At 40.0% G+C, this 72089-nt stretch overlaps 3 protein-coding genes across 4 annotated transcripts in view; all 3 read left to right on the top strand.

Moving 5' to 3' along the window:
* The window catches only part of bod1l1 (biorientation of chromosomes in cell division 1-like 1), a 14562-nt gene extending 7664 nt beyond the window's left edge, over window positions 1–6898 (top strand). Inside the window, exons 15-30 of the mRNA XM_083915073.1 lie at window positions 1–18; window positions 108–169; window positions 343–424; window positions 1511–1569; window positions 1669–1744; window positions 1953–1999; window positions 2102–2300; window positions 2400–2479; window positions 2661–2787; window positions 3093–3145; window positions 3266–3332; window positions 3552–3637; window positions 3865–3961; window positions 4310–4448; window positions 5427–5498; window positions 6367–6898. The exon at window positions 1–18 is cut by the window's left edge and continues 34 nt beyond it. Of these exons, the coding sequence (XP_083771199.1) occupies window positions 1–18; window positions 108–169; window positions 343–424; window positions 1511–1569; window positions 1669–1744; window positions 1953–1999; window positions 2102–2300; window positions 2400–2479; window positions 2661–2787; window positions 3093–3145; window positions 3266–3332; window positions 3552–3637; window positions 3865–3961; window positions 4310–4448; window positions 5427–5498; window positions 6367–6493 (1391 nt within the window). The 3' untranslated portion in view covers window positions 6494–6898. The remainder of the gene's footprint in view (window positions 19–107; window positions 170–342; window positions 425–1510; window positions 1570–1668; window positions 1745–1952; window positions 2000–2101; window positions 2301–2399; window positions 2480–2660; window positions 2788–3092; window positions 3146–3265; window positions 3333–3551; window positions 3638–3864; window positions 3962–4309; window positions 4449–5426; window positions 5499–6366) is intronic.
* A 10744-nt stretch (window positions 6899–17642) lies between these two features.
* nkx3-2 (NK3 homeobox 2) lies at window positions 17643–19324 on the top strand. The gene is made up of 2 exons (XM_083915864.1): window positions 17643–18147; window positions 18865–19324. The coding sequence occupies exons 1-2, from the start codon at window positions 17775–17777 to the stop codon at window positions 19287–19289; spliced, it is 798 nt and encodes a 265-aa protein (XP_083771990.1). The 5' UTR covers window positions 17643–17774; the 3' UTR covers window positions 19290–19324.
* A 6254-nt stretch (window positions 19325–25578) lies between these two features.
* On the top strand, window positions 25579–56122 carry rab28 (RAB28, member RAS oncogene family). 2 transcript variants are annotated; one of them, XM_083915069.1, is made up of 8 exons: window positions 25579–25974; window positions 32624–32720; window positions 35624–35712; window positions 37725–37854; window positions 50239–50342; window positions 50443–50520; window positions 53480–53581; window positions 54628–56122. In XM_083915069.1, exons 1-7 carry the CDS (start codon window positions 25900–25902, stop codon window positions 53573–53575), a joined length of 669 nt encoding a protein of 222 aa, XP_083771195.1. In that variant the 5' UTR covers window positions 25579–25899; the 3' UTR covers window positions 53576–53581; window positions 54628–56122. The 2 variants fall into 2 exon arrangements, with proteins under 2 accessions (XP_083771195.1, XP_083771196.1); XM_083915070.1 differs by lacking the exon at window positions 53480–53581.
* Window positions 56123–72089: the final 15967 nt, after the last annotated feature.

Raw genomic sequence — 72089 nt, 5'->3', positions numbered from 1 at the left:
GGATGGACGTAGATAACAGTAAACGCTTTCTATTATCTGACTTGGATTGAAAACTTAAATACTGTAGGTACAGGGTAAATTTTAACCTTACTTCTTTTCACCTCTAGGTGAAGCGGAGAGTAAGACTGAGGAAACAAATGTCCCAACAGAGAAGAGTGATCCAGAAACTGTAAGTGTTCAGCCTCAGTCACGCTCACTTACAGTTTTCAGATGCAAACCACCTGTAACATCTGCTGACCATCTGCTCTGATCTCTATCTTCTGTCTGCCGTGTGTGTGTGTGTGTGTGTGCCTTATATTCCTTTTGTTGATCTGTGGTTTTTTTTTTATAAATTATGTTAAGGTGGAACACAATGTCCCGCAGAAGACTGAGGAGATCGGAGAAAGTATATCCGAGAGTCAGTCCAAACTGGTCAAACAAATAAGTGAGTCATGTTGTAAAAAAAAATGACCCTCATGTTATGATTCTCCTCAGTTGTTGCTGCTTTCTTTCTCATTCTCTAGTGCTATGGGAAAAGTCTGTCAACAAAGATTAGGCACCAATCAATTTTTGGCTTTTCTTGATGGTTTTATTCTTAAAGCATTTTCTGCAGAGAAGGACTGTGCTCTAAAACACACAAACGCAGGCTGATCGAGAGACGGGCTGAGGGCTGCTCGCTTTTTATACAAAACATGAACACATAGTCTGCATTTAGCTGGGTGACATACAAGATAAGTCAGTAACATTAGTCACATTCATATCATAAACTTTGTCATACTTGTATCAAAGGATAAAGGGAAGGACATTCACAAGATATACAGAGCTGAACATTGTATGCCCAGATAAGGAACTTCCGATCACAAGGAGATAAAGAATGTCCTATTTTAAAACCCTAAACATGCAAATTGGAATTTTCTTCTCACTAGTCTTTAGAGTGAGTCTCGAATGTGATCTGATCTATAGTTTATACTTAAACTAATTTACGTAAAATTACATATTTACAGTTTTCATGCGTCATTAAGAGCTCACTGAACTCTTAGAAAAGTGGAGCTGAATACTGATTTAAATGTTAGTCCTTTTAGAGTTGATCAATATTTTGCAGTTAAATTATATTTATAGTGTCAAATCCTAACAAAAGTTATTTCTGGACACATAGAGTAGGTCAAGACCACACTTTATGATTTACAAAGAACCAACAATACCCCATGAGCAAACATCGAAAGTAATTGTAACATTAACTGCCACAGCGGCAATAACAAACTTAATTTAACGGACAGAAACGTCAGAGAGACTCTTGACTCTATGGTGGGCTGCCATCTGTGTGGACCGGTTTGGGGAAAGGGATAGAAAGAGACACAGATCCAGAGACGCACGGCAACCACAATAATAACATTAACAACTACAATGATACTATACTCATGTCAGATAATAATTATGGCAGTGGATATACTGGAATGATATGAATAGTATAAATAATAGCAGAAATGATAACAGAAGTAGTCAGTTGTTGCTATTTGTTTGTATTTTTCAGGTAATGTCTCCAGCACAGATAGCCAGGGAGATGAGAAGGGATCAGACCTGTCAGAAAAGGTGACGCTGCAGTTGGTTTGAAATTCAGCTTTTACATATTTGATAAATCTAGATGTCGATACAGCACCTGCCCTCCCTTAACGTGGTTTCGTTATGTAGGAAGAGAAGACGGAGGGACGAGGAAGACGTAAACGAAAGCTGTCCACTCAGAAAACTGCAGCAGTGAAAGAATCTGGTGAGATTTTCTTTCCAAGATTTTAATATTCAAATACTAGAGAATTAGAATTTGATTCGTCCAAGTTTGTGTTTAGATTTAAATAATCCATTTAGTTAAAATGGATAAAATATCAACCATTTGTGGATGAAGTTGTTCCACCGAAGAGCTCTCCTCTAGGAGCTTAACGTTATTAAATAATGTGTTCATTGTTTCTGTACCTGATCAGGTGATGAGAGGGATGAAATGGAAAGTAAAGAGCAACCGCCTGCTGAGGTAAACAGCCTTTTTCATGTTGTCTTTATTGGCTTTTGAACCCTTTTTAAAAGACGGCAAGTACATACTGTATTTCTGTTTATGGACATTTTTTCCCCCCAGGAATCACATCAGGAGATGATTGTGGACGTCAAAACACCACGCAGGGGTCGATCATGTAAAACCACTGAGGAGGCGGAGAAGGACCACCCCGAAGAACCGGAGAAATTAGAGGAGAGTCCGAGCCTCGGTGAAAGACTTCCAGGAGCTGCATCCAAAGAAGCCAACGCTGGGGAGATTGTCACGTCTATGAAGATTTCAGGTGTCATTCTCTAGGCCAGCTAATAAGTGTTGCAGGGTACAGAATAATGTAAAAGTCTGGACTGTTTTCTATGATGATGCTTTTTTTTCTTCTTTTTAGATAATCAGAAAAAAGATGAGAACAAAAACGAGGAGAGCGCCGATAAAACTTTGTCAATTAAACCAGCTGAGAGGGAAGAGGTGCGTGTTTTCACTACAGCGACACTCCATATTTCTGTACATGTGATTTTGTGACACACCATGATTGAACCCTGTCAGCAGACACAATTAACAATATTTACCAGAGGACATTAGCATTCAGTGCTTTCCACGGTACCTTATCTTTTATAGAGTTTTTCCACAATATTTTTCCAATCTGTAGAGAAGCGCAGAGGAAAGTAGTCCAGAGAAAATGACACTCCAAGGAAGTCCAGTCAATCTGCCGTCTCCTGATCCAGAAGACACTGAAGCTGCAGGAAGCTCTGACTCCAAAGAGACCACTGACACACGTACGTTTGTTTTTAATGACTGACAGAACTGTGCACTGTTATGGGGAGTTGTGGGTACATGTCTGCCAGAACACGCATTACCAACTCAAAGAATGAGGGAGCCAAAACCTCATCAGCTAATCGGTGCATTTCATAGCGTGATGCTGTGTTAAACCAGCTATATTTTGCTGTCATCACTGGAAACAGCCTGTAATTTCGCAATTGCTGGTAGCTTTGCTATGGCTTTAGAAAATATTTTCAGGGTGGTCCTTGTATGTGAAAACGATGATGAGATACTAAAGAAATGTCATATATTTCCAATCCAGGTAAACCAGCAATGAAGAGGAAGAGATCAGAGGAACAGGAGGAATCTGTGCTGGTGAGATTTGTTGTCTTAGTGGATTAAAACATCCGCTGCATCCTGGTCTGCAATTCATCCAAGTCTGTTTTCACTTTTCCATTTATGTGTCCTGATGTGTATTCAAATATAACTTTGCAGGAAGCTGAAGAGGAGGTGAATAAGGACAAAAGTCAACAGGAACAAAGTGAGCAACAACCTGACAGTGGTGAGTAAAAACACACGCACTTTATACACTTTTTCTGATATGAAATGATCATTTCTGTGCAGGTGACGCATTCGGTATCTAAAAACACACAACCTACGACCTTAATACTTACTGCACAGACAAGATGTCACAATTTTAACTGAGTTAGGAGGAACTTGAGTTACCTTGATCATTATAGTCTCCATATTGTACATTTTTTTAAATGTTTTTTTCTCCCAGGCTGTTCCCCTTCAGAGAGCCAGGCACAGGAGAGCAGAGGAGAAGAAGAAGAGGGGATCTGCAGCGAAGAGAAGAAACCAGATGATGTATGTTGGCACAACCCCTGTTCTTAAAAATATGTGTTTGTATGTTATAAATGCTGTTTATGCATCTAGAAATGTTTCTGTACGGCCTCTATTATCTGTGTAAGAACTTAACACATGTTTAACCTCTTACCTTTTTAAATCTTTCGCTCTGTACGTCACTCATTCACTTATATATTTTGAACTCTCATCAGACTTAATGACTTAAATATTCATTGTTATTTCTTCAGGATGAGGAGGAGGACCTAGAGGATCAAGAGACGACTCCAAAGAGACCAGGTCGGAGGGGACGGTTGCCGAAGTCAGCAGCAGCCACAGATGATCCAGGTGAGGAGGTTCAATGCTCTAGCCAAAATAAAGCAGAAATATTTTGTTAAAAAGGCGCTTAAGCACAGTTCATTACAACTGTATTGGTATAATTACTTACTTACTATATTATTATTATTATTATTATTACTAATGCTTATTTTAAGCTTTATAATGCTGTTTGGCAGGTACATAGGTAATATGTTGGTGCAAGCACATATGAGTCATTCAAGTTTGGTCATTTGTCATTAAAATGCTTATTTTACACTGAAGAATTGTAAAACTACTACAACTATTTTGGGAAACAGATCGATGGAGTTTCGATATAAAACCCATGATGGGTGCAACCTTTCATCTTCTTACCCACAGATAAAAAGGACAAGAAGGCCGAAGAAAGTGAGCAGAATGAAGAGGATGATGATGATGATGATGGTGAGAAAGGAGATGAAGAAAAAGGGACTGCAACCAGAGCGACCACGCGGTCAGCCGCTCGCCTGGAGGCTGAAAGGTGATTTAGCAGCTCATAGACACAAATGAACCGTAATAACGACAATAATATTAATGTTAATGTACCAGTGGAAATGTTTTCACTCCAGTGTCTGCACATAATTATGGAGCCACAATTCAAACTTTACTGAACTTCAGTTTTTGGTTAAAAAAAAAAACCCTGCAGTAAAGAAATCAACATTGAATGAGGCCAGGGGCCAGTTGCATAAAGATAGACCTGGTGTCTTTTAAAAATATAACGTTAAGTCAGACTTGTTAAAGACACTTTACTGGTTGCATAAAGCTTCCCTATGGGTGACTAATATAAGACTGACTGATAGCCTGTGGCACAATGCATTATGGGTGAAACAAGACACTGAGCCCGCTCCGTACCAGCTTTTCACAGAAAATGAAAAAATGTCGGGTTCAACAGCGACAAGATCAACACACTTTGCATCCACTGAAAATCGAACGTTATGTCTGCTGGAGAAGTGTTATTTATGTTTCAGTCAACTTAAAGCCATGGTCTACATTCTGAAAATCAGTTGAGCCTCTGAGACAGACTGGAGCTAGCTACCTAACTAGCCAGCTGCTAACTGAGTAAACATCCAACCACACACTTCTTTCACAGCATAGGAAATCGCATCAACGCAGCCGTCGTCGCTGCAACAAAGCCCCCACCTCAGCCAAAGAGAGAGGATACATTGATATTTCATTTTTTATTAATATTTCTATTATTCAACTAAGTTAACTCCAGAATAGCTGCAGATAAAATACGTGAGTATTTCATATTTGATGGTGTGCTGTCAGAGTTAGGAGACAGTGTCATGCTGTGTGGTGATGAATGAGCCTCTGGTTGTTTTAGTGCTGAATGTTTGCACTCTGAAGCACCCAGCAGGCATCATCACTGTCACATCCTATTAAATTAGAGCGAGGGGGAAGATTTAGCACTACAGCAACAACTGTTGTTTCATGTTGAAATGTTTTTATTGCTCCTTAGAAACAAGCCAAGTAAACCATCCACCCGGGCAAGTCGACAGAACGGGAAAGAGGAGACCGCAGCTGGCACACGGTGAGTTTGTCTCATTGAGGGTCCACCAGAATGAACAACCTTAAAGGGGAATCCGACCAAAACTGACCACGAGGTCGCTGCTCTGTGAAAGACAACATTTTACTTAAAGTTTTCCCGGAATTTCAAAATGTTTTTTTTAATTTACAAGTCTCAAAATAAGAAATCTTTTTGCGTGGCCTAAGCTGTTTGTATTAAACATCTGGAATTACAGCACAGGTACAGGACCATTGTCAAACATATATAAACCTAAATTAAAACGTTTACATCGTACAACTCATCATTACCTTTTATTGTACTTGTTACCAAATACGGTATTTACTCTCAGGAGATAAAGACATTTTCAAGTGAAAAAGATGAAATAAAAACTTTTCAAATGGGTTAAAAAAGGTTGAATATCTATTTTTCTAAAGCTCAACAAACCTAACTTATCCATTCGTGTATACAGTATTTAAGGTATTAGCCTAGATTAGACTTCCATTATTACAGTACTAAAGCAATGTTTTTTTTTTTAACTATCGGTGAGAAAATGTATTTTACTTCCACTCATCTGTTTTTCTGGGGTTTCGTTTATTTATTTTAATTCTCTACTACCCATTTGTAGTTATTTGTAGGTGATTTTGTCAGAAATGTTCCTTTATTTTGTTAAATTAAATACATAAAAGTTTTAAATGGGTATTTAGAAATGTCTCAATTTTTTTTAATATGTAAAAGTGGACGCGCCAAGTTCACTTATATGAAGTGAAGGACTCCTTGTTATTGCAACACTTTTCATGAGTAACTCTTGAATTAACAAAGACAATTTTTTTTACAGCACCTAAATAAGACACTTTAGACGAACTGACACTTGTTCCTTGTTTCCCTCTTGCAGTGGGACGAGGGGCCAGGCAGCGGTAGCGGTGAAGGGGGGCCGTAAACGGGAGGCCAGTCCCCCTGCGGTGAGAACACGGGGAGGACAGAAATCAGAGGAGCCCCCTTCCAAGAGAGCCAAGCGCTAAAACCTCAGACAGCGCCCCAGCAGCGTTTTCTCTGCACTCCATTTTCAAGTCAGTTTTGTTCGTGGGGTCAAAGAGCCTCTACAGTCAGTTAGTACGTAAAGCTGTTTCTGCTTCATTGGCTGTAGATAATGAAACGCTCTGGATAGTATTATACTCTCTCCTCTGATGGCTGAACGTAAACCTGAGTATCTGTGTAGGAACCTCCCCAGAATACCTTCTACTGCACTACGCCCATATGGTTTAGATCAGACTTCATCATTCCTGCGTTTATTCAGTAATGCCCAGTGAATCAGAGCATTTCAGCCCAATCAAAGGCCTAACGTGCAGCTGAGTTGTGCTTTGAGATAAAGAGGGTGAAATGAAATTAGAGGCCAGAGTGTCTCAGTTCCTGCTGAGACTGTTTTCAAACACTTATACACAGACATCACCGTGAAGCTTCTTAGCGTTCATTGTGAATTTGTAACTTTCAATATTCATTCTGTGAATGAAAGGAGGTTTTCCTCCCACTTTTTTTAAAGTTTTTTTTTTAAATAACAGCAGTATTCATGAATAGTTTATCTATAAATTGAATTTTCTTCATGAACAAAAAACAGTTTTTACATCTAAATGGAGGTAATCTAGTTATTTGTATTGTTGAGTTAAATGTATATCAATATAATGGTGTCGGATATCTTGACTTTCTGTTAATGTAAAGATTTTTTTTCATAAATGTAAAAATACTCAATATTTCTCCCTTCTTTTTATTGTTCCAAGCAAGTTCATTTCAAATTCTTACATGTGGTCAATAATCAGAACTGATATGTTTTTTAACAACATTTTTGTTTTAAAATAGAAGCAAATGAAAGCAAATTGGTGTGTTATTATAGTGAGGTCTCTCCCTTTCCTTTTGTAGACCTAGTGTTAAATTATTTACACATTTTTAAGCCCAGAACCTACTTAAATTATAGATTTCATACTGCTGCTTCTGTTTTTCAAAACTGAGTCTATTTGTTTATAAAAACATAAAACGGTGCACGGAGCCGATGATACAGATTTTTATTAATTCACCCGTATTATGTCTCAAACGTTATCTCCTCGGTTTCCTAAATGGATGTGATGTCTGTAAATGTGTAAATAGCCAAAGACATTAACCAATCCCCTCTGAGCGGAGAAGAGGAGAGGACATTCCTGCCTGCTAATGGAGGATAAAACTGACAAACTCAGAATGAAATATTCCACCATCATTAACGCGTTAGGACGCTTTATTCGCTGTACCTGAACTCAGGGGATCCAAAAAGCACGGAGAGAGGTTACGGAAAGAGCGTTCTCTGGGCAAAGTTTTCCAACCATTCCTGTGGATTGCTAAATTTGATTCCTTAAAGGTGTACCTCTCCCAGGTATTTCCTGGTGCTGCAATCCAAGCCTTAAAATATTAGCTCTCATTTAAAGGTTTGGATCGGCTTTCGTTTAGCCACCAGGTCTGGCAGACAAACAGCGCTCCTTTCACTCACTGATGCCATTGGAGCGACTTGAGACGTCATTTTATTATACCTCGTTTGCATTGTAGTCCAAAATGATTTTTGAATTTGCCAAGTAGGTTTCTGCTGCGGAGTACCAGCAGTTTGAGGCACATTAGACTGATTTATAGGCGGCGTGTTTTCTGTATGAGACGGAGGACCGCTTTCAGCTCAGCAGGGACCTCACAGCGAGAATTTATAGAGAAAGCAGCAACACCAGATAATAATCTAAATATATCTGTTTAACTGCTGCTGCACACATTTGGAACAAGATGCATTTAGCTACTTTTAATCACCTCTGCCTGAAAGTATTTTTACACATACTGTAAGAAAAAAAGTGTTTGTTCTCAATCACAACCAAATCAACGTTTTCAGTTTCAGCCTTTATCAGCTGGTGTCAGAGGCTGTTTACATCGATCAGTCGTGTTACTTATGGATCAACTATTACCATCATGTTTTTATGAAATATAGTATTTACTCAGAGTGGATAGAAACATATACAAGAGAAATATAAATAACCATAAATACAAAATACTCCCAGAGCTGGATTATTAGTAATAAGTGAATATACAGAAAAATGCACACATTTTCATTCATTTCAAAAACAGAAATTTAAATTCTGAATAAAGCCAGTAGATATTAGAGTCAAAGGTTTTTTACAGATGGGGTCACTATATCTATAAATATATAAACTATAAATAAGAAAATACTGCCATTAAAGAAAACCAAATGTACAAATCCGGCTCAGAATATAGAGAGGAATGGATGTGGAAGGTTTGGTGTATGTAAGTGATACTAAAGTGGAGATTTCAGAAGCACTTTTATGCTACATAAAAAAAATCTACAGACGCAAATTGACAAGTGTAGTAAAATAAACACTATTTTGGAAGTTTTCTGTCCACTAGTCTGAAAGAAGAGATGTTATGGAAGCAAAATATCTCAAGATCGGCCAGTGAAAGCGTGAAAAAACAGTCTTTGCCTGTAGTGTGTTGCCTTCCTTATAAGTATTAATATCAAAATATACTCAAAGTACCAAAAGTAAAAGTACTCTTTATGCAGAACGACCCATTTCAGATTCATATGTAATATATTTCTAATAATAATAATAATAATAATAATTCTTTATTTCAGACACAAGAGGAAGGTCCATATAAAAAACCCACAATACAATTTTGTATTAATAATCTGAATCTGCAAAGTAACTAAAGCTGTCAGATAGAGATGGGAATAGAGAACCGGTTCCAAATGAGGGGCAACAAATTAGAATTGTCTGCCTTCGAGCTTATCAGTTCCTTTTGTCAATGCTGGTATGTGTTTCGGACGGTTGCGATTGCAAAACAAGGACCTCAAACTCATGCGTCTACGCTGCTGGAGACTTGCAAAACGAAGGAGTCATGGCGGAGAGGAAGAAACGGTCCAAAGCGGGGCGTTATAACTTTAGCACCATGCAGACTTGGCACATTTGTTCTCTGAAAACCCTGAAAAGCTTAATAAAAAAAGAAAGCTATACAAATGTTCTATCATTCCATCGACACTGTGTTCAGATAATAATACAGTTGCATTGATGCTTAAGACCTGTGTAGGCCTTTTTTTCCCCACACAGAAAAGTTATCAGGAAATGTTAAAGAATCTGACGGATAAGCAGAATCGATACCTGCACTGGTATTAATAAAATCTCATCAATTCCCACCCCTTCTGTCAGATAAATGTTGTAGAGTAGAAGAACAACATTTGCCTCCAAGATGCAGTAGAGTAGTACAGTTTGGGACCTTTGGTAACGGTTGGTACAGGTGGAGTTGATTCTGGCAGGAGACCCAGCACCGGCCTCACTTTAGCTTCTAAATGTAAAGAGAAGAAAAACTGACTGTGATACAAGACACCAACAACATAAGCTGCCTCAAACCTCCTCACATCTCCTCACTTTGCCTCTTAAGCAGGTCTGCTGGTGGGTCGCGGTGCAGTTTATCCAGCAGAGAGCTGTGGAAAGATGGTGGTTTCACACAGCTGTCAACTGGAATCGAGGTAACTGCTGAGGGGATCCTCGCAGGCTGCAGGGATAAAGGGAGGGGGGCTCACTCACTCCTGCTGCTGCTGCCTCTCTGCACTGGGAGTGGTCTTTCCTCTACTGGGGATTTGGCCAGCACTGCACATAATGCTCCCCCATTCAGCCACTCCTCTCACAAGACATAAAAGTTAACAGGTGTTTAACGTCAGAAGTGTTTCATATGAGAGTCATAGAAATAGCCAGCGACAGGCAGCAGGGAGGGGCGGTGGCTTAGAGTCTTAAAAAGTTTGTTTCATTCTTTCGCAGCATTGAAACAGTTCTGCGGTTGAGTCGAAATTCGGATCGACTGCTGCCGTCTAAAGCTGCAACAAACACAACAGAGTGAGGGATTATTTCTACAACACGTGTTTACTGGCAAACATTTTGGGGTCAGATTGAGTGGTTGTAGTTGTAGCTTTATGTATTGTCAAAAAAGCCTTGTGTTTGGTCTGGTGTGATACAGACATTTAAAAAAGAATCTACCTTGATCTTTAGTGTGTTAGTGTTTATTTCAAAATGAAACATTTTTAAAAAAGGGGTAGATGATACATTTTCAACACTCGGTCATTTAAAGACCCTAAAATCTGAAGTATTCGGTTACAACATTCAACATTTATCATCAAAGTTAACAACCAACTATGCAACTTTTAGTCGATGGATTGATCGGCATCTGTTTCAGTGATCAATGAATTGTTATTTTTCAAGCAAATATACTAAATATTTACTGGTCTAGAGCTTTTATTGTGAAAGTTAAGAAGCGAAGGAGTGGATCTAGCCTTTGTCAAGGTTGAAAGTAGTAAAGTTTGCCGTGTTGAATGGGACTACGGAGCTTCCTTGTTTGTGTTTCAAAATTTTCATTCCCAAAAAGATATATTGCTTTATCAGAGTGTAATATTCGCGTTTTGTGTGAAAGTAATGATAAAAAAAGTGGAAAATTGAAAATATATTGATGTGCGTTTAATGACAAAAAATCCTGCCCCCAGTGTGTAAAGGCCTGTGGACTGATGTCTAATAAACCAAGAGATATAAATGTCACTTATGATGCTGAATCTTTCACTATTTTCAGAATTTAAAAAGAAATAAATGATTAATCAGGGAAATAACCGGCAGAGGAATTGATCATGAAAAAATAATTGTGGTGTGATCAGAATCGATTCACATACATCCCAGATTCAAATGTTGCTAAACTCTGATTGGTGCATGACGAACTTCCTGGTGCACGAAATGTGTTAATCCACAGCTGAAAATAGTCCCCGACAAATGCACCATTTACTTCTGTTTTTGTAACGTTCTATAAAAAACTACAGTGGAAATCACTTTTTAGAAATGAAAACTTTATATGTGTAACTATTTGTTTTCATGAAGAGCCTCAGACTCTGTGTGGATTTAAAACAACAACTATCCTTTAAGGCGTCAGCATAACGTTGGGCGGTTGGTTGATTAGTCGACAGAAAAAAAGAATAACCAACCATTTTGACCATTGATTCATTGTTTACAAAGTAAGAAGGCCAAACATTTGTTGGTTCTGGCTAAATGAGAATGTTCTGCTTATAACGGTTTTATATCCTCAGAATGTTTCTTTGTGTTGGTCGTCAAAACAAGATGTTCAAAGTCAATGTCACTTTTAGATTGCTCTGGCATTTCCTATGGACTAAATGAGAAAAAATAATCAATAGATTAATTGCCAGCATCTTTCATAGAAATCAATCTGTTATCTGCAAATATCCAAAACCGCAGAGCTCGTCTGCAGCTGCAGTCTATGAAAAACCCACTTCACCAAGAGAAAAGGCCCATAATATCTCAAGAATTCGTAAATGATCCTTGAAGTTTTCATAAGTGCATCAACTCCTGTGTTCAAATTTCACATGCGACATGAAACCACTGAAAAGGGGGTCCGCTGCTTTGAAGGACGTCTTTATTTAGGCGTGAGTGGAGGAGAAAGGAGCCGGTCACAGAGACCTGAGCGGGCAGCCAGAGCCTCTTCAGGACCTGAGAAGCCTTTCATGATGTGCTTGAGCTGCATGCATTATCTGTTGCGTGCCAGAGGCGTCTGGAAGCTCGTTTGTCAGCACGGCAGAGCCAAAAAATAAACTATAAATCACGTCCGCACTATCTACACACATTAATTGGACTGTAACAGCGGGCTATCCCCCCACTTCTGCTCCTGTGTCTGCAGTAATGCAACCATTGCTGAGATGTTTTGAATAGCTTCCAGGAAACGCAGGAACTTCTCTCTGCTTGTCTCTTGCTTCCATTTACTGTATTAAGTGTTCTGTCCCAAGGGCTCTTCCATTTAGTGCTCCATCGCATGCAAGGATAATTTCTCTTTGGGAAAGAGGGTTCAATTGTAACTTAGGCAACTAAAAGCATACTTAAAGCTGGCAGTAACCCCCCCGTCCCTTCCCTTTCCTTCCACTTTCCAATGTTGAGGTTGATTAAGGGTGCTATCATGGTGGATCCGATATTTGGTGAGAAATCTAGAGGGCATTTTGGGAGCATTTACTGTAAATGACTCTTGGCAGTGCCCTCTCATGTATTGCTCCATCTGATCACAATTTGGCTCGTATTAGAAGAAAAAAAAGGGGGGGGGCGGGGGGGTTATGGCACACTCTGAGCCTCCTTCTCCATACCAGCACGCAAGAATAAAAAAAATCAAGACCTGTCATAAACACACCCAGGAGAGAGGAGGGGAAACAGAGACGTTGCCACGGTGACTGGCATGTTGCTGCATCAGGCGCGTTTTCTGTTTAAAACATCAGATTGAAGTTACAAGGAGAGGCAGGGAAAAGAGGAGCGGGTGGTGGGTGGAGACGCACGTAACAGTCTAATATGCCATTAAAGTTTATGTCTTTACTGGAAAGGTGGTGGGAATTTCAGCCCCGGTGTTAAATTGGAGGAGAGCAGACAAAGAGTCTGGGGGTATAAAGGAATCGTGTCATTGTAGATCGAAAAAGAAGAGAAAATGCACCTTTTCCCGGCATGGCTATTATCTGGTGATCATCTCATCTTTCCTCGACGGCAGGTCGGCGTCCTCGCCAGCAGAGGGAGACCTCCTGTTCAGAGACAGCAAACAAGTTTCAGTTTTATGTTGACTGTGAACACACAAATGGGTTTATATAAACTGAAAAGTGTCTTTTTCATGTTGATGTTGCAGTTTTGATTTGATCAGTGCCATACAAACAGTTTCCATACATGATTATTAATTTAAATGATTTATCAAGCAAAATTACCATAAATACACAGGTTTCCAGTGACTCAAATATGACGATTTGATGCTTTTCTCTGTTTTCTATAAATGTAAATTGAAATATTTTGGATGTTTTTGTCAAATCAAGACATATGAGGACCCCAACCAAGCCTCTGGGATCATGAAATGTGCTTTCTGACATGTTTATAGACTAAATGAGAATCAACAACAAAACTAATAGGCAGATTAATTAGTAATGAAAGCCTGACACCCTATGTATCTTTCTGTTTATATATAAAAACATACATGTGTGATTTGACATATACCGATCAAATAATGCTGCAATAAAATAATCCATTTCTACTTTTGAAAGTACTGCTATAACTTATCCACCCATTACTACCAGTAATAATAATTACAATTAAAAATACTTCATCCTAATAATAGAAATGCACCATATCCAGGATGTGACAGCTAATGTTATAGCACTCAAGTTCTTGGCATAAGTGCTTGATTTAAAGACAATTTTGTGGTGTATTTCCATTTCGTGGTACTTTATAATTCTACTCCACTACATTTATATAATAGTTCGAGTGGTTACATGTGATCAGTGTATAAAATGAGGCGTCAAACTGTGTATTATTACGAAGTTAAAATTAGCTCCACCTCAACCAACTACAACGTTAAACATATTGTTATCGCTCTGTAATAATATTATAGTACACCGACAGGGACCATCCTGCATAATAATGAGCACTTTTGACACTTTCAGCACATTTTGTTGCTCATACTTTTGTATTTTTACTGAAGGGACATTTTGAATGCAGGACTTGTAACAGAGTATTTTTTGTTGTGTTGCTACTTTAACTTAAGTTATTCATCATCATACAGGAAATGGCTTTTATTAGTAAAAAAAAGAAAATACATTCAAAATGGCACAGTCAATCAGCTGACCTGAAAATATGGTTTTAGATTTGACTGTATTATCCATTAAACTGTTTGTCCTAATTCTAATTAAACATTGTGATTACATTTGCTCGGACGACCTTCAACGTACTCTAAGTGTGACTCAAATCAACGCAGCTGTGTATCTGTTTTAAATGCCCCTGCAGTTGTCTGAATGAAAACCAAGCTGCTGTTTACATTTCCTGCCACTTACAGCTACTTACTGCTTATTACTCTTCCTCGCAGTGTGGTTACTAAAACACAGAGTAACCCGTGGAGCTCTGCTTGACATCACACTGATAGGCGCACACTGCCTCACTTTGTTGGAGAATTGGCAGACAGTTTTATTTATTTTCCATTTTTTCTCAGGGTGAAGCAGACTGTGTGCGGGTCAGACAGGACAGAGGACAGAAGACAACAGCATGCTATGGATAAAATACACAAAGGACACAAAGGGGGGGGGGGGGGGGGATTCTACAATACAAGAGAATTTAAAAAATGTGTGATGTACCACTTGTGTATTGGCCTTGGGTGGAATGAGTATAGTTTTTCTAAAGTGCAGGGTGTGTGAAAATATCCAGACGTTGTCAGTGGTTTGTGCTTTTCCCTTTTCCCAGTTGTGTTTTCACGGCTTTGTGGTGATCCAGGCTTTCATCCTCGAGGTCACATCCAGCCTCCAGACAATGCCACATAATTTCATTCAATTCACTTCCACACAGCAGGACGACACAGTTGAACCAAGTTACAGTGTTTGGGTGATTTACACAAGTGTTTGCAGCAGTAAATACTTTAAATGTCCTGATAGTAACAATAATAATATTGCACAGAGTGAAGTGGATGAAGTGTGTTTTGACCCCAAAGGTCCAAGATGTCAGAGGTATTTTCTGTGGCCACTAGATGGTATGAAAAATGCATGCAAGGGGTTTGCAGAAGGTGACAGGCAGATTAATATTAAAGCCATTTTTATTTGCTTTATCATTCTCATAATGTGCTGTGAGGGGATTCTAACAAAGATCTTCATGAGCTCGGTGATTTACACAACACATTTTTAGGGCATACGTGTTAGAAATCAGGTGACATGGAGGAGAGAAATGATCCATCATTAATATTTAAAACACACGATGGTTTAATTCGCCTTTTCATGGACTTTTACCGGCAAAGTCCACATGAATTAGGCCTCAGGGAATCAGGAATAATGACAAAGCCCTACAGGTTTCAGAAATAAAATAAAGCTTTCCAAAGTAATTATTAAGGGTTAAAAAGTCAGTGAGTCGTTTGTCTTTCAAAATCAGCTGTTTCACGCTCAGGCGCGGTCGGTTCACGCGCAGAAAATACAGAAAAGACCGATGCGAATTTAAATAAACTAAATAAAAACTGCTTCATCGTTCATCTTCGGCACTGACGCGGCTTTCCTTTCCTTTTCGATTTTACACATTTTGACAATTTTAGTTTAAAAAAATAATTCCGGGAGCGAACAGGTTAACAGTAATAAGATTATTCTTTGTATTATAATTATTATGATCATTACTATTGTGCATATTCTCATTCTTATTATAGCATTTTAAAGATGTCGATAATTTATTATTTAATGCCTTATTTTATCCAACACGAGTCGATGCAGCACTGGTCATCAGTACACTTGAATTCATATTATTCATGACAGCCTGATAAATTAACTTAATATTTAATTCTTACGTTAAATAGTCTGCGGATGTCAGAGTTATTTATTACAGCTGGTTAAATGAATGAAGACTCGTGAAGCAGATGGAATAATGCCACATAAACTCTTAGTCATAAGGAATAAAAAATAAATTAAAGTGTATCAGCCTGTCGGTTATAATATAAAGGTATGAATGCCTCTTTTTTACAGGCTAAGAAAGAAGCCAATCAATAAATAGAGGCGGCCTTAAATCAACTTAATAAAACATTTCCCTGGCGCGTGAAGTACAATATATTTTTTAACGTTATTTTTCTATATGTAATCTTAAAATGCATGTGAACGGATTATTATTATTATTATTATTATTATTATTATTATTATTATTATTATTGATTGGTGAATGCAAAAAGCAGAACAGCTGTGGGCTCTGCTCTGTAGACCGGCGACGTGAAAAACGGCAGAGGTCACGATCCGGATCAGCTGCGACAGATGTTTGTCTGCTTCAATCCCCGAGACAGAGCGCCTCATATTTAATAAAAGTGCGGAATCAGATTTAATAAAGCTCCTGTGCGCAACTTCTATGACGTCTGGAGATGAAAACAAACAAGCTTCAGTTTTACGCTGCAAAAAAACGAACTGTGAGAACATTTGTTTCTATAAAAATGGACTTTGCATGGAGTCACATATTTCTGGTAGTAGAAATTGACCTTTGCAGTTGTTTCAGATTTTTCCAATCAAGAGATATTTGTGGATGTGATGTTGCACAAGCCAGATGGTGCTGAAACGAATATAAGGAGTCTGAAACCTATTATCAGATATTTTACCTCGTGTAATGAAGCCGTTTGACATTATAGGCTTTGAGTGAACAGGAGGTGAAATAACGTGTTTTTACTGATATGGTTGCAGCCTAAAGCAAGTATGTGGGTTGTACACAGGCTGAGGCCTACCTGGTCATGGCGATCCATGATGCAGGCTGCCAAGGAAATGACAAAAACGAGCACATCGCAGACTTTAAACGTTTGATCAAACGTAGACAGAGTAAATCAGCGACAGCCTGACGCGCGTTGGTCAGTGCCCAAAAGAAGACCGTCTCATTACGCGTTACGCACCGGACTCCCAGCAGACCTGTTTGGATGGTGAAGGGTTAAGTTAAAAAAAAAAAGAAAAAAGATGACATATCCTACGAATTTGTTGTCCTGGTGTTGCATTCAAGTGATAACGGGAAAATGGGAGACCTGACGTCCCTGTTTTATTTTCGACTTGTGTTGCTGTTAAAATCAGTTCTTTCTGTAATCTCAGACTTTTACGCACGGGGTTACGGCATTACCAGGACAGAACAGTCTGCGCTTTAGCCAAACTCATTTTAAATCATTAATCATAACCAACAAAACATTTAGATATCACAAACCATGCACGGATGCAGTCTGCCCTCCTGATTTGGAAGAACTTTCAGGTGAAATAGTTTGTGTGGTCGCAACCTGCGTGTCAGTTCAGCCTCCTGTGAACCCCCCCACCAAAAAAAAAAAACTTTAACTTTTTCCCACCCGGTTGAAAGCAGCATGACGTAGTTTACAGTGGCCAATCGCGAAACGGCTTTCCTCCTTTCCGGACCAATAGGAGGCGACGAGGAGTGCCTGTCAGTCACAGGTGAGGGTGGATGGTAAAAAAAGTGGGTGAAAAGGGCCGGAGACTGGATCGAGCCCGGGCTGATGGCAGAGCTATGCGGAGGAGCAGCATCGTGCCTGCGGATGTAGCAGAAACTTTCCACGGCTTCTCCCGCGGGGATGCGACCAAGAACCAACACTGGAGGGAAAAACTTAAGCAACAGCATTGCTCCACGGAGGGAGTAGCCTAAAATGTGGATGAACTGACATTTACTCCTCTATCCGGGGCCGGTTAATTACTCTGCTTGGAAGAAACCGAGCAAACTTCGCTTCTTTTTTTTGAAAATGGCCGTTCGTGGCAACTCGCTGATGCCTTTCTCAATCCAAGCTATCCTGAACAAAAAGGACGACAGCCGACACTTGCCAGATTTGGACATGTGCTTCTCCAAGACGGCGTGCTGGAAAATATTTGGGGAGATGAACGGCGGGTCTCGGAGAGATGATGGGGAGGCTTGTGAGCCGACGGATCAGAAAAGCTACGACTCGGACTCGGGACTCAGCGACGACAACGACAGCAAGACTCCGGCCGTGTGCAAGTCGGAGAAAGACGGAGATCCCGCGTCGGATGTGCCGGAGGAAAGTTTGCAGGAGGAGACGGATCACGAGTCTGCAGCTGCGGAAAACGCAAAGAGCGACAGTGAACCCAACAATGCTACGGGTAAGTAGGGCAGAAAGACGAACGTGCAACTGAACACAAAACTAAACTGAAATGTGGATCTCTGAAATAAAATGATAGCATTTGCTTTAAAACACAGTTTACTTGAATAGAAGAGTACTCTTTTGATAGTACAGATTAGTAATACTGCAGGTACAGTTTGACAGAAGCGTAAGGAGTGCCCTGATTGTGTTATTGTAGGATATCAGGCCTATTTGAAAAATCTATTCGCCTTCTGCAACTTTTACGCACGAGCTGTAGTAATGGATACCGGAGGCCACAGTCGAACTTTGTCACCATATTTGTAATTGTTATGGCTTTATTTGAGTTATCAGCGTGGTTTATTCTACAATGGCTCGATTTAACTTTGGACAAAGGTTAAAAACTACCACACTGACGCGGTTAAACGAAGCCCATTTTCTAGATATTAACTCCAACTCTTACTAAATAAACAAATGTTGTGATATTTAGGCCTGTCTCACCATGTTCCACTTAAATTTGGAAACGAAATCATGCAGTGATAAATGGAAGCTCAAACTATCTGCTATAACAGAAAACACCCTTCTCTGCACACTTTTTCAAATTTTACTTTTAAATCCGTCACCTCCAAAAACACGCACCGAACTCACTTGAAATCAGCACCTGTGATTCCAGCTTTATGAAATATTACAAACAAATACAGGAATTGACTTGCGTGTCTTGCCTCTCTCCCTCTCCCAGACTCCAGCACGCTGGACGAGAAGAGCCTGGACCAGCCCAAACAGCGGAAAAAGCGCTCCAGGGCCGCCTTCTCTCATGCGCAGGTCTTCGAGCTGGAGCGTCGCTTCAACCACCAGCGGTACCTGTCCGGGCCGGAGCGAGCGGACCTCGCGGCCTCCCTGAAGCTCACAGAGACTCAGGTCAAGATCTGGTTCCAGAACCGCCGGTACAAGACGAAACGCCGCCAGATGGCCGCAGACCTGATGGCATCGACCCCGGCGGCCAAGAAGGTGGCGGTGAAAGTTTTGGTGCGGGACGACCAGAGACAGTACAGCCCGGGAGAGATCCTGCGGCCCCCGCTGCTCTCCCTGCAGCCGTCCTACTATTACCCCTACGCCTACTGCCTCCCTGCGTGGACACTCTCTGCGTGTGCGGGGAATCAGTGAGAACTCGGTGACTGTATTTATTCTTTTTTTGTTTGTTTGATTCCTTTGCTCCCAGGAAATCAAACTGAACTTCTTTTCTGACAAGAGGAGGAGACCTGAGGGCACCGTTAATCTGCTCACCTGCCTCACGTGTTGTCCAGGCCAGACCAGGGGTCCCCAAACTCTTTCTACATCATCAAATACTTAAAAAAAGACTCATTTCATTTGATAAGACTCTGTCCAGAGGAGCCCCGATAAAAGAAGATATTTCTCATGATTTAGACTATAAAATCGTAAAAACTCTAAGTGAGCGGGACACTGGACCTCCTTATTAAATGTCATGTTAACCTCTGAGGAGTGACAGTAATAACATTAAAGTATTTCTCTCTTTGCTCGGGACCCCCTCAAGGACCTCTGAAGCCCCCTGGAACCCACTTTGGGAACCGGCGGGCTAAAAAAAACGACTGAACATGTCACCTTATGTTGGTTTATATTTGAAATGCGCCTTCCTACCTCTGCAGTGATTGGAAATAGGCATGTTCCATTGACTTTTCATATAACTGTGTCTCTGTTACAGGTTGTGTGTTGGGTTTTTTTGTTGTTTCTTGCTGTGTTTGTAAAGGTAAGATATTTCAGCACTTTTGAGCTATATACGTTACATTATTTCAATGTAAAACGCATTACAGTGTGGTCATGTACAGTGTGAGACTGAGAGGAGGAGCTCACTTGTGTTATTGGCCTGAAAGTGATCTCGTGGCAGGAAGCAGGCTATAAAACAGACCAACTTCTTATTGAAATGTATATGTTATTTGTGTTAAATGACTGTTTAGACCGAAAAAACATTAAAACATATCAGGCATTACTTTCATTTGGATGTACTTTTATTTAAATGGTCTTAAGTGTAATATTGAGACAAAGACGTGTTTTTCTGTCAGATTATAGTCTAATTATACGAATTAACAACGAATTTACTACAAATTAACTTTAATTTGAAAACTCAGTGACTGGGGGAAAAATGAACTATTCCTTAGTGCTTCAAATTATAACTCAACCTATGTTTTTACAAGCCTCGCTTTCTTGTTTGATGGTTTGCGCTCTTTTTGGACCAACGGGAATCTCAAGGGTTAAATTAATTAAGTATAGCCCTACATACAAGACTGATTTGTCTTAAAAATACTTCTGTTATTTTTATATTTTAATAAGCAGGTTGGTTTAGGACAACTCTTTGTGTTTTGGGAGCACAATGGCTAAATATGCAATACATTGAAACGTGTTTATTCATGCATTCTGCAGCTGCATCCTACGCATTTCCGCAGGTAAATCAGGTTTCTTATCATCGAAACTTTAGCTTTTTCTCCATACAGACACTTCCCAATGATGTCCGTGCCATTCACACTCAATACCTTGTAGATGTCATCTGGACCACTATGTCTTTCTTCCCAAACACACCTGTCGCATCATGATGAATAGCTCTGTGATCCCCGGACAGGGCAAACTGACAGCTACCTTTAGGGCTGCATGCCAACACAAGGAGAGGGGGATTCGGGGTTAAGGAGGCCCCTGTCACTGCGCCTACATTTAAGTCAAAGAAAGAAGAGTTGGCATATCGCAAACAATATCTTTTGTCAAACTGGAAAATACTTTAAGCGTATCTTTCCAATTTTAGGCTTAATAATGGAACTGAATTATTAGGGGAGTGTAGCTGTTATTCTGCCTCCACTGCCTGGATGTTAAGTCGGGGTCAGCGGGGAGCTGCCGCACATCAGCCATCCATCTTTGGCCTTATAGAGCACCAACATCCCGTGCAGACGCTGCGGTCTGTGGGATGCGGATATCATTAAAACGTGTTAATGTGTGAGGGGGGAATAAAGAAAAGTCTAAGAAGTCACAGGTGTCACCTCTACAAGCTGATACATGGGCCATGAACGCACCATTAGACATTAAATAGTCACTGTAGGCGTACAAAGAAAATACGACCAGCAGCAATAACACCGAGTCTGCGCGCAACCCCATCTTGGTGACCAAAACCCAAGTTAACAGAAGCGGAACATCTGTATTTGAGCTCTGACAGCTCTGCGCAATGACACTGCGCTCACCCGGGTATATGCAGGGTTTTTGGTTGATCGGTGCCCAATCTTCTTTAACCCTATATGGTAAAAACAGTCCTCCTAAAATCTGATCTCCCTGATGCAGGCATATACAGAACATCTCCACCGGCAATACTGCTGCTCATTAGCTGCTCTGAGGCTTGAAGGACAGAGTGGGGTACTGAGGAACGGACCGTCCCACATCATACCTGCATGTGGAGATATCTGATATAAAGCGACGTATCGCGGCTTCTTTGCCTTTCAACCTGCGATCGGTGAAATGCAAACACCCCCATCGGTGTGCATTTACCCCATCACTGCGTCTCCGCGTTACGTCTTTTTTCTCTCCTTCCATCATTTTCGTGTAATGCGTGGCCCATATAAACTCAGCCTATTGTGTTTATTAATTAGGCTGTGACTGTAAAACATATATGTTAACTGGTTGTCCCAGAAAAAAAAAATACCCCAGAATATGTATTTTATTGAGGCGACTCCATCAATTTACGCACGTTAAGGACGTTTACGCACAAGTGACCTATTTCTGTCTATTACTCAACAGCAGTTTCTAGATCATGGGCTTTTTCTGTATTTGGAGCAAAGTGTGGAGTTTTTTCATATTTATTTCCCTCATAAAACGTTTGTTCATCGCCACAACAACACATCTGAATATGATTGCTTTATTTGATTTCTGTTGAAACGATCCCTTCGCTGCTCTCCTGTTAGCCGAGGACAGTTCAGCCGCGTTCTCTTCACTTTTACTGAGCTGTAATTATTGTCATAAGCAGAGTCTCCACAGGTGTTATTGATTACAGATAAATGGCATTTAATATACATTATTTGACACGATACACACCAACACCGAGTCATTATCCTGCGTTTTTACAGAGGTGATCGGATGCATTTGCGGAGCGACCAGAAAGTTAGGAAAATTGGAAGAATTGCAAAATATTATTATGTCTCCTCTAAATGTCCCTGTAAGTTAACTGTTTACCATCAAATTACACTGCGAAAAATGTCTATTTGACAAAACGTTGCACCTTATTTACTCAGAATTGTTTTTATTCTAACTATTTCGGAATTTGCTTTTGTTAAAACTATTTTTATTTTTTTATTGAGGTTATTTCGAGGTTTACACGTGAGACTGAACAGTGCCACGATCGCACCACGATCTTTTACTGTTGGTTGGCCTTAAATAAATCAAATATCTCAACAATCAATGACAGGTTAACACACTTTAAGAGCATTAGTTATAGCAGCCTAAATCAAGCAGAATATCTCCTCCTGCTGAACATTTAAATCCAACATTATAGTAAAAAACAGGAACAGCAGATTTCTAAAATGTATTTAAATATGTGCCCACAGGTCGGAGTTCGTGTGTTTGGACACTATTGTTTGTTTTGCGCCACAATGGACGCATATCTTTGTACATGTTGAATAATGCTCTGTTCATTCATGTTTAGCCTACATATGCGTATGGCCTTTATTTACCTAAATGTTATAAGTCAATATTTAAAGGCTGTTTGCAAACTGAAGAACCCGTACAGGTCATTTAAAAACCAGTTCAACAACATCAGGCGTTTCAGCGCCATAACCTCCAATAATGATATTTTATCATAACAATTACCACAAATGATGATTTTTGTGTTTTCTCAGTTTCAGGTTTGAACAATTGAGCCTCATATATAATGACAGTTCATTATGTCAGGATACATAATCCCTTTGTCCTTGTGAATTCATTCATTTGTTTCTTTATGATTCATTGTTCCTGAAGGGATCAAATATTTCTCCATCTACACAATAAAGTTTCACCAAACCAGAGAAATGAAAGAAAATCAGTATGACTTTTTCAGTCTGCAGTCTCCGTCTTCACCTTTTATCATTTCTGCATACAGCCTCTTTTAAAAAACAATTAGGCTTAATTTCCCTCTAAAGCTTTCTGCCCTGCTGCGGTTGCTGTCAATCACACCCCCATAAGCCTGTTGGAGCACACTGACCTGACAGTCACTGCCACCTGCTTCAAAGTGGCCCAGGTGCAAATTCCTCTCCATCCCTCATGTTGCAGCGACATCCTTCCCTCTGCAGTGAAAAGAAAGCGTGAAAGACGAGGACCGTGGTAACCTTTGGCTTGTAAAACACTGCAGCTCAAATTTTAGAGAGATATTACAAAACATATAACAAGAAGACGTGAATTGGAGACAAAGCATAGCACTAACTGTCGGTAAACAAAATCCCAAGACAGAGTGGACTTTGGGGCTTTTGAAATGAAAAGGATTACCTTTTAATTTACTTTTTTCTTAGTCGACATCACACTTCGGCAACAGCTCACACAGCTGGGAAAAGGTTGTATACAGTGGGATATTCTTCTTGGAGATACCTTTGTGTCCAGTTTCACAGGTCCTACAGATAAAAGCTTTTAATGGTAAAACAAAAATCTTTTTACGTTCTTATTCTCTTCTGTGGCAGATTCATGTTTATTAGGACTGCACAAGTTCAAGGTCACTGACACAAAGTCTATCCTCATAATTCCTAATGACTTATATTACTCAGCATTTCTTACTTTACTGAATAGTTTTGGTGTCTATTTTTAAAGCACGCGTTTGTGTTAATTCATCTCAAGGAAAATATATAAAAACATACACCATGATAAAAAAAAAAAGAATAAAGTTCCTTTTTGACAGCAGGTTACTGAGACTAATTGAACCTTAAATTGTGATTCTTTACATTTTGTTTATGTTTATATTGTTTTTTATTCAGATTATTTATATAATATATATGGCTTTGAGTAATTTGAGAGCATTTACAAATACACTAGAGGAAAAATATCACAAACTAATTGAATATAAATGTTCTGTTATGGCATTTTGTTCAAGACCAGAGTGACATTTGCCAATAATCATACTTCATTTGTTAAATACATTAGTGTGTCATCTAACACATTACACAGCTGGTAAGATATTCTTCTAAACTGTGGTGAACTGGGAGACTGTTCAGCTGTGAATCTAGCAGTGGAAAATGAAATATGACAGTCCATCTATGATTAAAACACCTCAGAAATAACTTTAACCTTTGAATAGCTGATTAATACAGATTCTATAATGATTTAAGGAGGAAAAAACATGTGTCTTTAAGTTTTTGTTGGCCCTCTTCAGACCTTAAATCTTCAGGTGACCCTAAACCCTCCAGAACTTTGATTCAGTTTGACATTATCTATAGTGCCTGTGTGTGTGTGTGTGTGTGTGTGTGTGTGTGTGTGTGTGTGTGTGTGTGTGTGTGTGTGTGTGTGTGTGACAGAGAGTGAGTGAGTGAGTGAGTGAGAGAGAGATGAGGGGGAGAGAAAAAGAGAAAACAACCTATATTATTTTAAATCTTAAATGCAGTTATATTTCTTTAAACCTTTATCAATGTAAAAGCATCAATGCCACTACTTTTAAAATCCATTTCATTCTGACACTAAATTATTGATCCACAGCGAAGAAAATCCAGTTGTTGCAGCAGAAGGATACAGAAAAAATAAATAATAAGGTAGGCCTACATACACTAAAATAAGAATAGAAAAAAAAGAAACTATACAAAAGCACTTTGAGACAAAATGTCATAGTAAAGCGACAGTGGTGCTGATAAAGTCACAGAGGTGTGATTAATAGCAGCATATTATAGTCTGTTGATACATATAGCCTATCATTGGATTATTATTATATTATTGCGGCTTGAATGTGTAAGCAGCATTTTAATGTGTGTGGTTGAGGTGGAGCTTTTGATATGGAAGTATATATATATATATATATATATTGGTATTTTATTGCATAGCAATCATATGAAATAAGCTGAACATATGTTTTGTGTGTAAACTCTGAATAGTCAAAGAAACCAGCTGTCAAAAGCTGAGTTTTTTAAGGAGCTGAGTTAAAAGTGAGGGAGGATCTTTAGGGGGAAATCTAATAAGTTTGATATTAACTGACAATTTTGTTGAAGTGATGTTTCTTGATCAAAATCAATAAAAACAGGGATATAAAAAAGTAGCAGAAAATGGAAATTTATCGAGCAAAGTGCCTCAAAACCGTACTTGAATCTACAGTACTTAATTAAACAGTCATTTAAAACCATTTCTTTTTGTGTGTCCTAATGTTTTTACACTTACACTTTGACCTTTGTTACCACGGCAACGGCAACGCGTCACACACAGGACGCAACCACGCCGCCGGTCATTGGGTTTCCGGTGAAGATAACGGGCTTTAATGGCGATACTGGATATATTTACAAACTAAAAGCGCCAAATCGTGCCCCCCTGGTTGTTTTTCAGTAGCGGTTTCCGTTTTTTAACCGTGAATCAGTGTCCGTCGTCGAGGTAACCGTGTGTGTGTGTGTGTGTGTGTTGGTGGATCAACCCGAGCTGAGCAGCAGTGTTGTGTTAGTAGAGTCAAAATGGCGTCTGCGTGCCCACTCAACACTCGTCTAATCCAACTGTGATTACCTCGGTAACTAGATTCACACAACCCGGGACTGTTTTCTGGTGGTTTCGGTATTTCCACGCACATTTGAACGTCATGTCGGACTCGGAGGAGGACAGCCAGGACAGGCAGCTTAAAATCGTAGTGATTGGAGACGGCGCCTGTGGGAAGGTGAGACACACACACAACTTTAAACATATAAAACGTCACTGAAGATAGACTTTACGGTCCAGATTCAACACAAACAAATGAGCTGTTATCTGTTGCACGACGGGTTAGTGAGTTATCCTATTGTTTACGTTGCTCATCCTGACGCTGCACTGTCTTCCCAGTCACCATGGCGACCGACGCTAATGTAGCTACGTCAGCTACGCTATTAGCTAACAACAACATGGCTCACAATCACAGCAACACAATAAGATATAATTAACTAACAATTGAGTTCTTTCTTACCTTCCACAAGTTATTTAGTTTCATCCATTTACTTCAGTCCATAATATAAAACCTCAAATTAAAGGTTGAATATGTATTATCTTCATTAAAAGCTATATTTAAAAAAAAAATTCACCTATGGGCGTTTTGAGGGGTACAGAATGAAAGTATTGCTTTTCCATAAAAATCTATATAGTTAGTCTTCATTAATATTTCACTTTTTTGACAGGTTTGACAATGACTTTCTGTCATGTTCTGTTTACATTGTACTAGCCAATAGGGCAGTGTGGGTTGCCAATGCTGTCTGTTGTTGGGTGCAGCTACTGCAGACTGGCACTGGGTGAAATGGAGTTTGCCAATCCAGCAGCGTTATTTGTCCCAGCAAATGAGTGACCAAAGACAGGCAAAAACAAGAGTCATTATAGGCCAAGCATTCACTCGATGGATTGAGATAAAGGAGTTCAACAGCATTAAAACGTATGCCGAAAATAGCTACGTCTCTCCTTGATCGGTAAGCTAACTTTCATGTTTACGTAGCTGTAACAGCTTTAACGGTAGCGGCTAACAGTAACTGTCAGTCAAACTCTTCTGCAATACAGACTCCGGTCTCCTGTAGGCTACTGGGCCGGGTCTGACGAGCATGGCAACCCGAGTGGTGGAATTATTTTCTGTTGTTGCGACTACAATCTTGAGACACTAGATGGCTGTGTTCTCCATATTCAACCTCTAAATTAAAGTAATAACGATCAAGCAACAAAACATGTTATGTAGACTGTAAAGGTGTAGGTAGAAGCTACAGCTACAGATTATTGGCATCATTTAACTCAGGTCAATCAAACAAAAACAAACAGAAAACAAATACATTTCCTTACATTAAAATACATAAATAAACAAATATTACATGTTACAGGTTTGCTTCTTTGCTGTATTTGCTGTTCATCACGTTATATCAAGGGATCGAGCGATATGGATTTTTAAGGGCCGATGCCGTTACCATAATTTAATAATATTTTGTAATATCGACCAGCCGACGGATCGTCTATCACTAGTTATATTTTCATATTTCTTTTGAACTTGTGAATTGAGTTACACATTTTTAGTTTGTCATCAAGATTATTCCATAAATTCACAGCTTTTACAGACACAGGTCTATCTTTTATATTAGGTCTAACTCTTGTTTTTTTTAATTCCCTGTTCCCCTGAGTTGATAAGGACTTTCTCTAGATTCAAACCAGTTCTGTAGACATTTTCGGGGTAAATGATGATACCCTTTATAAATGACTTGTGCTGTATACAACTAACTAGTTCATAGAATTTTAATGCATATAGTTGAAAAGTGTGTTTGTTGGGTCATAAAAACCAGATTGTTATAGCTCTGTCTTGTGTTGGAGACGTTTAAAGGAAACATAAATACTCCATGTAATTCATGTACGTTGTTTCTAAAATATAAAACAAAATGAAATGCAATATATTAACCCAAATGCTCTATGACTTCACTAGTTAGTCACTAATTCATTGCCAGTGGACAAACAATATTACTACAATATCAATTTATGTTTTAGCTGGCTCAGATATCCATCTTTGTTCAACTTTTTTTGTAAATACTGACCTCCACTGTCAAAATCATTGGCCATTGTTCAGTATAATATGTTTTATTAAAACATTTTAGGTTGTAGTAATCGAAGTTCATCACTATCAGCAGTTCACCAACATGCATGAATACAAGTGCATTATTACTAGTAACAAACAATATGTAGACCTCCTGCCTCAGCAATTTACTCCCGTTTAAGTAATCCATTAGCATTGTAAACCTTCTGTAAAATAATATAATAATAGCACTTAGGACAGTCAGGAAGAGGTGGACATAATCTTTTATTACCATATTGCGAAAAAATGAGGAATCATGATAGAGCCTTTTGTAAAAATGGTCACTTAGGCTACTAGTGATTCTAAGTGCACTAGTCATACATAAAACCTATTTTTGTACAGATAAATGTAAATAATTGCTTGAAGGACCTCCTCCTGTGTTGCTGATCTTTTGTTATTCAACAGGTTGGTTATTTAAGCTGAACCCTACAGGAGGAGACACCCAGACTCAGGAGATGAGATTTGTGAGGACAAAAGATTTGCACACTTGATGTCAGTGTTTGCAGTGAGGGACATGCAAAGGTAGAGAGGCTAAAAGTGGGCAGCAACCTATAGAATAACTCTACCTTTAATGCAGTTAAATATATTTTTTCTTAATGTAAGCTTTAGTAATGTAACAAAATGAAATGAGCAAATATTTGGCAACCAATGCTATTTCTTACATCATCATACAGGAACTCTGTGATGGTTTAATGACAAAGAGTCTGGCATTGTATATAATTATACATTACAGAGCGAGTTTTTCTGAAGTAGCTCATCCACACTGATCTGGGGTTGATGATGAGAGTGTTCATCCCAGTCAGAGTTTGAGATGGCTGAATTACTGGTAGGGAGAGTACTGAATAAGAAAATACAGAGACTAAAACTAAACTTAAACTAGATAATGTACATATGAAGGAATTACATTTCTAAAATGACGTTGTGACTGAAAATAGCAACTTACCGTAAGTAACTTAGTATGAATCACACGTCGCGATGACTGCATGGTAAAGTAAAGATAAATGTTGGGATAAGTCGATAAACAAATCGTGCAGTGCAAGACCTGCTCTTAGTCACATTTCTTCGAAAGTACTTTTTCCCACTCCCGTTTTACAAAGTTTATGGCACACATGTAGTTTTTATTCTGTCTAAAAGATAGCATTAGGGATTTTAAATCTGGCACAAATCCATTGTCATAAACCTATTAAGTGTACCTAGCCTGTAATCCTTGTTGCAAGTGCTATTAAGCATAGTTGTATGCAGTGTGCCGGTAGTGCTGTGTTTTAAAGTAACTGAGAACATAGACTTGACCTGTGAAGAATTAAATGTTGTTGTTTTGATAATCTTGTATCTGCTACTCTCAGATCATCAGACTAACTCATCAAAAGGGGCCCATTTAAAAGAAACCAACTAAATTCAGGAGCAATGTGTAGCCTGCTTTTAAATTCAACAATTAGGTGGGGAAAACACATAACTTAAAATGTCCCTTTTAGAGTTTGTTAAAATGAAATGCTTCTTTTAATTGTTTTGAAAAGGAAGTATAATAGCTGGATGATGAAATCACAGTTGCTACATTTGCTGTACACTTTGGGGCTCCTGCTCAGGGAACTCGGGGTAAAACACTGCACTGTACAGTATTATACAAAGTATGACACTTTCTTAGCCTGGCTTCTGCAGCTGGTGGTTGTTTTCCATCAGTATACCTCTCTTCTCCTGGCCAAGGACCCCCGTATGCTAATGCATTTGGCTCAGGAGTGAGGCCTGGTCAACCATGTCTGGTTAGCCCATAAGAGAGAAATGTTTCTTTTTTTTCATTTCATAGAATAAAATAACAAATAATCATGTGTGAAGACTTAGTTTTCTGAATGTCTGAACTGTGAACAAATATACATTTTGTCAGTGCATTGTCTCCCTCTTTGTTAAATCGACGCAAGACAGCTGTTCCCTTTTAAAACTGGACTGAATCATTCAGTATGTTGATATAGTATAAATAAGATGCAGATTAAAAGGGCCTAACTTACATCCACAACAGTGGAATATGTTCCTTGTCACACCAAACAATCATTAGCAGCAAAGCAAGGAGGTTGTCATGACAATTCGGCTATGGTTCTTCTTCACTGCATCTCAAATCCTCGAATGAATGAATATGAATGTAAGGCAGGGACGTCAAGTGCTTTTCAGCTACACATCCCCTTTCGTAACTAATCTCTCTTTCCTCAGGGAGAAAGAAAATGAATGTAGCAGTAATGGTGAGACCAAATGAGAAAAATGAATGTTCTCATTCTGGAGAGTAGCAGACATTTTCGTTTGGGGGAGGGGGGCAGAGAACACACACAACTCAGTTCCCAGTAGATACGCTACATTAATAACCCTCCTCACACTGCTGCCAGGTGTCAGCTCGTCACTGTCTGAATGACTTACCTGCTTGTCTGTTTTGGGCAGAAAACAGGAGCCCTGCCCCCCATTTTGAGTAGGCACCACTGACTGACATCTTGAATGCCTTTTCCCCCCTTATTAATGTCAATTTGCTGAGCAAATTGCAATCGGATCAGTTTTTCTTGGACAGCAGTTTCAGTGGTATTTTTGCTTGTGGTTGGTTGTCCATTCAGAAATATAGGGAGATGTGGGAAGGCTTGTCCACCTGAGCAAGATCTTTTAAAAATATGGCGTCTCACATTTAGCCAGGCTCGTAAGGTGCTGGTCCTAACTTACACACAGGTCTATTTTTCTCACATAGAAGCCACTGAGTTTTTCTGAATATTTGCTCTGTTAAAAGGTGCTTCAGGTGCAGGTCCTGTACATTAATGGATGCTGCTTCTCAGCCATGTTATTTACAGTCAAACTCTTCGTCATAATGCCAACATTTATAACTGTCTATGTTTAAGGAGAAAAAAGAGCGAGTTTTGATGCAATGCTGCAAAAATGCTCTGCATCTCTCATCTGAGTTGCATCACATGGACATTGTCAGCTTGCCATATTTTTTTTCCTCTCTCCCAGTTTCTTGTTTCAGTAGAACTTCCCTCATTTCCCGGCACTGGTATCATTGGTGACCCTGTGCTGTTCTCTGTTGGAGTGTCAGGATTACGCCAGCTTTTACATTCGCTAGTTAGTTCCAATTGTACGTGGAAAAAAAGGACTACGTTGAGGGAGGAGAGCCAAGCTACTGGAATGCCAAGACAAATGGCTGACTAGGCCAACGCATGTGGAATACATTTTTGCTGTCCGAGCTTGTTATTCCTGTGTTGTCAGTGATTGTTGGGGCTACTTAAATGGCCGATTTTCTCCTTGTTGCGTCAGTCAACTCTAGTAATTTTTCAGTCACTCTCCAGCCTGTGACAAGCTCTGCAGGCTGAGACTAAAAAGTTCTTTAGGTTAGTTAATAAAATAATTAATTGGATGAAACTTTATTCTGCACCTCTAAGTAAATGTACTCAAGAAAGCCACTGGCAAAGGCCAGGATTACACATTTTATAGGTTTAATTAAGACATTTCATATATACATCCAAGCTTGGATAAACATAAAGGTTTGATTGGGGAAATTGACATCCACAATGACAATACATTGCCTTAAGAAAGCCAAATAAACTCTTATGAGAATAATTCCTACTTATATTAGATTATGTCTTCCCTGGAGTAATTTGAAAGAGATCCGGCCTTATTTGAAGCATTATTTGGCTAAACCTAAACTCTTTGAGCCTGAATGGAGGTAGATAAGGACATAGGCTCAAGTGAAAGCTTAGTGGGCCGAAAGAAAGAATTTTGTTTTAAGTCCTCTAACCCTCAGTGAGTGGCAAGTACCACATTAAAATGCATTTGCTGCCACATGCACACTCAGGGAATCCCATTGCTTCACTTCTCTGTTGTGTTTATGTAAGCACACTGCTCTAAAGATAGCTAATAGACATTCAGCACTTCATTTTTTCCCCTATCCTCATCCATCAAAATGAATTAAACTTGGCATGTCAAGCCAGCACTATGAATTCCCATGGATTTCAGGAGAGCCCCTAACATGCTATTTTTTCCCTCCTCAAACACAACAGTGACAGTGATGGAGGTTTTATAATTTATGGCAATTATTAGGTCTGCAGTCTGTAGACATGACATATTCCGACACCTGTTTTTGTAATTCTCGTTGATTTTCACTGTCACAGCCATGGCTGAGTAGTTAGACGGCAGGGAGGAGGCAGACAATTACATCAGGGTACCTGTCACTCAATCACATTTTTGAAGGTGCTTTAAATGGATTTGTAATAATGAAATTAATGTCCTGCAGGTGATACATCAAGGTTGCATCGCCTGCGGTCACATGCTATTGTGGAAAAGAATCGCACAGTGTTATATGCTGAATTAAACTCTTGTATTTTTAGAAATGTTAAATGAAATATTGTAAAAAGCTTACTTTGGCATTTGGTCAATGTGAATTAAATCAGTTTTTCTACTTCTGCTCACCACCAAAATATCACTTTTTCAGGAAGTTCTTTAATATACTGTATATTTTCTTTGGAAGGAGTTTTGCATCATCTTGCATTTTGCCCTGAGCCATGCTGTGATTTTGACTAGGTTTTAATGTTATGCATACATGTGTGAATACTGTTATCGGGCAAATGCTATGCACTGAATCGAGTTGTCTCCTTTATCCTGAAGCATTTTCTTTTTAAAACACTTAACTGCTTTAAATGACATAGTTTTAGCCCTGTTGATTCCAGCAGAGGTGTTCTGGCACTCATTCTCCGCGTCTCTCGCTTTGTCTTCCCTGTTTCAGACATCACTCTCCACCAGGTTTGCACAGGAGGCCTTTGGGAAGCAGTACAAACAAACCATCGGCCTGGATTTCTTTCTGAAGAGAATAAGCCTTCCAGGTGAGACACCTTCATAATCTTTTGGGAGTGCTCGCTTGTTGGGAGACTCAGCGCGGACACGCAGACGCACGTAGTGGCAGACCTGTATATATATATTTTTTAAGACTGTATTTGAATTGACTTACTTTTAGTGGTTGTTTGTAATCCTGTTAAATCAACCATAAGGCTTTTGTGTTTACTTTACATTATCAGTGTTTAAAAAATTGAGAATATTAATTGAAAAAGCGTAACAAAGAGGCCCGTTGTTTCACCATCGCATTCTGTCATATTTTTATTTCTCATATTTTCTGCCGCTGACCATATTTTCTCTTTCCTACCATTTCCAGGCAGAGTTTGTTCTTCAGGTTAACTCTCAGGCTAAATGTGTCTTTTCTAGGAGCTCCTCATTGTAGAGAGTCTGCCACTTCTCAGGCTTATTCACTCTGAAAGCTCTTCTCTCCAGAGCAAACAGCACACTTTTTTTTTTGACTCCACAAGGCCAATGGACAACTTATGTCCAAACGGGCGAGCCTTGCTCATAATCCTGTGGGCAACGTACAGAGTAAATACATTAACATTTTATATCCATATCGCTGATCCCCAAGTTCAACTGATCTTTGTCCTGCACCACATAAAACATTCATGTTCTTATTTGTTTATACTGAACCCGCAGGAATAAAGCGACACTCTGTATCCCCCTTAGATCTGTAAAATAAATGTTTATTGACTAGTGCTATATTTAGATGAAAACACTCCATTTTTACTTCCTACCATGTGAAATGGGGATTTTCAGCATTTTAAATGACATTTCTAAATGTCTGCCAAGGCCTAAGCTGCAGAAATCTGCAAAGTGCCTCCATTCTTTCATTACTATTAAAATAACATTAAGCAAGGGAAATTTAAGTGCTAAAAGTAAAAGTTATGCTGATTTGCGAGTTGGCTGAAGGATTGTATTTTGATTTTGTGTCAGTTTCAGCTTATAAAACTTAGGAGAACTAAACCCCCAAAAATGTTGTGGTGGAGTCCGGATGAAAAAAGCCGACCATAAGCGCAGACTGGGCTCGAAACGTCTTAATGCAAACTGGAACAAATGCTGTTAATCATTTGACCTCTCTTTCCAGTAACTTTCTTTTCTGAAATAATCACTGATGTCTCCAGGGTTAAACTGTAACCTTTGTTTAAATATGTGTGTGCATACGTCTGTAACACTGGGGCAGCAACAACACTGGGTCCAACACCGGAGTTGTTAAATGGCCCATTTTCTGGGGAATTGGGTGTTGATGAGCTGATGAAGAGGAGGGTGGCTTTGCGAGCTGGGTGGTCCTAAACTTCATTAGGACCCCCACCCTGCCTTGTATTGGAGAGGTTGTGTGACTCTCCGGGTCTCTATGGGGCTGTAAGGGTCTTTTGCAGCATGGGGGAGAGTAGCCTATAGCCGCTCTCACCATGAAGGCCCAGCTTGTCAAACTTAATGTACATTTTCCAACGCAGGGAGAGGTGAGGTGAGGCTGACTGGCACACAACAGCCTCCTCTGTGTGTGTTTTTTATAACAATACCTCATCCAGATGTCTCTGCCAAACCAATGAGGTACAGGTGTTGAAGGGGATTGACTTGAGGTGAAGTTTACTTCTCTCTTTCTGACGCTGCTTTGTCTGCGTCCACTTCACGTCGCACTAACAGGACAATTATCTTATTAACATGACCTCTTTTTTCGTGACCCTGTTAGCAGTTTTAAGGTCCATCTGTCGTGGTCACAATCGTAGTTTCTACTTCTTGCAAAACCAGAGCAGAAAAATGTCAGCACCGTTGAGTCAGCGTGAATCTTTGAAACATAAATAAAGCTAGTGTCCAGGCATGGTGGGCGGGTGGGGATGGCTCCTTATAACACCAAGGAACCGTTATTCATTGCACTCCTCAATGTAGCTTTACATTGACACTGTATAGTCTGGATGTAGTGACTGTAAACCTCAGCGTTTCCTTCCTTCGCTTTAAAAAGGGGACTTATGAAGGGGTTGAGTCGTCCAGCCGTGTCCACAGTGTACGCTCTGCTCCCCATCGCCGCTCCAGCCCAGCGCCGGGCCCTCATCACACCAACATAAACTCCTCGCTGTCTGGTCCTCCCTCCTCCTCTTTTTTTTTTTTTTTTTTTTTCACTTTTTTTTCAACCACCCCTTTCATTTTCCAGAGGAAGAAAATATTTATTTGGATTTGGTTTTTGTGCATGTCTTTCTCTCCCCCTCTCATTCACTCCTTCTTTCTCTTTCCACAGGCATAAGGACTAGAGTCTTCTTTTCCTCTCATTTTATGTTTAATTATTTCTATTTTCCTTAACAGCACATAATTCTCCTAACTTGGCAGGATATAGCACAATGCAAACAGCTCTTCCCAGGCTAATAAGAAGTCAAATTTTGTTTTTTCTGCCAGGGTATTGAGAATATTTAAATTAGAGGGTAAGCATACCTATTCACCCCCCTCAATCTCTGGGCTGGATATCTTTGGATGTGAGGTGTGGGTGACCTGCCAGGCTAGAGCGCTTTGGATGAAAGATTAATTACAGATTTATTGTTTCCATTATGTATATCAACAACACAGACTTTTATTATAGAAATCACTCACCCAAAATACAGGCTCCAGTTACAGCTGACTCATTAGTTCCTCAGGATTATTATGAGCTTTGTTTTTTTTAAACAACTTACAAGTCAATGATTAAAAAGGACAAAAACATCCAGAGCGGAAACTGACAAATTGCATCAGATCACTTTTTACAAATTTAATTTAATTGATTAGAAGACAAAAGCATTTTTTGAAAGAAAGTTAGAACTCGGTGTCCTCTTTATAGAGCGGATTTTTACACATTTTTGGTCATTTAAACATGTGTATTTATTGATATTTGAGATGTTTTTGTCTCTTTTCTCCTGTTTAGGCAACTTGAACGTGACCCTGCAGGTGTGGGACATTGGAGGGCAAACGTTAGGAGGGAAAATGCTGGATAAATATGTATACGGAGCTCATGTAAGGTGACACACACACACACACACACACACACACACACACACACACACACACACACACACACACACACACACACACACACACACACACACACACACACACACACACACACACACACACACACACACACACACACACACACACACACACACACACACTAAATCCTCTGTTGCTACTTTTGTATTCTGCCTAACAATCAAATGTGCATCTCTGGTTTGTGCTGCAGCTTTGTCTTGTGTTTCCTGAACTTTACTTTTTCATTCCTCTATCATGTAGTACATAAACAAAGATAAGAAACGTGTTAATGTACAAATTAGCCACCGTAGATGCTTGTGACAAAGTAAAAGGAAGCACAGGAAGAATTGGTCCCTAATAGTCCTGTGTTGGTGACTGTTCAGCTTATTATTACAGCCTCGGCAGCTTCATTCAGAGCCGGCCACTCCCTCCCTCTGCAGCTAAATCATAATAAACTGTCATTTGGATTCACAGTAAGCCTAGAAGGTCAATAGAGCTGTAAAATCAGTGTATCTCTACTTTTTATAGTGTTATTACAGTTTGATCTTTTGTGTCAGACTGAACACATTCGAAAAAAATATTTGAAAAATACATTCCTAAATATGTATGCTTTTATTGATTCACATTTGTAAATGTATCCTTGTTAAATTGCACTTTAAAACTCAGATTATTAAAAGTAATGCACAGTATTTGATAGTACTAAGCTCATACATAAGAGTGAAGGAAAAAAAGACTTCATTTACTCATTTAATGCTTATCTTAGTCACTAAACAAAGTGTTGCAGAAACTGTAATTCATGTCAGTAGCCGTGTTGCTACAGACGAGTGCTATTTGTCCCATTCAGGATGTCTCTTGTTCTAAGAGCCTTACTTCAAGACCACGGTTTGTCTAACCCGAGACCCGTACTGCAGCACAAGATCATTTAGGCACAGGCGGGAAACTTGTCACTGTACACCAGCTATGTACGCAAGCACTCTTCTGTCATGTTTGTCTATAGAAGCTACACAAACATTAGTTAGAGGTTCTTTTCCATTCCATGAATCTACTTGGCTTTAAAATAGTGACAGCAACATGTTATTTAGCTCTAAAGTGTGCCCTAATACTGTGTGCTGTATATTAACCATGTCTGCAGCACTTCCTTTACTGTCTCTGCCATACATCTCTGCCACATTACGCCATTTTGCTTCGGGAGTTTCTCATGAGCGCTGTGTGGAACTTTCACACCTATTGTTCAGCACTGTGCGTCCTGTAATCAATCATTGCTGTTTCGGAGCAACTCACAGGAATCGTCAGAGGCCTGAGCTGTCGTCACCGAACTTGCGTGTTGTGACAGTATGTGTCTGCTGAACAAAAAAAAGCAACAGACAGTCGTGTTGCTTCATGCAGTAAAAGTAGAAACACTTACCCCCAGCACGTTTAATTTCCAGCCGTTTAGAAATAGAAATGTTTAAGCAGCAGTAGCAGATAGTTAAACTATGTGATTTTCTTTTGCCAACAGCTCTTGTATCTGTGTTTACTCTTTGATTAATTTATGTGTCCCTTCTGGCCTCAGTGTTTGCTCAAACATGGCTCTGGTGTTGTTGCATGCATGTTTCTGCAGTGCATGCTGTGTTGAGGATTACATTGGGAGGAGGAGAATGTCTCGAAGCAGACAGCCTTCATTCATTAACGCAGAGAGTAGATAACCGAACCTCATCTCTATTCTGCACCAAATTCCGGACTGTATACACCACAAATTAAATAAAAAAACAGATCTCCAGTCTAACCAAGATCATTATAGCACTGAACCTCAGAGGATGTGTGAGTGAGTGTGTCCCCTTCGATGTGAGCCTGTCCCCTACTCTAAGAAGAGGAGCAGTGCCACCTACTGTTCCCTAGCTCCTGAATGAATGTGAGAAATTAAGCTGTGTACTCACATGCAGGGAGTGTAAAGGTGAGCTGCTCAAATCCACATCTGAGACCTGTGTTGTTCCTTTATGTTTTTTTTTACAATGCAGGGGGTTCTCTTGGTCTACGATATCACCAACTATCAGAGCTTTGAGAATCTGGAGGACTGGTTCAGCATGGTGAAGAAAGCCAACGAGGAAGCTGACATCCAGCCGGTTGTCTCCCTGATTGGGAACAAAAGTGAGAATTACACATGCATAAACACACATAAATAACTTGTTTTTCAGCAGGGAAGAAACGTTGAAAAAGCTTAGTTGTGCCCGTGAAGTTTAGAAATCGCTTTATTTTTTTCATTTCTACTAAGTAGTAAATATTAGGTTATCTTATATTTATCGGACATAAGGTTTTCTCTTTTCGTTTCACCCTGACACATTTTTCTTTTTGCGTGTCTGTGTTTGTGTGTGGAGGAGTGAGTGTTTGATGGTAGCAGACGTGTTTGTTAGAGCACCAGCTAACTGATCGGTGTGATAAGCCAGTTGATAAGAGAGTGAGGTTTTGGAGCGATGGGAATGCTGATGTTTGTGAACTCTGGGGAGTGACTGACGATGATTTAAGATCCCCGGGCCAACGGACCTAGGGCACCGCTTATCTGTGGCCTCCACCCCCTCTCAGTCAGTACCCGTCCCCCAGCCTGAGCTCCTGTCCTGAGTCGTTGGTTAAGGAGAGGAACTCGATGTTAACCAGACAGGTCTCCTCCTATCAGCCTGCACCCATCCACCCACCTCCAAAATAAAGAGTAATAATGATGACTCTTTTTAAACATCCCCTCGACAGATGTGGAGTTATGGCTGCCGTTGTGTTATTGTAAAGTGAGGCGTCAGTGTGTGTGTGTAATGGTGACTGTCCACCTTCCCGGGCAATGATGAACGGTCAACAGAGTGGTGCCTGCACACAGGAAGCTCTCGCTAATGTTACTCAGCGGGGACCATAGGTCACGGTTTAATTCGCCTGTCTAGAGCAGATTCTCTTGTCTTCGCATCCGTTGCATCTCCTAATGCCCCGGCTTTAACGGTGGGCGCCTCTGTATTTAGGCTAGGTTTTGGGTGTATGGGTGAGTGTGTGTACTGTAATATTTAAGTAGTGTTCATCCTGCTGTCAGGCTCCTCACCCCCACACTCACACAGTAATTCTCCCCCTAATGGCTCTATTGCTGAGAATGGCCCATGTGTGTTTTTTCTGTTCCTAAAGGCTGAAAAAAAGAAAAACAAAATCCCACACAGATTGCCCCGCTAGGAGCAATCAATTACCTTGTGAGACTTTATGAATCCCTGAACCCTCCCTTGGACTCCTTTTTTCAGGGAGCTTGAAGAGAGTTAGTATGGCTATCTAGCTGGAAATTACCACACCTACATCTTTTTTTCAGTTTTTCATCACCCCACCCTATCTGAATTTTGGCTTAAGAGCTTCTAACCTTTTTAAGTATTGTAGCATTTTTGTTTTTTCTCCAAAATTAATACTTGGCACACATTAACAATGAGCTGAACATATGAATACACAGCATTCTTTTGGGAGCAGAGTTTAGATTGCTTCAAATGGTTCCCAGGATTTTGGACTGAATGAGGCAACATGTTTGTGACAACCACCGAAATAGAAGTACAGACATAACAAGGAGCTTATAACAACACTACAGATTAATGTCTCTGTGAGGGCTTGTCTTAGGGGAGAGTTTTAGTGTTTCCACTTGGAGAAACTCAAGGTGAACACTGACTGTGGACGCTGGTTAGTTGCTGCTTAGAGCAGAAAGAGTCATATATGCAGCTGAAAGTTTTTTTTTCCATATTCTTAAAGACCTTCTACAGTATTATGAGATTTAAAGTGTTCTTTTTAACATTTGTCAAAATGGAGTCTACAATCAAATGCTACTCTTTTTGGCTTATTAACAGTACACATGCTACTGTGAATACTGTAAACCGTGTTCATTTCCTGAATTGCCCTGTGCGTGCCTTTTAGTTTAATTTGTCTTCTTTACCCAGTGTACGGTAATTGAGCCTATGGACCAGACTGGTTCATTAATGATGCTGTCCCCTCCTCTCCTCACCCTGGCCTGACTGCCCTCCTGTGCCATGTCACTGCCGGGGAACAACCTTTCCTTTCTTTGGCTTAGCATGGCCGGCTAAGGTTAAGTGTGCTTGTTAAGCGGCGGTATGCTGCACCCCCATGCACCCTACATGCTGCCCAGAGCCCTGTGTTAAATAATGGCACCACTTGTAACAATTCAGAGAGCAAGCCAATGAAATGTTTTATTGAGGACACACATACGCGCACACAATTAATTATGCAAGTGCATGCACACAGGCACACAGACACCCAGAGAAACATGCACTTGGGTAAAGCGACACACTGGTGGAGTCTTTTGGAGCACATGGGTAATGGAAGAATACTAAGCTCTTGGTCTGTCTAAACATACTATAACTGTTTATTACCGCGTAGCCCAGTGTAACACCGTATGCTACACAGGAACCTCTCAAGAGAAATGTTGGCTTGTTGCGCAGCCATCTACTCCACCACTCAAGTGTTTCATTTTTAGTAGACTAATAAGTGCTGTGTGTTTTGAAAGGGCTCCAAACGATAAATTCAGTTGCTCGTTGCTTAACAACAGCTGCATTTGGCTTTTGACTGTTTGCCTTTTAGATCAGAAATAATCCAATATAAAAAATGTCACACTAATAGCAGCCCTAATCCAAAGTCTACATCTTTCTGTGTTACACATTATCATTGAATGCGACCATCAACATTTTAAAATGGCTCGTGTTACAGTTGAAATTAGTGCACATATTTCTTTGTAGACATTAAGCCTGTGTCGTTTATCAAACCAATTTGTTTTTATTAAGTGGGGATCACAGGACTGCTCGCTCCCCACCCATCACCCTTCCCATTGCTAGTGCTCTCTCTCTCTCTCTCAGGAACTCCAGAGCATCCATCATGGGCTTCTACAGCCCTTATTTGGGTGACTTAAATGGGTTCAGTTCTCTTAACCCCTCCTCATCACTCATGGCTTTTTGCTCAAAGGTTCTAACACTGTTCACTGCCGATCCACTCAGGCCTGCCATGGGAAACGTTCCCTTCTTCAGGGAGATAAGGTCCCCGCATGAAGAGAATTTGTACACTCAATTATGTCTTACCTGCTTTTCTCTTCTGCTCTGTTTCTTTTTCCCCTAAGTCCCTATCTAACACCATCTCTCAAACATACTTTCACATTCATCCCTGTGCAAACATTAACTCTTTCAATCACACACTTAGACCAACTCTTAACGCTTATCTCTCACATGCCTAGACTAACACTTCTGCTGTAGCTGCCTAACTTACAGTAATGTCTTTTCATTGGCTCCGAGTCTCTGTTGTGTCAAACAACATGTGTGTTTGCTTTCTGCACTCTATGGCAGATCTCACTGCATACCGTTACCCATCGCACTTGATTCTCCCCGGTTTTCCATCCAGCCATGTGAAAGTTAATGCAAAACATGGATCTCCCCTAACTCTTGATTCCCGTGAAGCGTGTCCTTGCCACCAACATTGTTGGTCTTGAGTTGTTTGCCATCTTGGCAAGGCCTCGGGTGGAGTTGAAGCCTTCCCCCTCCCCAGCTCTCTCACCCCCGTCACCTCCCTGCCCCTGTAAAGCTGCCACAGTTCCTGTCTGTTCAGTACAGGCCTGCACATTTCTTAATAGAGATGCTCAGAAGTCCAGGAGCGCAGAGGAGCTCAATGCGCTTCTGTTTTTGGTTTAGCTCAAAAATGTTTTTCCTGGCTCAACCCACTCGTACTTAGGTCCTCTTACAACAAACTAAAAGGTCCTAATTGCCCCCAAGGGAAAGGTTTAGCCACAATAGACATGTGGTGGGACAAAAGCCCAGTGCTCTTACCCCGGTACCCACCCCTCCCCAGATAGAAGGGATGAACACGTCAGCAGTGTCTGTTTTGCACTGTGGGTAGCGCGACCACAGGTTCGACACTGTAAAACATTATATATACAATATATAGACCTAGTAAGGCATGGTGTATGGTTCGGTAAAGATCTGGAATGTTTACAGTATACACCAAATCCAGTGTTTCCTGTTTCTCTTCACATTTTATTAAAGGTAAAGGGTCAGAACAAACGTGTATCAAATTGTCTCAGTAACCGCACTGACTGCAGCCTGCTGTCTCTCTGTAAGTCTGGAAAAGATGGGAAATAGCGATTCAGGTTACAGGGATACTGAGGGATGAATGAAGAATTACAGCTGTGTTAAACTGTGGCTGATAAGTCAGTGTAAAATCACAGCTGCAGATGCTGAGACGTGAGTTCAGCAGCGAGCAAGAAATACTTTCTTGAGTTTGTTTAAGGCTACTCACGTGGTTGATAGGTGGTCGTTTCCACACAGAGAAATGCCAATCTGGTGTTTGTTGGTAAACAAACTAAATGCTAATATTTAATTGTTAAAAATGTTTGACCCAGCTCTGTTTCCTACACTCAACCCTCTTGAGTCTCATGCCTGTCGAAACATGGAAAGTCCTCATTCATTTTAGCCATCCATAAAGCAAATATTGTTGCACATGCAGTAGATGATCAGTCTTCGCATACCTTCTTGTGTGGTAAGTCATGGGCCATTTGAGTTGCACAGCACAGCTTAGCCACCTGACCTGAGTGCAGCCTGGAACCCTCATCACGCTCAGGCTTTACTTTATTTCTCTGCTTCACAACATTGATATGGAGGAATTCCTGGAAGGGGCCTTGCTGACATGGGGTTGGGTAAATAAGCGATTGATCTGGATCCACAGGCATATATTATAAATATATGTGAAATATCAACATGGTTTTTCCCTCCTGTTTTGCTAAATCTACTTTTTTGGTGGTTTGATTACATCACTGCCTTTACACCCTTCTCCTGCTTCAGGTTTTTAACTTGTTTTCTCAGGGAGTCGTGAGCAGAACTCACTTTGCATGTTACAGTTCACTGCTGTGGCTTGAAGTTGAATATGCCAGTCCAATGCATCATTGCTCGTGGGAAGATTTTCTAATTATGAATAGACTTATAGTGATGTGATGCGTACAATTACGAAGGCTCCCCTGTGCTCCGTATAATTATTATAGCTCATAGTTATGCTGCCGGCTCGCAGAGGCATGTATTACTGCTCGCCCATAAAAGTCCACTTAGTTTAACAGCGACAGGAGAGCTCGGAGGACATGGCCAGTGAAACCCAGGGCAGCGTCTTGTGCGGTCGGCTCAGACCTGGGCCTTTTGTTCACTTTTCATGAGTCCTGGGAGCCTGTTAACCCAGGCTGCGAGGCCCTCGGCCCCATGTTTTACTGTAGCAGTGACAGCCCGACACTCCAGCTCTCTCCCTGCCTGTGGAGCTACTGCTGGACACTCTTGTTTTACATTCCCTGACCGGAGAGGAAGACCACATTGTTTTACTAGCCGCTGTGGAGTATCTGATTATGTTTTGTGTGAATGCATGTGTGTGCGTACGAGTGTGTACTTCATGAAGAACGATCGAATGACAAGATGAGCTGTGATCAATGAGCTGTCGACAGAACACTTCTGACCTAGTGGAAAGCGAGTCCCCTGACGGTCCCGGCCCGTTTCAGGCCACCGGGGCAGGGGCGCCGCTGCACAAAGAGCGCTCTGTCTCTGTCAGGAGTCCCCCGAGGACTCCTGCACGGGCCCCGCTCACCTCCACAACACCAGGCTACTAACAGCACTTCATCTGTCTGTCCTCACTCAGAAAAGTCATGATAATATTATTAGCTTACCTTCAAGCTCTAATATACTGATAATTATCTATTTTTATTCCACCACAAGTTGAATTCTTGTGGATCCTGTTTTACCATGTTAAGAGCAGTATGGAACTGGCTACAGATTGCTGAAATATTATGGAAATGTACTGATGCAGACATTATGATTTCCTCAATTGAAGGAATCTCTTGAAGCCAAACGTAATATCAAAATAATTTTAGGTACTCAAATTTAAATGTTCCAGTCCTAAGCAGTCCATAGGCATTCCCTACTGTAAACAATACCTACACTGTTAAGGTCTAATGGAGTTTGCAGAAGTTCACTTTGCACAGTTACTTTATGTCTGAATGACTGCATTTAAGAGCAAAGATACAACATTCTCTGTGACACTTCTGTGTGATACTGTATTTCTGAAAACAAACTGGGAAATAGCCAGTAGGTCTAGTTTTATTGAAGGGGTAAAGTAGTCATTGTCTACATTTACATTAGGGTCTCTATGTTTATAATACTACTACAGACTTTTCATGGCTTTCATTTTTCAAAACATAGTTTTTATGAGCTCTCACCAAGTCGTGTAAACCAGTTGGACCCAACCATTTAAACGCTACACATAAATTCCACTAGTCTTTTCCTTTTATTAGCCACTGGTGTTGTGAAAGTTAAATCAATGTCTAAGTCAATTAGACATCACCCAGAATGATTCATTATACTTTTACTGACTTTTTTAAGGTAGTAAAGGTTTCCCCCTATCTTGTACCAGAAAATTTAAGGTTAAATAAAATGTCACATGCAATTAACCTTAACAGTTGGCTATCAGACTTTGAGGGAAAATGATTTTGCTTCTTTTCCAGCCTCCTGCAGTTTAATATTAACTTATGATGAAGTCTCTAAGTGGCCACTGACTTACTGTTATTTCTTGCAACATTTTTTAGTAGTTCAGGCTGGTGGGGGGATATATGGCACTGTCTTGTTAAACAACTTACTAACCACACTGAAAGAAATGTTAAACAGCTTTTTGGACTGAATGCTTCACTGTAATGTTGATGACCTGGACCTTAATGTTCCCCTGTGGAGTTTGTGGACCACTAGTAATGCTGATGAGCATTGTTTTGATGACAGGTGATTGTATTAATCATATCTTGTGCTTCATCAGCACACATACGAGGGCACATAATAAAAGAGGAAACCAGCAAACTGAAATGAACAATGCAGGTTTCCACATATTCAAAAAAGATTTGTAAATGTTTTAAGGAAGGAAAGGCATTGTTACATGGCTCGTCAGATGATTTGAAACTGTCATTGGAAACTGAGCAGGTACTTTCATATCATACCTGGCAGGTAATTGGATGAACCATCTGTCTATCAATCTCTTGCCAGGAAAAGCCTTCAGTGCCATTCCCTTCTGTCAATAAAGAAGGACTCTCCAGTCCTGATAAAACTGATGCCATTACAGCATCTACGTTAACGTCTTTAGGAGCCACCATTATAGTTTTGAACGAGCGGGTCATCGTCACCCCCTTCTCCCCTCAACTGCCAGTAGCTCCTCACAGGACACTGATAGGCCGGCTCACGTTTGTTCTGAACACAAAGGCGTTGCTTGGAGCCATGATCTTGATAGTACAAAATCAGGCAACAGATAACAATACAAAGACTGAAATGAACTAAGAATGGACTCAAGTAATAAAGGAGTCATTTACTGTGCCTTAGAATATACAATAGTCTTGAAACCAGTCAGAAATATCAAATTCCTTTTGCAGACTGCCGTATTTACTGGGGCAGAAAACCTGAAGGTCTGTACATTGGGGAGAGACAGCAGATTATGTCTATTATATGATCTGAGATAATGGTTGCAACTCTCAAAGGAGTTACTATAGATGAACAATGGATTTCCAACATTGTGCTGATGTATTCATGTAAGAGGCTGCTAGTAACCAGGACTCTTCAAGACGTCTAAGTTGTTGGACACTGTTCTCAAGTCGTTTGACTTGAGTGAAGCAGTAAAGACTCACAAAGCCCCATTGAATGTCAGAGCTGCTGCAAACTTCTGGGATGTTTTTAAACTTGGTGGTGCCAAGTGAACAATTTGCTCAGACTGCTTTAAGTCATTTCATTAGGAGTTGGACAGGGTTTGATAATCCCTGCACCCACTATACAGTCTGAATTGTTTCATGGTCGTCATCGAGGGGAAACTTGTGGCAAACCCTCTTAACAGGGTCTTACAGGCATAGTGTGAGGTAATGTTGGAAGTGATCAGTTCTCCCCTGGGGTTGATTAGGCTCAACCCTGTAACTTTCACTTAATGTGATATGACCCCTCAGAGCCCCAAGTCTCTGACAACACACACACTCCACCATTACTACCATACACAGACACATAGACACAGACACACACACATACAGTTCACACATTCCACCCTCAGCCCTAGTACTCCCAACTGCACCAACTGCTGTTTAGTTTAAAACGAGGCTGCCGGCAATTAACTGTGTTATGTCAAGCTTATTCTCTGGCTGTTGCTCGCAAGGTAAACTGTTCCAATTGGTCCCCAGCAGCTGACATGGTAGAACAGTAAGTAGGTGTCTCTGTTATCACAGCATGGTTTTAAAAAGCCCACTGAGGATCACACAGTGCAGTGTAGGGTTTCAGGCTGGTTAGCCAACATAGAGCTATTAGGTTATTATTTTTGCCTTGGCAACATGTGTTGGTGAGGTGTAAAGGAAAAATCCATTCTTGAATTCTCACATCATCCACATTTGGCCTGTGACTTTATCAGTGAGGATAACAATAGAGTGTGTCTGGAAATGCAAGGCACACTGCCAATAACCTTTTGGTTCTGCTGTGAATTTTCCTCCTTTAAAGTGAGTGTGTGTAATTTTTTTAAAAGAAGAAATAACTTAAATAAAGAATCTTGACATAAAAATTTGTATTCATCAATTAAGCCAGTAGCTTATGGTGGCCAATGTCAGCTCGTGTTAGGTAGATACTGCCCTATATTTTTGCTGACTTTTATTACTTTTCTCTACTTGTGCTACTGTTAATGTTGTTCTAGCATTATCCAGTTCTTGTTGCTTGTTGCAACAATAGCCGTTTTACTTCAAAAGCAATGAAGCAGGTCTGCCATTTAACCTTACTTAATGCAAGCCTAATTAACAATTTGGGGATAAAAGAGTCTTACAGACTTACAGAGTAATGTCCCGGGTTCTTACGGGTGCTGGAAATAATTTAAAAGACTTCTAAAGGGGCAGTTAAGTGACATTGTATCCACGTGGACGTCGCAAGCGGAGCTTTAGGGAAACAATGACGTCATTTCCCCATTGCGGTTTTGTGCAATGAGCTAACGGCAGAAACAATAACAATAAAGGCGGACTACTTGTTTGTTTACATTTTGTTGGCACTGCGAGGTATCATAACTTTTTTACAATTTAACTTGACGTTACTCCACCACTTCACGAAAACGCAGAAAGGGGGCATCTGCTGCTCCTGCGCCAAATGTTGCTAGGTCCACCTATAATAACCAATAATGATAACATTAATTTATTGCCAATTGTCAGTTATTTAAAGCCAGTCTTGACAGTTGGTGCACCATTTTCCTTTCAGGGAAGGTGATATAGTGACAGCATTGAATTAAAAGCATACTCTGGGCAGATCCACCGAACCAAAATCCAACCTCTTTACTAATTTCAAGCTTTTAGTGACTCTCTCGAAGTCTGGTTTCAGGATAATGAGGACTGCCAGAGAGCGGATTCTTTCCGTGAAGGAGCTAAGCTGACATCCCTGCAGACACTAACTTGTGGAGAGGAACATCCATATTTTCTTCTCATTTGGTTGCGTTCCCATTTATGTAATAGGTCACCACAATAACAAAGCGGTTATTTACGGTAAAAGCCTAATTTATCCGCCAGATATTAATCTCCAACTGTTGTCTTGTAATTCACCGCAATGACAGGCAGACCTTTTAAATAAACACTGATGGTGACCAGAGCGAGGGAGGGCCATCGCTCTTGACGAGTGATGATCTCTTCCACTATCTCTTTGCGCTCGGAGGCCTAAACTGTTTATTTCGTGTTTGCAGTCACTTCCTAGGGGTTGTTAAGCTGATGTACACTTTGACAGAAATGGAGGGAAACCAGATCATTGGAGGAAGATTGTTTTGACCTGATAAGTAGAAATGGGTACATTAGAGAGAAAAATGGAGCAAAACACTAAAACTGTGGGATTAGTCTTGTATTCAGTTAACACAGACAGATGCCACATGCTCAAAAAGTTATTTTGTGTGAGAATGTGAGCCCACCTACGGTATAAGTTTATGATTAAAATGAAGTTGTTCTGATCACAAATCATGAACTGTACCAAGAAGATGGACAAAATTGAAGGTTGTCTTTTTATACATATTAGTGTATTTATCTATTAGAATATATCATGACAAAGAAATCTCACCACAAGGGCCATCTTATAGATTTTTCTGGCTCTTCCGTTCATACAGTCTGATCTTGAAGTTTTTACAGTTGTCATAGGATTGCAGATCATTTCCTCTGAGCATTTAAACCTTAAAGTGTTTAAAAATGGAAATGTCTACAATTCTATGACAACTGGGCAAAACTTAATGTGCTTGTGTCTCCCTGCCCAGGAACTAAAGCTGCAGCCACTGACACTTCATAACATTTTTACTCTTCAACTGACAGTTCAAATTCTTGTGCTGATATTTCCACTGCTGTCACTGCTTACATAAAAAGTGGAAATTATTTAGCGCACACAGTTATACTATCTCCGGTCTTTAACTGAAATCAATTAAATTAACTGAAACTGAAATGCTGCCATTTACAATATTTCAACTCAATGTCTTTAACGTGTTTCAACTAAAACTGCCATATGACATCTCACATGCACACAACTGATCTGTCGATTATTTTCTATACAATGTTGGAAATAGTAGATAAAGAGCAGATAAATGCTGATTGTTTTCCTTTGTCTTTGTTTCCCAAAGCCCAACATGACAACCTCAAATGTCTTATTTTGTCCAAAACTCAAGATTATTGAGTTTACAGTCATAGAGGAGTAAGGAAACCAGAAAATAGGCACATTTAAGAAGCTGGAATCAGAAAATCTTTTCTTAAAAAATGACTCAAACTGATGAATTGATTGAAAAAACAAAACTAATCATTAATCTTTGAGGTTCTAAACAATATTAACTTGTTTACAGGGTTTTCACCTGCAATTTGCAGCATAAGCAAAATTCAAAATTTCTGCAGACATTTTTGCCTCTTCTAGCATTACTGTGTGTTTTTGCCGTGCGGCCTAGTTCTAAAAATCCCCCCTCTTGATGCACATTCTCACAGGATTCAGAAACCTCACTCACTCATACACCTTTTTGACTTACAGTAACGTGCCTTCCTCAGCTCCTGAGCCACTATGTTAATGTTGGCTAATCTGACTGTGACACATGATTGATAACCTTTCCCAAGTGTGCAGGATCCAAAGGATTAGCAGTGTTTACTTCTAGTAGCATGCTGGGTACCTCCGCTGTTAACGACTGGAATTAATAACGTGCTGACGCCTATGAGACAGCTTTGTTTATGTACAGGCCGAGACATGACAGTCTGCCCTGGACACTGAGTAGTTGTAAAAGTGTCTGTCCTTGCCCAGAAAGGTTTGTGTTTATATGTCACTTATGATGATATGATGATGGTAATATTCGTTTTAGTCTGAAATGATTCTTTCCAAATGTATTTTTTTTTGTCACTGTGGATTGGCCTTTAACTTTTTTGGGTCATATGACTTACTGAGATATTAATAATACAGGATTAGCGCACTGTTTACATTTCTTACTCGCTATGTATCTGTCTCTCTCGTTCTCTGCTTCTGGCCCCCCCCCCCCCCCCCCCTCCCCTCCTCACACATACACACAGACACTGAGGGGCATGAGAACAGGGTAAATCCTTGACAACTTCAATGAATACTCACACAAAGAGTAAAACTCGGGGGGACGAGAGAAATGCAACACCGTACAGTAGCCTGACCTCCTCTAGCTACCATAGACATTTATGCGCCAGATACCGGGCGTGGCCGCCTTTCTGCACAAAGCCAGAAATAAAGAGAGAAGCTATTGCTTTCAGGAGCAAGACCCCCAGGTGACCTTCCTCATCAACCCCGGCATGACCCCATAGTGAGGAAGGAGAGAAGCAAAGCGCCCGGTATCACTGCACAGGAGTCGAATGCACATCACAATAGCTAAAAAGGACGGTGCTGTCATTGTGTGCTCATAGTAAATCAGCACGAAGATGACAGTCCCAGTTCTTAGGCCTGTGTGCCCACCTTAAAGGCCGGCACGCTCATAAGTCAAACTGTTTTCTCCATCTACGCTCTCACTGAGTGTAGCCTCAAGACTTTGGTCATCCACGTATTGTTTCTTAAGCATTTCTCCACAGCTGGGTTGGTTTGTCTGTTTCAGGTCAAATAGAGGTTCATGGCTCCGGGGTTCAACTGTACTAGGCTTACACTGAGGAATGTGTCACATCAAGCTTCAGCACCAGCTGGGAATGAATGCTCGGGGCTACTGAATTGATCATTTCTACTTGAACCCCCTGAAATGACTCCCTCCATAAATTAAAAAATAAAACTAGCAGCTGAGTTTGAAAGCAACATAACAATTGAATTATGCTTTGTTTTACATGCCCATTCTTTTACACTAGGCAGATCCCCCGCCATCTTAACTCAAGTGTAAACAGTTATCTTTTCTGTTTATATTCAGATTCTTGACAGTTAACCCCACGAGAGTGAGGTACAACCACCGTGTAAATCTATCTATCTATCTTTTGTAAGTTTTCTAACACGTCACGTTGTGTTTCGTCCACAGTCGACCTGGAGCACATGAGGACAGTGAAGGCTGACAAACACCAGCGTTTCTGCCAAGAGAACAGCCTCATCAGTCAGTTTGTATCAGCCAAGTCAGGGGACTCGGTTAGTACCAGCTGATTAAGTTAATCGCAATAAAAATGTGGCGTACAGGGTGACTTTGATAACACTTACATGTCCTATTTTTTCTTATCTCTTTCTTCAGGTGTACCTTTGTTTCCAGAGAGTGGCTGCTGAGATTCTTGGTGTAAAGCTAAACAAAGCAGAAATAGAGCAGTCCCAGGTGAGCCATAATGGCATCAAGGTTTTTTCTCAAATTTCACCAAGAGCTCTACGCAGCTACTTCTTAAGTCACATATAAATCACCCATTTGCTCCTAACTAGGATATAAAACGTTCATTTTTTACACTTAACCAGCCGCTGTTGAGAGATCACTTGTCTTAAATGTATAATTGATTGGTAAAATAGTGAAGGTAGCTGGTGATTTCTTTTGGGTTCCTCTTTCCTGACATTATGTGTAACATTATTCCTGAACTTAAGGGAGGTCACAGTGAGTGTGTTAGGTCAAAGGAGGTCGCCACACACTGTAAAGGACCTTTTGTTGTGTAAACATGAGTTTGTTACGTCTGCCTCCTGTGATGGTCTACCTGCCACTGACACTGGCCATCTGTAAATAGACCCACATTGACCACATTAACGCGTGAAGTCAGAGGTTAGAGGTAGGCCGTTGCAGGGGTGAGGAGGTTAGGGTTGGCTGTCTGATTTATTTGGTTTATCTCCCACCGTCTTGGGCTAAAACCGGGTCTCAGCTTGCCAGCCAGGCCAAGGTGCCCAATGGTGGCAGCTGTAGGATTTACAAGGTCACCTCCCCCAGAAGCATTAATCCTGGGTCTGATATGACCAGTTGGAGCCACACTGGCTGGGTAGTGGTTGATGAGCCTGGGGACTACAGAGAGGTCAGGACCCCCAGAGAAGGGAGAGCATGTAAAGGAAGGACTGGACAAATTCTCAAGCTCCTCTCCCATCACCAACATGGCTGCCGACTAACTGAAAATGACCATCCACTAATGGAGCTGTCCATCTACTTTCTTCTTCCTCCCCTCCCTTGATAGCTCTGTCAATAAAGCAAAGTGCTTTAATCCAGGCTAATCAAGCAGGGTGAGGGGCTAGACACAATTTGTTCATCGTGGAAAAAGTCTTGTTGACAGACACAAAACTTGACAGTGTGAAGAGTTTTTAAGATCAATATATATACATACACACTTTACTTTATGTAACTCTACTGTTTTGTGCTCAGCCAAAGTGTCTAATAGACTTTAAAAAACATATGACATTAAGACTGAGTGTATAATAACAAAACATTTGTAAAATGTGACTGCTGGCATTATCACTATATTTGTGTAGTTCTACAAAGAAAAATTAGATGTTTCCAGAAATCTCGAAAGCATAATGGCAGGGCAGTCCAGAAATGTCTGGCTTTAAATTAGGAAAAGTTTTTTTTTTTTTGCTCTGAGGATATGCTGAATTATATTTCAACCACATTTTGAATGAATACATACCGAGTGTCTGCTGGTTTGGTCTACAGCGGCAACCAAGTATTACATTATCATTTAATCTGACAATTATCGTATCAATCATTAAGTTGTTTGGTCGGTAAAATGTCAGAAAATTGTTAAAAGGCCCAGTAGACGTCTGAACAACAGTCCAAAACCCAAAAGATAACCCAAAACATATTCAGTTTCAAGTGATATAAAACAGAGAATGCAGCAAAACCCTCACATTTAGGAAGCTGAAGCACAGGAATGTTGGCACTATTAAAATAGTTTCAGATTAAATTTATGTTTATTGACTAATAGATTCATTGACTAATAGATGGTTTCAGCTCTGTCTATTGTCTATCAAGAGAAAAAAACCCTCATGTATTCTAATTCTCAAAAAGACAATATAACAAAATGTTGGAGATGTGAAGAAATGACAGAATTTGTCTTGTGGATATATAGATGAGGCTTTGAGCAGGTCATGTCTCTGGGTCTTGCTGTGGGGCCAGCAAAGCCTCATTATCAGCTGTCAGCTTCAGAGAGCTGAACATAAGGGTCAGAACCCCTGAAAGTATTATATCTGCCTGGCAGCCCTCTCCATCATGGTCCTCTGTCTGTTGGATCAGATAGCGAGGCCACGGATCACTCATTGACTCCAACACTAGGCCCTGGCAGCTCATTAATCAGACAGCCAACCAGGGCCTGCTATGCAGCCATGTGGTCTGTTCTTTGCTGGTTATGCAGCAAAGAGTCCAGCAGCCAGTTGCTCCGTTAAGATTAAGAAGTTAATGTGAACTTGAAGGACTAAACTTATGTATTTGTTAAATTCAACAGCTGCCACATATCACTGCAAAATGCCTCAGTAGGTGTAAAGATTTCAATAAAATAAATCAAAATAAATCGACCCAGAGGAACAAACACAGCTTGGTTTATATTGGGGACAAAATATAAGATCACTGTACCATGAATTTTCTATTTCATTTTCAATGATGATGAGATACAGAGAAAAATACAATAGATAAATACAAACACAATATTATATCTATCTATCTATCTATATATATATATATATATACTGTATATATATATATATATATATATCTATAATATATCCTGTGATGTACATTGGACATAACATTCAGTGATCATAGCATGTAATAGGAAAGCATATACTATTGATTGTGAACAATTTACTGCAGTGCCAAAGCAAGTATTCAATCGATGGCTTTAGTAGATCAACAGAAAATAAACAGCAACAACTGTGACAATCTAATTATCTTATAAAATATATATGACGCATTAATGCCAAACATTAACTGGTTCTGCTTGTCAAAGCTGAGTTTAACTGAGTTTTTTCTTGATTGTTTCGGGGTTTTGGACTGTCGGTCGGACACGACCATCACATTGGGCTCTGGGAAATTGTGATGGTTTTAATGAAAATAATTGTTAGGTTTATTCCTTTTCTCCCCTTAAGTTCAATGTGAGATTCCTAGGTCAGTTATTTGGTTTAAAGATGGATTAAACGTCTGTGCACATTGTCATGCTTCACCCTTTTTTTTTGTCTGTTTCTTACATTTCTTGTTAATTTCTCTCACTCTCGGTCTCCATTTTTCTTACTCTCATCACTCTCTCCCATGTGTTGTTCCTTTTGTCCTCTTACTTTCCTCCATCTCTCCACTGCTCTGACTTGTCGAACCTGCTCAGAGGATTGTGAAGGCTGAGCTGGTGGACTACCCACAGGATGAAGGCCCAATTAGACAAGAGAACAGCCAGAAAAGCAAAATATGTTCTGTCCAATAGTTGGAAGTATGTCTCTACAGTTGCATTGATATATTTCAGTAGACCTGTGTTAGATCTTAGCAAAACATTTGCTTTGTAGTTTCAAAAAATAGCACTGTCCTGGTGGATGTTTAGAGCATGTGGTTCAGATTAGAGCTCTAGAAAAAGTAGAGAAACCCATCAGACAAATAGAACCTAATCACACCTTCTCTGTTATGTTGTGTTATCACAGAGTTGACAGTATTTTTGCTCAGCTGTCTTAGGAATCTAAGTTATGTGTGTTTCTCTGAGTTTTTTGGGAGTGATGTAGTGAGAAATACCTTCATGATGATAACAGAGAAGCTTTCTTGGGGCAGGGGTGCACAAATGCTCTGACCAGTGTCTTAAATCACTGCGTAGATTTTGAGTCCTGTACAAAGACATGTTAAATGGTCAAACAATTTACGAGGTATGTTTTGATGAGAAAAATCAGTGTCACTCTCATGTCTGTGTATATTGATACGGAGGTACAGCCAGCAACTTGTTAGCAGTTAGCTTAGCATAAACTTACAGGAGTCTCCACTATGGTAATGACAATAACCTGGCACGGGCCCCCTGTAAAACTGCAACATGTTGTTTTTACACTCAGCTTTTTGTATATATTAAACATGTTAATCAGTGCACTCTAGAGGTGCTGGTAAGATGATTTTTTTTACATTTGGACTGCTAGCTTTTTCACATTTTCTAAGTCTTTGTGCTAAATTAACTCACTGTAGCCTCAAATTTAATGTACAGACATGAGAGTGGTATAAATCTTCCCATCTAACTCTCAGCCATAAAACAAAGTGCATTCCCCAATTTCTGTGTTCCTGAACTAATACAGTGAAGATTTCATTAGATTTCATAATTAGAAGCTATTTATTTATAGAATATTTTCACAACTTCTAGAACCTTTTGTAAAACTGTAAAACATGTTGGACTTGATTCTATTTGTCCCTGTCGAGAGTTTAGTAGAGATGTTTTTTTAAATTAACCAATTAACCTCTGTAACACCGTGATGATTTGACTCTTTGTTTGTGTTGTCGTCTTTTCAGCGTGTAGTGAAGGCAGACATCGTGAACTACAGTCAGGACACCGTGGCCAGGACAGTCAACCCGCCACGCAGCTCCATGTGTGTGGTGCAGTGACCCCTCTCCAACAAACACACACACACACACACACACACACACACACACACACACACACACACACACACACACACACACACACACACACACACACACACACACACACACACACACACACACACACACACACACACACACACACACACACACAACGATGTAAAATCAAATTGCCTTCAGTCAGTATTCCTCTTTCAGGATTTGTGGGGTGACTGGAAGAACTGTGTTCAGAGTGTGTTCTCTTTATTCCTGGTGAGATGAAGAACAGACTGTGTGGTTTCGAGGCCTTGGCCTGTAGTGCGGATATTTAGCAGGAATGATTTCTTGGGTGGTTTACCAAAAAGGAAACAGGACCTCCGTATATTTTTTTTTCTTCAAGTGTACACGCAGCTATCATTCTATTTATATGATTCACCTTAAATAAAATAAGACTTGACTTATGTGTTAGTGTGAAGCTCGTTTAAAGACTAAAATCAATCTGGTAATGAAAATTATTTTTTTATATACAAGTAGTATATTTTCCTCTGCCATTGCTATTAGAGACTTCGATTTAATGATTAGATATGCTGCAGTATGTTAACACCGTCAACATCTGTCCAATCCGCATCCATCCTTACGACTGCAAACTGAATTTGTTATAAGAGCTGAACAGGGAGGTGAAACCAAACGCTCCTTCTGTCTGTGGTGGTCCTCAGTTAAACAAAAAGAAAACTGGCGTTAAGATGCTGTAGTGGACTTAAATTAACCTGTTTTCAATTTACCAATTAGGGGCTTGCACTAGCAGTGCTGTGACGTGAACTTTGTACTGTTATTTTACATAGAAATATTTCAATTTTACAGTCAAATCAATATTTACATTTGATATTTTTCATATTATACTGTATCATGATGATTAAATAGTGTCTCCGTTGTCCAGGTGTTTCTTGTAGAGTCTATGTTGCATTTTGATAAGTTCGCTTTCATTTTCACACTGTGCGACATTCCCTGGGTTCGTCCTACTTGCTGTGTTGATAAAGTGTTGATGAAGGTAGGTGAATATGACTCAGCCAGTACCTGAGTGTCAAGCCGAACTAATATGTACAACATTTTATTAGAAGTCTCTACGTAGCCTTATTCAACTGTCCGTTATAGAACAGAGGTTTGCTTTGAAGAATTGCTATGACGCATGAGATGCTTCATAGGATCTTCACCAAATTTTAATAGCCTGTTTAACAGTATGAGTATTGTTAGAGACAACTCAAATGACTGAACGTTTAAGCAGTTTTGTCATGTTGGCATGATTTAATGTGTTGTTTACCTACCAAAATATATGCCATGTGTGTTACATATGTACTTGTACAATAGGAGCTCCATTTCAAAGCTGCTCTCATGATTACAAATGATCAGAACGCATCATGTAAACAAAATGTACGCTTTAAAAAAAAGTAAGAATGTACAGTTTTAAGTGAATGTTTAGTTGAGGTAAAACAGCAACACAGTTTTTTGTTTCGAAATAAAAATTCTACATGGAAAAATAATTTGTGCAGTGCATCTGTGATGATTTTTCTGTGATATTCTTTTTTGGAGTTATTCATTTTACTAAGTTATTATGGGTATCTGCAGGTGTTAAAGTCTTAAAAAGTATTGAAATTAATTTCTTCCAAAAAGTCTTACAGGCTGCTGTTAGTAGTGATGTTAGTTATAAACTGTCTTGGTATCTTGGGATGTTATACACGTATACGTACACGTATATTAAAGTTGATTGTGAGGCTGTGTAACAATTTTTTGTGGAGTTTCAGTCAGCACCATCAGACCTGTAGAAACTAGGAACCTCCCTGTATCATAATGGGTTTCGAGTTCGAGTTTCCATTTTATTTTAAATAAACCTAAATCATTTTCAAGTCATCTATTGTCTGACATGGATCCTGGTCTCGTTAATGTTATAAATTACACTACCAGGGGAAAATTGTTCTATGCTGCTTCTATACCGCTGAAAAATGTAATATAAATATAAACAATTATCTTGATTAATAAATAATATAATTCTTAATGCTACTATATCGTCCCGACTTGTTTTCCGTCAGACTCTCATGCTGAGAAATACGTGTTACATTGCAATTTAATTTGGTGAACCCTGCAGAAACCCTGAATGAGCAAACAAAGTTAGTTTGAGGAGTATAGTTTTACTAAAATACGAGCTCCATGAATGTGTGCAGGACTTCTCATCAGTCAGCCTTTGTCAGCCTGTTGCCGAATTCAAGCCTTGGTTTCATTGCAATTTTTCACTCCATGCTGCTAACACAAACCAATAGGAATAGGCCCTGGAGGTGCTCATATGAGCGGCAGGTGCTGGGAAGTGGACTATAGCTGATGAGGGCATTACAGATTAAGGATCCATGTGTTGAAATTCAAGCATAAGGACTGAAACTTGACCACCCCAGAGATCCCCTTCTATAGAGACCAACCTAAGTCTCTGGTAGCTAATGAGCCACCTGGTCTTTGTTCAGTAAATCTTCACTGAAACAGCCCCTAAATCCACTCTGGACAGATGATACAAACGGCTTTATAAATGGGTGTAAGCTGTATTAATTAATCACTTAAATAGTCCAGCCTTTGTTACTGTCACACAACTGTAAGGTTTTTTTTTTTTTTTGCTGAGTCAATGTTACTGAAACCGTCGGGGTATTCAGAAAGATTAAGTGCATTTGAAACCACAGAGAAAAACAAAACAAAGACTGCATCTTTACGGGAATATCTTGCAGTCGACCTTCTTCCAGGTGTTGTTAAATGTCTGTCCGTTGCAGAGCTTCTACAAACAACACGGAAACTTAAAGGAGCGTGAGGCCGCCCAGCTGGGGTCATTCCAGCACACGTGCATTGTTTCGCTTGAGTGGACGTCTTAGGAATTGTCTCTGCTGAATTTTTGTCAAGAGCTGTCACAGACGTTGACAGGCGAGACTTGCCCTTGGCTTTGCTGCTGTTTAGACAGGTGTTTTTGCAAAGAAAACAACTGCAGCCCGTTTCCAGCTTAGACGACCATCACACTGACGTTCCTCTAAAGACGGAAGGAAAGAATATCACAGTGCGGATAATGCCTGGGAAGGGTGAGGCTTTTGACAGATTGGCAAAAGTCAAGGTTGATTTGCGTCAAAATGAATTTGTCTACCTGTTTCCTCTGTGTGAGTCAGTTTGTGTGTTAGTCGGTTTTGGTGTTTGCTTACTCTCCATTTGGAAACACATACCAGCGAAGATGCAGAAGTAAACAGAAAAAATGTACAACGTATTTGTTCATATTTAGTTAACCACTCTGACACATCAAATTTGTTCACTACTTTGTAGTCTCAGAATAAGTTTTGGTCCACCATGAAACCAAAACGCTTCTACCCTCTGAAGGTCTTCGCCTCTTCCCTGAGCTTCCAGCCTGTATTTACTTGAATTCAGTGGGCACACATCCTGCTTTTTTGTATTTCTCTTTCCTCTTCCGTCCTGTCTGTGTTTCTCATTGCTGAACGTCTGTGATGACAGTCTCAAAAAACCACACACGACAGGCTGGTAAGAGGGCCCATAGTTGTGGGTTGTGCTTTTTTTTGTGTGGGCAGAACGGGGCCAACACCCTCGTGATTACCCACTCACTCTCTTCCGTTTTCCACCTGTGCAGAGTGCCAGACCCACAGCGTTGAGGGAGTAGGCAGGACTGAGTCAATCCCTCTGATGAGCTCCAGTCCCCTTGGTCCCCACACTGGCTTCTATTCTCTGTTATAGCGCTCTGGGCCAGCCGACAGCAAGAGGAGTGACAGGCAAGGCAAGACAGGGCCTGCTGGGCTGAAGCCCATCCAGTTATTCAGAACCCTGATGTGAGCCAGCAGTGCTTCGTTCCCAGGGTATTGGGACTGCTCTCCTCTGTTGTCAGTGTGTGTCCCTAAGTGTGTGCGTGTTGGTAGACTGATCTGAGAACTTGTCTGGTTTGCAGCATGTGTAGACAGACTGGACTGTCCTGGTAGTGCCATGTGTTTGCTCCAGCTGAAAGGCACATGATTTATTTTAGGGGCAAGGATGTGGGCATTCAGAGGGGTCGTATTTATAGTCTGCTGGTCTGGTGAGAAGACCTGCCAGTAAAAGCAAAGATTCTGAAAAAGAGGCACGGGGACAGAAAACTGAAAAGCCTTTCTCTCTTCAGAGGGCACAGTTGAATGCTATTTTCAGTGGGCTGTAATGAATAGCACTTAAAACTGAATGGCTCTTGTATCAGATTTAAGATGCAGAGGGGAGCGAAGCAATAAGAGAGCATTAACAAAGCAGGAGCATGTGCTATTCAGTCAGTGCAGCAAAAAACACAAAAATCCGGCGGTCCTCGGATAAGAAATTATAATATTCCATTAAAAAATATTGATTTTTGAGTTTATCGCTAAACTCACAACAGCTACAATTGATTCTACCAGTGACCCAAAGTCAATGCGTCCACAGGACGGATGTTGTTAGAAGTTTATCAGTAAATACAGAGGCAATAGTGAAACACGGATGTTGCGTATTTAACCATTTCGTTTGGAATAGAGCTGAAATTATATCAATCAAAAATGACAAACATCCTGTGGTTCCAGCGTATCAAATGTCACAATGTTCTGATTTTCTTCTTCACGTGTGATTGTAAACGGAATATCTTTGTGTTTTGAACTGATGGTCAAATAAAACAAAGAATGTGACGAGGCCAACTACAATTTGCACTTTTTTTTTGATACAGAACAATTAATAAAGAAAACAATTGCCACACCCTACCTTGGCACATACTGAACAACAGTGGCAAATAATAATGGGTAATAATCTATTTTTTTGTTACGTTTTGACACATTTTGTAATTGTAAATGTTGCAAGTTAACTGCTGTCCTCTGTGAGGAGCGAGCATGCAGAGCTGACTGTTGAGGTGAGTATAAGTAGTCATAATGTATCATGTATGTATCAAGACCCATCAGTCAACTTCTAGTTTATAACTAGTCAAGAACATCCATAAGACACTTGAACTTATAAATCAATATCTATAATGTTTTATGACTGCTGATATAGCGCATCACTAATTATTATGTGTGTTTAAGTCATGAATCGTTATTAATGCATTATAATTCACCATGAATTCCCTCATAATGCCCTATAGGTGTGGTCTTCATAGAAAGTGTAACCATGAACGCATTTTGTGTTTTAAACAGAGAAACAAGCTGTAAAATGTTTTGTTATCTTTAATACACTGTTATTATTGTGTGGCTTTTGTGTTGTCCGGCTGTCTCACTGCTAAACATCAGATGATGATTGATCTCGGCCCTTTCAGAGCTGATAATTGAGACCTCCTCTGACTCAAAGGCTTGTGTGGATCATTTGTTTGATAAAGAAGAAGACACACTGATATCATCATGTAAAAATGACAGTGATGATCCAACACTTACCCTCTTCTCAGCACACAAATTCAGCCTGTGCCCTTCTTCAACAAAGAGACGGTTACTCGATGGGACCAGGGTTGGGTGTCACTGCTTTAATGTGTTGTCTGTTGGAAGATAAATACAAATAAAAGAGTTAATAATGGCGAAAATATAAGCAGGACTCTCTGTCTTCTTGCTTTGTGATTTCTCACTCATTGTTCCCCCGAATACTTTGGAAACAAAACCTGATACGAGAGCCATTCAGATTTTTAAGTGCTATTCATTACAGCCCACTGAAAAAAAACACATTTATCCAAAGATGACACTCTAAGACTTTTCAAAAGACTACTTAGGAAATGCTGCAGCACTTTGAGACACTGAAAAGTGTGAATATAGATGTTAATGTTCCACTGTGGCATTTTTTGAGGTGGGGAAGTATGGTTCTGGGATAAAGTAAGTGCCTCTGTGGAGAAAAAATGGTTTTAGCCAAAATGAATTGAGCATTATTGCTAATTACAGAGGGCATATCCCATCTGGATTTGTAGAAGTATGCTAATTCCATGTTGATCTGTACCTCAAATTATGTCCCATTTAACGTGCGACAGAGTGGAACTTTCACTTCATATTTGACTGGAAAACTCATTCAGTGTGGAGCCTCAAAAATGAGTACGGCCTCAGTGGAGAAACAATAGTGTGTGAAGATGGCCTGTTATAGAGTACAAGTCCGTATTCATTGACATCCATGAGTGACTGCTTCAGGTGTTCATTTCTCTCCAGAGATGACCGCTCAAGAAGAATCTCTCTCTCTCTCTCTCTCTCTCTCTCTCTCTCTCTCTCTCTCTCTCTCTCTCTCTCTCTCTCTCTCTCTCTCTCTCTCTCTCTCTCTCTCTCTCTCTCTCTCTCTCTCTCTCTCTCTCTCTCTCTCTCTCTCTCTCTCTCTCTCTCTCTCTCTATGAAGTTTTCCACCAGGTGTCTTTGGAAATGGTGCGCTTCGTGATGTGCACAGAGTGTACATGTCATCAGTGAACCTTCACAATGTCAACTTTTGAGGAATCAAGAAAAATGACTTATTTTGATCTTGACAGCAATTCATTTCTCATGTGACCCAAAGGGATTAGGAATGGTTTCTATGCACAGTTATTCTCAGCACAAAAAATAACAATAATTGAAACGCTACATTTATCTGAAGTGAACATAAAAATCAAATGTTGAAGGTGATGAGATTTTTGCTCAAAATTTGATGGATGAAGGAAATAATTTTAAGGAACAAATAGTATAACTTGGCAGACCATGTGGTGGAAATGCCAATTCAGCTTGTGGACTGTCACTACCTGCGTGGCCGTACATAGTTGATCGATAAGGCGCCACGGATAAACTTCACTGTTCCATTACACTGCACCAACAATGATTGTTTATGTATATACATCGCTGTCCACAGCTCTTACTATCTGATACTAATCCTCCTGCATTGACTGTACAGAGTACAGTCTACTGTGGAAATGTACATACGGTTTTTAAAGTGCTATACCAATAATTTTATCATTCATCACAACGTTTGCGAGGTAAACAGTTGAAATAGGGTGTTCAAGATACAAAGTCAACTACCTGGTTTGTGTGTCTGTATGTTATGTATTTGACTGGCCAGCGTAGCACCTTGAGAGTTGGACCCGATTATTTTTTTTGCCGGAGTCTTATGCATCGGCCTTCCCACTCCCTCCCTTTCACTCTGCTAATGTCGGTCTGAACTGCACCACCTCAGAGCTGCATCCCTGCAGCTGGTAGGAATTCCATATCTTGCTGAAGGGCACCTCAGCAGGGTGGATTTTGGCTGTCAAGGGGAATTGAGCCCAGGCCTTCTGGCTGAAGGACCGTGACACCAATCACAACACCACCCTGCTGGTCCAGCCAACAACAATATATAGTCAAACGTGGGACTGGCACGATACAGCGCAGCACCAAAATGTTTAAATCAAGGGATTTTTCTTGAAATGTTTGAAAGAAATGTGCTGAGACAGTGCCTGGGTCATTTCTTGGTGGTAACAGACAATGTTCTCTCACTGGATTGCCAGTAACAAAAATTGTATGCTGGAAAAAGTATTGAGAAGCACGAAAGCATTGATCTAATGCGAGGTGACGTTAGAATTCCTTTCTCTGTCCAACACAATGTGGGTAGTGTGGAAAACCTGGACGGTGTGATTTTTTTCAGAGTATCCATCACAGCGTCACAAACCCTGCAGGTCTCACTTATATAGCACACAGCACTGTTAATCAAACCAGCCTGTTCTGGGGGCTCGAAGGTCATCATCCATGGAGAGGAAATTATTGATGGAAATAAAGGTGCTGGACTGCCCTAAAGCTTCACCCTGTATGCTAGATGTGGAGTTTCTATGAACAAGGCAGAGTTGTTCACATCTGATTTAAGGGCTGCTTTTGTCATGACCAACGCCAAAGATGGGCTCATGCTTTTATTGGCTGTTTAGTCTGTTTCCATTTCTTGACCCGCATTGAAAGTCCACTAAAAGTTAATAAGTCTTTAATGTTTTCTTACTTTGAAAATTGCCTATGGACAGAGTGGAGCCTGTGATTTACTAACTTCAACCGCTTGAGCAGCAGATCAAGAGCATTTTTTCTGTCCCATATTATAACATATGAAATCACTTACAAGTAGCTACTAATTCACAGAGGTCTGTCAAACCGTTTTAATCGAGACATGGAGTCATTACAGAATGTGATGACATTGCATGTACGCGCGGCATAGCAGGCCGCCATAATATGGAAAGAGAAGTGCCACAGAGAAAAGTGTCACGTAAAAAAGAAAGGGACCCATGAGGTTAAAGTTCCCGTGTGCAGGCTGTTGTGTGAAGTGTCTGGTGATTACCAGGCTGTTCTGAGGACGCTGCTGGACAGGCAGCTGAGAGGCAGGTTAATTACTATACTGAGAGGGAAGGGTGAGATGCTTTACAGAGTCCTTTGTGGTTTGTGGTCTTGGGTTACCAGCAAAGAGAGGTCTGAGCAAAGGGTGCTGGTGAGGATGGCAAAGGGCGACGCTGCACGGGCCAAGTCCATCCTAAAGTCGCCACATCGATCATTGATGACAAGAGCTGCGAGTCCCATGTGAAAAACATTCTGTCATACCGTTACACAATGTGCACACCTGATACTCAGAACAGGACACTGTAGGTAGTCTTATAATCAGACTGAATCGCCATTCATGTTTGAGGATAGCATTTCAATCCCAATCCGTAGTGACTGACGTCCAGTCAGTGTCATTTTAGATCGACACAGAAGTGAGCTTAACTTAACGTCAGCCTAGTCGCCAGAATAATATTTGGCTTTGTACGTTTCTGCAAACCACAGAAACGTAGATATTTAACATTTTTGGCACCCTTGAACGTATATATGCACCGTCCCAGGCTTTCAACTGACTCCAATGTAAAGGTTTAGTTGTTAATATTACACAGGCTCTAGAAGTCAGATGACGCAGTATAAAAAGCCTCAAACACTGCTTAGAGAGGAAGTCGAGCTGGATGGTCAGGTCAAACACACTGGACTTGTCCTGTTTGTGTCGTTTCCCATGAGAAAGTGAAACCCAAATTACAATCTTTTCCTAAACCTAACCACGTAGATTTGAAGCCTAAACTTGAGTAACGTTAATAGTTGTTGCAGCAGTGCAGAAACGGTCAGATTCAGCACAACTGTGATTTGCTGAAATGTACAATGCAAACATTTTATTGTGACGAGTGGGTTTGATCAAGCAAAGAAACATGTCAACTTAAAAAAAACTTTTTCGCAGCAATCTTTCTGGCTCAAAGACATTTATTTGAATTAATTCTAATCCAGCCTAAGAAAACTGTGATTGTGTTTTTCAAATGTGGGAAACATTTGATTCTGACTTGAATCACTTCTGAAAAATCTGAGATGTAATTCAAAGGTCTGGGGCTCAGGCAACAATGCAAAAGGACAGCAAGACCGTTAACCGGCGTCCACATGGTCTGCGTTACAGTTGTGGAACATGTGGTTGAGTATAAACGGCGTGTTGTCAGATGTGAATCATATTTTCACATCATCTTAATGATCTTCATTTATTTTTTTGCTTTGTATGCCGCCTGATGTGGATGGAACCAGGTCGTTAAATAGTAATTGTATCTATTTTGTGAGAGAACTCTTGTTTATATAATGTTGCTTTGATCTAATGTATTTTACTTTGTAAAGTTAGGTTTTTAAAATGTGTTGTAAATCAGTAAGTAGGTCAAGACTAACTACTCATCGTCATGGGCTCTTTGTGGACAAATATTATAATAATTCTTTAAAAAATGTTGAATTAGAAAGCTGCTTGGGTCATTTGGGTGCAGTGGAAGCAGGCTCAAAACCCACTGACATACCTTTTAAGTGAATATGACTTGCAAGCAAACTTATTTGCGCATCTAGCAGTTACGGAGCATCGTGTTGTGTAAGTCCAATATATAAAGTAATATATTTACTTTCATTTTAACTTGTGTGTCAGTCTGCTGCTTGGTGCTGGGCAGGTTCTTTACAGTGCTTTTTTGCTGCAGTCCAAAACAATACTATGAGAGCGGCGACAATAAACCAGTAAAGTTGTGTCTGTATAACTAAATTAAGAGCTTTACAGCTGAAAGAGAGCTGAACAACTTCAAAAATGGTTGATAATTCTCTGTGGGTTTGACCACCACAAGCAAATATAAAAATATTGTTTATAGCACCTTTAATGCAACCTTTCAAGAAGAGATTACAGTAGATATTACATTCACATGTTGTGGCCTCACAACAAAGGACAAAAACCTAGTGGTACAAACTAGTTAGACCCTCTGATTGGCCACATGTTGACTACAGTAAGTGATTAAAAATGTGAACACAGTTGAAAGGAACTTGTGTGTTTGTGAATGTATATTTGCAGATGCTTCACATGCACCAAGGCCCAATGGCAGCACTCCTTTCAATTTCTCAGTTTTTGCTCAACTTGCACACACGCACGCACGCACACACACACGCACACGCACACACGCACACACACACACACACACACACACACACACACACACACACACACACACACACACACACACACACACACACACACACACACACACACACACACACACACACTCACCAAATGGTTTCTTTTGGATATTTACTTTATTCCTTATTTTTGCCCAGAGCCTCATGAATCCTTTCATTATTTTTCCAGCGGGAGACCAAAGGGAGGAAACACTTGATTTACAGTCCCAGAAAGCAGCTCCAGTCTGTCTCTACAGGTAGATTAACAAAAGCATAAATGCTGATATTTACTTTTTTACTATTAGAGTTCTATTAAAAGGTCTGCATGTCTTGTGACCACTATGTAATGTCTCGGTTTATTTTCTTACCCCTGAACACAGTGCTGTGTTTTTTAGAGTTCATTAAGTAAATGAACAGGTGTTTCCCCCCCTTAAGCCTTCATACACAGCTAATGAGCCAACTTAAGTGTTTTTAAATTATTAGGCAATTAGGGACGGGAAATGTAGAAAACACTGAACACAGGAAGACCTTAGGTGTGTGTACACGCACGGACGACTCGTACAATGTGGAGTTTTCATGTGTGATTCAGGAGAAAATCAGCAAGCTTTTTTGTGTGTGTTTTCAATACTAAATGTATCATTAGTGAAATACTAAATGTATCATTAGTGATTATTCACTTATGAAAAATAGAAAAGTTGAAAATGATGTTTGTTCTGCTCAAAATTAACCGCAACCTCATTCATGTTAATTAACCTCTTTATTAATGTAGATCTAATGAATAAAAGGCTATAATAAATAAGCTAGTGGGTGCTCTCTGTGGGGGTTCTGATTATTTTTGGGGCAAAACCTTGGGAAAAATAAATACATTTGTGGGCTAATTTTTTTTTATTTAAAACTTATTATAAACACACTGCTGAGTCAGATGTAACTTATTATGTATAAATATTCTACTAATAATATTAGATACAAGGTTTTGTATTAGAAAACAAATTTGAGAGTAACCTCATTTTAGTTGTTCTCTATGGAGACGCAAATTGTACATAAATAAACAAGACACAAAGTAAAGAAATACAAACAAAAAAACACCCTTTTAGTCTCTCTCTACTAGCACCAACTATTGGATATATGTGAAAATGTGAATGAATATATACATAGTCCCTTTAGTATGAAGCCTCATGATGTGGACACATCATTTTACATCCAGAGCCATCACCAGGGGTAAATGTAATCTTTTCAATGTAATAATCAAACATAAGTTTTACTTTGTGTTAAGTGCTAATTAGCAAATGTTAGCATGCTAACAGGCTGAACTAAGTAACCTGACTCTGCCAGATGGATTAATTTACATTTGCTCTGCATATGCATCTGGGAACTCTCGTTTGGATATCTTTTGGAAAGTGGCGAAAATACTGGTTGCTGATTGGATAAACCATAAGTCTATCACCAACATACGAGCTAAATCAACCAATATGATGTACGATGTACTAACAGCTTCGAGGCAAAGCTCAGAAAGTAAACAACATGTGCTGTAATAACTGCCATAACATATAAGTCATATTCACATTACTATAGATATTATTGTAGTTACTGTTACACTTTGGTTGCTTGCATCTCTGGAAGGGTGTCTGTCTGTCTCTCTCTGTCCATTTGTGCATCTTTTCTATGTTTCTCTCTCCTTTTCTTCCTTCCTAACCGGTCAAGACAGATGTCTGTCCTCAAAAGAGCTGGGTCTGTCCGACGTTCCTGCCTGTTATAGGGAAGGTTTTCGTTGCCACCATACTCGACGGAGGAATTGTTGGGTCTATGTAAATCATAAATAAGTCATAGTGTGGTCTATACCTACTCTGTAAAGTGTCCTGAGATAACTTTTGTTATCATTTGACACTATAAATAAAATTGAACTGAATTGAATTAAATGATATTTGCCGTTTGTGTAATGTGAATTTACAGATAAAAAGCATGATTTCAGGTGCCCGAAAAAAGCGTTAGCGAGCGGCTTGCTCTGTAGCTGCGCTCATCTCATCCGCGAAAAGCTGGCACGGTGGTTTACACAGAACAGTCGCTTCTCGTTTCGTCACACTTAATTCCGCATCAAAAACAATGCTGATTGGTTCGGTCCCCTGGAAAACTTCTCCAGACTGATCTGCAAGTAAAATACAATGTAGCTCAGAGATTAGGATGGTCTCATGAGGCTATGAACTAAGATGGTGAGCGTGGTAAACATTATACTTGCTAAAAAATATATAATCATCTGCCTTCTGCTTAGAACAGGGCAGTCCAATAACTTGTTGCTCTTGCTACCAATATTAGCTGCTCTGTTTTATCAATGTTAGGCTTAAAAAATCCTGAAATACACCACGGTGTTCTGAGCAGAGGAAGTCCGTTAGGACACTCTATAAAGTGTAAACACTGAAACACTGCAGTGCCGTTCATCTCAGCTGAGAACGGAGAAATGTCGGAGTCATGTTATAACCAAACAGTCTGATGTGTAAAGAGGTCAGTGTGGTTATACTGTAGCTGCCAGGTGTCATTTTTAGGTGAAATGCCAGTGTGCTCTCGCGCAGCGCTGAACATATCGCTATGGGCTTTTTCAAAAATTTCTGACGTCATGGACCGGTGGCCCAGGAAACATTCCCGTACACACTGCTAAAAGAATGTGTCACAGACCTACTCTTAATTTGATCTGAGGGAACAAATCTCAATGCGTTCTCAGTGCATCTTGGGTGCATTTACACTTGTACTCGGACTGATTGGATCCCCCAAGATGCATGTTAATGCCAGGTCTGAACAGGACCTATCTTATTTTTTCAAAAAGTAAAAACTCATCTGCATTACATGCTGTTGTATTTATTTGTTTAATATTAAACACGCTGTTTGTTTTTTTTAAAGATTATTTTTTGGCAATTTTGAGGTCGCTATTATATAGGACAGACAGGAAATGGGGCAAGAGAGAGAGAGAGGGAGACATGCAGCAAAGGGCTGCAGGTCGGAGTCGAACCCACATCCGCCGCCTCGAGGACCCCCAGCCTCCCCACATGGGGCCACTGCTCTAACCACCCAGCCGACGGCAGCCCAATGTGGTTATTTTTTGACAAAATAACATTCAAGCTTTTCTCCCACGCAACTGAAAACTTCAACTGACCAAATCTTGTGTAAACTAAAATTTTGCTGTAGAAATCTTCCACTTAGCTCAGGCCTGTAACGTGACACAGTTTCCGTGAAGTACTTCATTAAGCTGATTCAGAAACACAAAGAAAGCATTTGACATGCACGCTGACAGAGGGACGCTGGTTGGCACTTCATCGGCTGTCTCAATAATTCACCGGAGTCACAGTTGGCGTATGAAAAAGAGAAACTATGTAATGCTCTGGGAGGAAAAACCTGATCCGTCTCCTCACAAGAGGGAAGTGTGAATACGACAAAGCCTTCCCATCTGACACCCAACCCAACAAACAGCCATCTGTCATCATTATAAGTGGCGCCTGATGTGTTGCACTTAAGAGGCACCTTGAATCTTTTATGCTCCGCCACCAATTAAGCCGGACCAATTAACTTCTGAATTATTGAGTCAAATTTAGAAACCCAATCACTTATTCATAACCACACCAATAGCTGTGTTTCATAGTCAAAGGTGCCTCTGATGAAGAAGCTACAGAGTACTGTCCAAAGTGTCCTCACCGTGTTACTAATTCATATATTTTCACAAGCTAATCTTGTCTTCGTGTCAGCTCACTGCCAACGTCTTCCCCCTTCAGCGACGCCAGCTCTTTGGTTATTCATATTCCTGGCCTCGGACAATAGGAACCTCTTCAAACTCCATAACAGATAATCCTCTCACCGCAAAAGTCACCTGTCTCAGGTGTATCAAGGGAGAATGTCAGCTGAAACATTATCGCCGTGCTGGACCCTGCGAAAAATATTTTCTTCCTTTTTGTTCGTTTGACAGGACTTAACACCACTTACAGGCTTTCTGACAGGTTCAGGAGTTATATTTTCCACCATTATGTTCAGGGGGTGTGGAAATTAAATCATGCAACAGGGGATTTGTTGACACGTAATATTCATTTTAACAGAAGTCATTAATATCTGTGGTATCCTGTGACTAATTCCAGAACTGGCACAAAGAAACGGGGCGGAGGGGAGTTGTAAGAGGAGGTTTGTGTATCCATCTCATCTGCCTTCCTTCACCAGAGAGCCATCTGAAAGGTATTAATCCCCACTGGGAAGAATGTGAATAAAATCCAGAAAACTAGTTCACTATGGTCTGAGACAAATTTAATTTCCCTAGGTTTAGAAATGTTAACGTTTGCTCTGAGAGAGGAGCACTTATTTACCTTCACTGTAAACTTGTGTATTGGTCTGAAATTGTTTCCCAGTACTGACACGATGTGAGACATCTCTGCTGCAACCTCTACGACTGCTCCTTGACATCTAGCACAATATATTATAATCTTAATAATACAATACAATTTGTTTAATGATTATTAAAAAAAGGAAAATCATCAGCAAAATTAAGAAAAAAGTGAGTCAATAATCACAGAAGAGGTCATTTATGGCATCAGATCTGACCAATAAATTTAGTCTGGGGAAGTAATTTGAAAGATGATGCACAGCACAAAATAAAACTAAAATATCAAAATAGCGTGAGCTAAAACATGAACGTATATAGTACATTATTGTACTTCTTTATGCACCAATTTCCTTCAATAATGGTTGATAAAAACAAATAGGCTGGGGAAAAAACAAGAGTGAATAATACTGTACATGTACAAATACTAAGCATCATGTATATTTCTATCACTTTAATTTCATAAATCAGTGATATGATCTATTAAATAATCGTAAACACTGTTAATAGATTATTGTGTGTTTATGCTTGTGATTATACTTATCAAACGGGGGTTTAGAAATAACACAACTAACACAAAGACCTGTTGCATTCTGTAGTTGAGGTAAATAAAGTTCCCGGTCACTATTTGAGAAAAAAAGGTACACATATATGTAAAGTAAACAATGTATAAATTGTAATGCCTCTATGAGAGATCAGAAAGTTGAGAACTGACAAAGGTAACAAACAAAAGTAATGCAGGTGGAATCGCACAAAAGACATAGTGATTACATGATTAATAAATTAATACTATTTTACACGTGTTTGAGTGATTTAAAAGTGCACTTATAGTTCAGACAACAAGTGCAAACATGAGCAATGAAATCACAGAATTAGAGTGACTATTTTTCATCTCTACTTAAAAAAGTGTTTACAGCTACAAAAGTAGATTCATGGCAATTATTTAAGAACTTTACTTTATTTGTTCTGTTTGGCACAATATCGGGAAAACCTGCATTGTGACATGTGCACAGAATCTCACATGGTGTGTTTACAGTTGGAGCAGCATCTAGTGACACCACCAGTGTTACCCATCCAGGTCCGGCCTGACAGCAGGTTTAATATTTTATGAGAGACTTGTGATGAACCAAAGGATGGTCTCTCAGTGTGTGATGCAGGGAACACCCAAACCTCCGCTATTGTCCCCCCCTCCCCCCTCCGTCCAGCCCTGCTATTCATAGAGCGGAGGATAGGGTTCTGCACTCCCACTCTGAGAGTTTCACCGAGGAGAGAAACACAATGAAGTCACAGTAACAAAGGTTGCAGTGCCCTTCTCATCACGATCATGTGAGCTGCTTCATAACGGGACTGCGGAGTGATGGACAGTTTCAATGGAGGAGGGGGTTCGGCTAAGTTTCCTGCAGATATTACACTATATAGCTGCAATTTACATTAAGATTTCTTTGTTTTAGATAACATCGTTGTCTCTGTGTGCTTAAAATCATTTCTGTGAGATATGATGTAACTATAAGATTAAGTAAATTGTTATTCCACATGAATGATTTCATAGATTTCATCATAAATTGTGACTTAAAATATTTAAACATCAGTTTAATTCTAAATACAGGAATTGTTTAGAGACCAGACTACTATATCCATAATTCAGTAAGCTACATGAACAGCAGGATGTCACAGCACAAATCAAATGCTTGCTGAAAAAGGCCTAAAATTACTGAATAAAGCTTTTTATTATTTAATTACTTAAATGTAAAGCTGATGAAAATGGAAAGTTGTACATTGGATTTCTAATGTTTTGATGGTTTATTTACAAATGCGTAGGATTTTGCGGAGGAGCAACGATAAGGTCTTCCTCAGAGTTAAAGCTGAGCTAATCCGTAGTGATGGTGATGCACCTGAGATGAAATATACAGTATCATATGTCCCGCAGGTGTCTGTCTGCGGCTCAGCGTGAAGCCGTGGGATTTACCCGACGGACTTTGAGGTGCACTCTCTTCATACCACCTCTGGCAGCGTGCCTGAAGGAATCAACAGCTCCAGCTTTTTTTAATGACTGTCAGGACGTCCATGAGGGATGTTTGGCAGGTTGGAAAGAAACATTGAAACCGATCCTCCTCTTTTCGCCCTTTTTCTGCTCAGCTCTTAATCCAGAAACCATCCGTGAACAGGCCCATCTGGCATCTGGTGGCCTCCTCGTCGACAAACAGGACGGGCTGTGAACAGACTACCGCTCCTCTCTGTGTCTGGGATTTCACTCTGCCCTTCCACATTTGAGTGTTTTTCAGTGTTTTTCTCTTCATTTCCTTATCTCTGTTTCATTGTTTCAGGCGCAGCTGAATAGTTAGTTTATCTGCAGTTAATGATGATTATCCACTCAACTTAAGCTGCAATGATTAGTGAAAATTATGTTTAATGCCTCCAGATTCTTAAATGTGAAGATTATTTCTTTTTCATATATGATCGTAAACTGACAATCTTTGGGTTTTGGGCAAAAACTTTGACTTTTGAATACATCTCTTTGAGCTCTGTGAATCCCAACAGGTATATTACAGTATGTTCTAACGTGTTATTACTCAAACAATTAATTGATTAATTGAGAAGCAGAAACATACAAAAATCCTAAACTG

The sequence above is a fragment of the Echiichthys vipera genome (assembly GCF_963691815.1).
Source record: "Echiichthys vipera genome assembly, chromosome: 6".
NCBI classification, from domain to species: Eukaryota; Metazoa; Chordata; class Actinopteri; order Perciformes; family Trachinidae; genus Echiichthys; species Echiichthys vipera.
Note: the sequence above shows the minus strand (reverse complement) of the source record. Positions and strands in the feature narration are given on the sequence as shown.

Bases quoted from the DNA above. Each gene is read 5' to 3' on its own strand.
- rab28 (XM_083915069.1), top strand. From the start codon at position 25,900: ATGTCGGACTCGGAGGAGGACAGCCAGGACAGGCAGCTTAAAATCGTA. The intron at 25,975-32,623 runs GTGAGACACACA...TCCCTGTTTCAG, and splicing joins GAGACGGCGCCTGTGGGAAG to ACATCACTCTCCACCAGGTT. The intron at 35,713-37,724 runs GTAAGGTGACAC...TTTACAATGCAG, and splicing joins AATATGTATACGGAGCTCAT to GGGGTTCTCTTGGTCTACGA.
- nkx3-2 (XM_083915864.1), top strand. From the start codon at position 17,775: ATGGCCGTTCGTGGCAACTCGCTGATGCCTTTCTCAATCCAAGCTATC. The intron at 18,148-18,864 runs GTAAGTAGGGCA...TCCCTCTCCCAG, and splicing joins TGAACCCAACAATGCTACGG to ACTCCAGCACGCTGGACGAG.